The sequence below is a fragment of the Cannabis sativa genome, chromosome 6 (genome assembly GCF_029168945.1).
Source record: "Cannabis sativa cultivar Pink pepper isolate KNU-18-1 chromosome 6, ASM2916894v1, whole genome shotgun sequence".
Taxonomy (NCBI): Eukaryota; Viridiplantae; Streptophyta; class Magnoliopsida; order Rosales; family Cannabaceae; genus Cannabis; species Cannabis sativa.
Window position 1 is genome coordinate 68,130,659 of NC_083606.1, and position 60,262 is coordinate 68,190,920.

The following is a 60,262-nucleotide window of genomic DNA, read 5'->3' on the forward strand; positions in this document are numbered from 1 at the left end:
GAATGATCTACACTGTAAAGGGATTAAATTACCGTTACACCCTACAATGTATTTATTCCTTAAAACACTTGACCCCGTATAAATGATATTTCAGCTTATGTGAAATGAGTACTCCACCATTTATGTTCGTTTGGTCAAGCTCGAAGGAGATCATCCTTTGCTTACTATTCGCCAGATAGAAGCTATAGATTCCATGTTTATGCTAGCGCTCCCACTCAATTGCACTACCGTGTTCCCAAAATGTACGTATCACCCTGACCTAAAAGTAGGCTTAACTAACAAATCAAAGAACACGAATAGCCTTTCAAGATTGAGCCTAATCATATCAGGATTAAGATCATTTGATCTAGGATCAACTAGGCGATATTGACTTGAATAGATATTACGGTAAGTTTAATAAATCTAAGTCAAAGTTCAATATCGGTCCCTTCCGATGCATACTCCATGCATCCAACCTGAGCTTTACTTTAACCAATGTTCTGGAAAGAACATAGTATTTCTCCAAATACAAGTAAACTCTTGTTGTAGATTATCATATCAGTAAAACCCTATGTCTGATAAATCTAGGAAACTTTATTCACATAGTCATGTTTACTTTCCAATGTGTTGACGGCACAATAAACAGGATCAAGTATGTGAAAAGGGTTTCAGATGAATTTATACATTATGTACATATAATCATGAAATAAATCATGTGAACCATGCAACATTAAATGTTATTTCTGATCTATATTAATAAACAAATCTGATTATATTGAAATGAGTTTTATTTAGGGCATAAAACCCAACATTATATACATTATGTACACATTATATACTCCGGACAACGCAGGAGTTAAGGCTAGCTGATAGGCTACCTAGCCTAATTACCTCAGTAAACAAGTATTTAATATTTCTCTTGTACCACACTTATTAAGGTACTTAACCTGTGGTACATTTAATTATCACTTTTAAATAAAAACCTCATCAGGGAAGAGATTATTTTAAGATAATCTATCCTTTATTAAATATGCTCACAACATGTTTCTAATATTCCATTGATCTTCTCAGGTTACCCACCTTTCAAGAATAAAACATCATACTATTTTCGCTTTAACCTCCATGGTTTTCAATAACCTTCTTTAATTCTTAATATCATAGCCAAAGATATCAACCTTGGAATTTCACAAGATTAGACTATTCCTTCGTATGAATTCTGTATTCTCATTTATAGTATAAATTTTCTACACTGATAGACAACATATTAACTCTGTATGTCCAACCGTTACTACTCGCTCAAAATCATAACATCCCATAGTACATAATTCATAATTATGTCTTTCTACTCCTTCTATGAGATCTCCTAAGCTGATCTACTGACTTAACTTAGTAACAAGTTAAGTATTCATTTCTGATAGATATTCAATTAGAGCGCTTCTTATTTCCGCCCACTTACTTGTCTCAATACCTGGTAAATTTCTGCTTATTAACACATCCATTCCTCTTGATAATCTCTGGAACGACTATCAATTATGCATCCTAATATGAATCTTTCTAGCGTACTTTGTCCTCACTCATACGCTTTCCGGGATGACTCACCAAAAGATTTCCTATCTTGAGATTACCCAAGTTAAGTATGCTTAACTCCAAGGTAAGCTCATAGTGGGTTATCAGAAAGTAGATGCTTCTTTGTCGTTCCTAATTGTATTTCTTGCTTTCATTCTTTCATTACTAAAATTCAATTGCCATCACTCCCTTCATTAACCTCTTGCAATTTCTCATCGGTTTTTGTTCACTTAAACTTAAGGAATTCCCATCTTATTGTTAACTTGAATCTTCTTCGTTTCTACTTATTTTAACTTGCATCGATTTCTCTTGAGCTGACACAACTTTAAAATTTCCCAATCACTTACAGTTAACTACCATTATAAAGTGAATCAATGTAACGTATACAGTAGAGGCAACATTGCTCATACCAAGTACCCACAACTAAACTGGAAATACCCATTTCCTGAATTCTCAACTAATAACATTTAATTAAAGATCATTCCTTGATCCTGAAGTTTTTTTTTTTCTGTGTTTGGTAGAAATATTGATAATATTTTCAAGCACATCCAGAAAAATACATACCTCAAGTATATTCTTTATTTTATTGACAACCTTTGGTACAAACTACCATACCAATTTATAGTGAGTCTCCCATTGATGATGCTGATTCATCGATATCTGAGACTCTTAATGTTCTTTTCCATCATTACTACTAAAGTTTCACTCCCTAGTTCATACGATACCACTGCTTCCTTGCAATCATCACTGTCTTCATACTTGGTTAACCACTTTAAAACTTATTGTACACTCAATTATATAGCTTTTTGTTTAATAAACAACATACTTTGTGATCCAATATTCACCAATCACTCAAATACATGTCCATTAAATTACATCTCAATTCATAAGTTTTTCCCCATTCTGGGTGAGTATGTCTTTCAATAATTGCTTAATAAAGTAATCCTTTCCTAGAATTTCAATGGTCTCCTTATAAATCACATTGACTATCCAGTCAATTATAAAGTACTCTCCATCATTATCGTGTCACCTTAAGTAATTTAGGTAATCTTCTTTACTTTAGTGATACCACTATTCTTCCTAACGTTCTTTTATACATTACCCTAGTAACATCCCCGCTTCAAGTCTCCATTGGGCCCTTACGCTCACAGAATGATGGCTCTTATACATGAGTGCATCACTCTAGCTGTTTCCTGGATTGACGATTGGTCCCACGGACCAATCCAAGTGTTTCCAACATGCTTTGCTCCAACTCGCACGCTTCATGGGGAAATTTCCTAAATGAAATCACCCCAAGTCAAAGACACTCAACCATGGAGTTCCCTCATGGTGAGCTACCAAAACAAGATGCTTCTTGCTAACATAGATAGTCCCACGCCTACATAATCTCAAAATTACTACACAATCGTTGTCTTCAATTCACCTAGGTTCCAGACAATACTCATAAATTGTCTTACCTTTGGTAACGCTAGATCACTTCTATACAAAAGATTTTGTTATTTGAATCAATTAGATCGATGCCTCCATTAACTACTTATGTTCTATATCCCACTAGGGAATATCAACAGTTTAACTCATATTGTCATCTTTCTAATCTGTCTATCTTATTAAATGGATTACCACTAAATAACATACATGCACAGTCCATTCAGATTTCTTGATGTCTCTAACTAAATGTACAATGTTTAATATCAATAACAATTATAATATTGCCCATAAATTCTAGCTTGAGTCGGCCGAAGGACCGATATTCGGGTCCTCTTGAATCATAACCGGCACTTGGGCAGGATCCGTACACTTTTTTTTTCTTTAACATTAATCTTTCTTAACTGTGGACAGGTTCTTTTCAGATGACCCACTACCCCACAATAAAACAAGATCTGGCTCTACATTAGTTCAAATGACGCCTTTTTACATCTTGAACACTCCGGATAAGGTCACCATCTCTTATATTCACTTTGACCGCTATCATGGTCACCATAGAACCTTTCGTTCTATCTCATAATTTGTGGTTCATTTAGTTTTTACTTCTTGATCTACTAGTAAGTTGGCTTCATATATTCCACCACATCTAGTGGTAAAACAGGAAGTGTTGGTAATATAAGAATAGACAAAAGATGAGCCTATTGTTCTTTCAAATCTCAGATCTGTTTTCCTTTATTGTCTAATCATATCCTGCATAACAGAATTTACATGTTCCCAGCATTATGGCAATGAAGAATTCTCTTCCTTACCGTTTGCCATGAGCCCAGACAGCTCGCTAATCAGACTATTTAATTGCCCTTACTGCTTAACTTATCACAAATTTAGTCCACGTCTTCTAACTATTTAAAACTCAGACGAATATTAATATCATTATGCATATACCATACACATATTCTTATCAAAATTATCAATATGCTACTTTTCCCAAAATACTTTATAATTGCCTAGGCAGGTAGCCAATAGAAAATAATATAAATACTTACTATATACCATGAGTCGACCTGTCCTTGCAGCAAATGTACATATTCGACCAGTCTTCAGGACCTTTAAAACCATGGCTGCTCTGATACCAAGTTGTAACGCCCTAATCTATAGGGACGCCACGTGTGTGATTTTATAAACTAGTTTAATACTAATATAATTAATTAATATTAAAAACTGTGATAATATTAAAAACTTCACAGCAGATACAGCCAGTCCAAAACAACTCCTGGCAACTCGGCACGCAGGCCAGTGAGGTCAATATGTACATTGCTGGAGAAGACTGCCACCTCATCGTTGATCTAGCTTTTCTTTGCCTTTACCTGCACCACATAGCACCCGTGAGTCACAAGGACTCAGCAAGAAAAGTAATAATAACAATCATATAGTTTATTATTCGAATATTGTCATTTATACACAATAAGAATCAAACCATCACACTTTATTCATAAGATGAAATCCAAATCACTACTGGCATCTGCCACGAATAAACATTAGTATACGGATATTTGGTAATACAAAACCATTATACCAATAATGGAATTCATATTCATTTAATCATATAAATAATATATATGTTACCTCATAAAGCAACCATCTTCATGACATCATGTTGCCTAATCAGGCAAGTCGATGCTTTAATCTGAGGATCTTGTATTGTACCGCCTAATCAGGCAAGCCCGTGCCATAGCCTGGCACCCATATGTCGCATAACTGCATCACCTAATCAGGTGAGCCTATGCCAAACACCTGCACTCATATATCATATAATTGCATCACCTAATCAGGTGAGCCCGTGCCACAATCTGGCACCAATATATCGCATCGTCTAATTAGACGAGCTCGTACCTACGCCCGATACTTATCATATCACTAACGCCCGTACTTACGCCCAGTACGTCGCCAGGAAAATCACACCACCTAATCAGGTGAGCCCGTACCTACACTCGGTACTCATCATATATCACTGACGCCCGTACTTACGCCCAGTACGTCGCTAGGAAAATTGCATCACCTAATCAGGTGAGCCCATATATCACATGCATAATATTATCACATTATCAATACTCAACGAATCAGTCTTTTCAATATATAACAATATTAACCATATCTCAATATTAATCAATTCATAACAATACTAATTGTATTACATACAACGTACTATACAGTACAATATACTTTTTAATATATAACAATATTAACTATATCTCAATATTAATCAATTCATAATAATACTAATTGTATTACATACAACGTACTATGCAGTACAATATACTTTCTTACATTTAATCCAGGTTCATACAATTCGGCCAGCCCAAGTGGAGAACTATTCCCGATGATCTCGGCCTTATGTCACAACAACGATAAACTAATAAGTGTTTATCCCAAAACACTGCCTATATTCACATAAGACAATCTAGGGTTTTCTACCAAACCCCGCGGTATAAATACACTAAAATAAAACTTATATTTTGATTCTAAAGCATACACCATATTGTAGAGCTCGTCGCAAGCTTCGAAACGGTATATAGAATGTCCAAAACGGACACCCGAGTCAAAAGTTATGACAAAAATACGATTTCTGATCTCTTAGAAATTTCTAAAAACTATAAAACTCGAGAATCACAATTTTCGCACTCACCGAAACACTATCAAAACTTATCCAAATCACTCCAAACTTCACAGGGCGCATATATACCATAAATATTACCATCCTTACGTAACAGAAATAAAAATCGACCCTTTAAATGAAAAACGCCATTAACGTTCGGACTAAGCTTTAAAAAGTTCCAAACTCGATTTCTAACTCAAAATCACTTCAAATTCAACAAGTAAACACATAAAATAGTCCCATATTTACCAAAGAACAGTTCTACAAAGTCAGAATCTCCATAACCTTTTTAAATCATAAAGCCCCTATATAAAACCAATCGTTTTTAAACTTAAAACGAAATTAAACCATACCTTAAGCTTTCCCTTTTTAAGGATTTACTATCCTGCTACTACCGGAGCTTAGATCGTTAAGTTTTGGATTGAAAATCGAAAAAAATGAATATAAGAAGAGAAAATTTTGTCGAAGAGAGAGAACGAGAGTTTCGTTCCTTTCGTTCGTTCTGTACTGTTATAACTTAAAACTTAATATATATATATATATATTTTTAAACAAAACGAAATCACTGTTTTGTTTTTTATATATATAATAATAATAATAATATAATATTAATAATAATAATAATAATATAATATTAATAATAATATTAATAAAAAACTTTATTATTAATAGTTATCTTATTATTTCTTAGCCAATAAAAAATCTTTATTTCTAGGGTATTTGGCCAACTTCGAGTACCCTAAAATACCCCGATATTTTTAAAATCAACTTATCCCAATAATCTCATCAATATTTCTAACTAAAACTGTTGTGACATTTTTGGCCTCCAATCGGGTCTCCAGGGTCGTCAAACTTGAAAGTATTTTTATTTCACAAATAATTCATATTATATTCACATATTTCAAATAAATCTCCGTAATTAACAAATTACGCTTATTTATCCACTAATCAGGTCTTCAAGGTCACCGAACCTGAAAATATTTTTATTCCACATATAGCTCATATTACATTCACACATTCTATATAAATCTCCGTAATTTATAAATTACGCTTATTTACTCACTTATAGTAAAATTTAAATTTTATGCTGAAATAAATTAGTAGGATCATAATCCCACTTATTACCTGATTAACATATAATATAAATATAAACCCTAATTAATTACCATTAGACTTATCGGGATATTACAATACTTTACTAGACTATTTAAAACTGTCGAGAAAAACAAATTTTTTAGTAGTGTCAAGTTGTTGCACATCTGAGTGTACTGAGTGATTGTCACTTTCTGTCAGTATCACATTGTTGCACACTATTATTTGGATAGCTACAAAAAAAGATTGTGTTTCTGTGTTGCTGAATGTGTTCACACACAATGAATATCGTGTCAAATCAGTTTCCTTAGTTTATCGTTTTATGTAAAACAGGAGACTTTTGTCATCCTTGATTTGGAGTGGTTGGCAACATTCTTTCAGTTGTATTTGAGTTGTTGCACGGTTGCATTGTAGTTCCTCCATCATCATCTGCACTAGTTCAACAAAAGTACAATCTCTTGATATTAATTCTACACTTGATTTGTAATCAATATAGTGCTTATTTTCATCCCAATGATCATTACTCTACACCAAAATTTGCAGAGGTTCCATACCTGAAACTTGTGTATCAATTTTTTAATATTGTTAAGCAACCATTTTAATATATGAAAGCAACGTATAAATAACTATTTTATGACAATAATCAGTAAATGGCCTTAATGTATCACTATTTTTTCAAATGTGAATTATTTGCACCAATTTATTTAGATGAACTAATTTTCAATAAATTTTCTTTAATCTACTTTCAATAACACTAAATAACAACCTAATTATGAAAAAAAAAAAACATTTAAAGTATTGGTACATTGAATTTTTTTTTTTTTTGTTAGATTCTTCTGAGTTGTTTTTGGGTGTATGCTTTGAATCCTCTTCTAGTTGTGTTGTTATCAAATTCTATGCATAATAGAATACAAATTATTGTTTTTGGATTGTTTTTGTGTAATTTTAAATTAATGGAGGTTGTAATCTTAGTTTTTTAAATGTGGTTTACCTTTTGATTTTGAATTTGTCGAGATTAGATCGTTTTGTTGTTGAGATCTACATTGCACCCTTCTCATTACACAACTTATATGATTTTTTTGGACCTGAAACTGTGCCTTGGTTGAGAACGAAAATAGAGGAGATATGAAACTCTAGTGCAGCTGGAAACAATAGAGAAAGAGGAAGATGGTGACTATTTTGTTTAGTTTGTATTTTTGGAAAAAAAAAAAAAAAATCAATTTCTCTTTTTGTTTATTTTTTCTTACCAAGATAATAAAGTCAAATTTATATAGGCCTAAAATTCGTATTTAGGAAAAAATCCATTAATAATATTTTTTATTTTGAATATTGTTAAGGTGTGAGATTTTATATTTTTATTTCACTTACTTTTACAGTAATATCATTTTATAATTTATTATACTATAAATTAAATTATGGAATTATTACATGAAAAATACAAATTGAAACTTTATTTACAAAAATACCTTCATAAAGTGTGGACAATATTTATATCTTTTATGTGCATTTAAGTACCAAAATATCGCTTACACTATCACTTACACAATCAGACGATGGTTGCTGGGTAGTTGCCCGAAGGTTGCATTAGACGAAGGGTTTCAATCAGATGAATGTTGCTAGGTGGTTGGCCAAAGATTGCATCAGAAGGTTGCTGGGTGGTTGGCCGAAGGTTGCATCAGATGAAAGTTTCAACCAGAAAAAATAACTATTAGCAAAATATTTATGCAACTGATATGAAACATTAAAAATCAGAACACTGTTTCCATGTACATAACTCTATCTACATGTCTCTTCATGATTTAATATGAACAAATTCACCATTAGAAATTTGGAAAACAACAAAAACACACTAGGATAAACATTTTACTATAGTATTGATGTAATTTTTTTGCGGATTATACTTGAGTTGAATTGTTTGGGAACTCCAGTTCAACTATTTGAGATTTGCATTTCATGGATTTGAAAATTGAAGTCAGGACAATAGTTTTATGCAAATTAAACTGGATTTCTGGTTGAATTTTAGTTTCGTAGTAGTACGTCTTTCTACACTTTTTTTATGAATTTGAAACAGTCCTTGTTTTGATTGATTCTAGTTGTATTCTCAAGTGAAATCGTCAGAATTAATAGTGGTTCTCTTTCTGAATGAATTTTCGTTTCGGTTGCATTGGGTTGTTGCATGATTGCACGATAGTTGTCAAGGAAGCATGGATCTTGAGTTGAAGGTGTGTGTAAGTGGTATTTGTGTAATTTTTTTTTATTTGGACTATATATTTGTTTATTTGGCCAACTAATAAATTTTTTGTAATATTATTATTTTTTTTTTGGTTAAAACTAAAAAAAATCCTTAAACTATACTAAAATTGTAAATAAAAATTACAATAAAAATTGCAAATTACAAACTATTACTGTAAGATGAAATAGTATTGGAAAATTCTACAATGCACCCCCTTAAAATGGATACATTGATGCACCCTTATCTATTTTAGCATCCGAAATAATTTTTTAGTCAAATTTTTTCTCATGGTCATGCACGTTATAGTTATTTAAGACATCCTGCAAAATTTTAAAAAATTTAGAAAAGTTTAACACACCGAAAAATATGTTCAAACAGTGTATTGCACTCGTGACTATTTTATTTTATACATGTGTAAAATAGACTGTTTGAACATTATTTTCTATATTGTAAATTATTTTGAATTTCTCAAAATTTTGTAAGTTATCTTAAATAGCTACAACGTACATGAATATGAAAAAAAATTAGACTAAAAAATTCTTCTGGATGCCGAAACAAGTCAAGGGTGCATCAATACATCCATTTTAAGGAGGTGTATTGTAGAATCACCCAATAGTATTATTAGAAGAAATAATCCCCGAGAGTCTTGTTCTTCCATTTAGAAGTTGCACTTAAGCGTCCTAATATTTTGGATGACTTATGAGACAAGATTGATGGGAGTTCTTGTCTCATCTTCTCGCATCTTTTCAATTTGGCAATCTTTGCATTTAACTTGTGGTACCACAAAGAAGGAAAAAAATTTGTTTTTAATTTTTTTAGTAATTTATTTTAGGGCTTTTTTTATTTTTACACTTCAAAAAATATATTTTTTTTTTTTGCATTTTCACGAAATTCTACATAGAAACTCCTATTGCAACTAGCGCTGCAACCTAAATTGCAACAAAAAATCGTATATAGAAACCCCTATTGCAACTAATGCTGCAACCACTTTAGAAACTCAAACTGTAAATTTGAAAAAAAAAAAAAAAAAAAGGTTAAAAAAAAATATATGGGGTAATTCCCCTTTATTTTATTTTTTGAAAATTATTTTCTAAATTTTAAATTTTTTTTTACAAAATTTTATAATATTTAAACAATTAATATTATGTGGACCACTAAAAACGTGTCACATGGACAGTCTATCCTGTCACTTAACTGAGGCTTTTAGACGGAAGTGTAAAGAGCAAAACAGAATTTTAAGTTTAGTAAATTTTGTCATCAAAATATCGACTTTATATAGTTAAGTGTTAAAAAATATAAAGTTCGGAAAATTTTGCCGCTAATATCCCAATTTATAAATATAAAAAAAAGCTATATACATTTCAATTTCTAAAAATATCCTATTTAATAATTTGATTAAAAATTAATTTATTTAAATTGTATATAGTTGATTAAAATTACTACAATTCTAAATAGAAATTTATTTTTTAAATTATATATATATAAAAATTTGTTTGAATAATGACCTATTGCAATTTGTTATAATATAACCATCGTGATCACATTAAAAATATATCCATTAAATTTTTTTTCATGTATATAAGAAAAATTGTTCAATAATGATTTTTTTAATCACTATTCATAAATAAAAATATATTTAAAGAATGAATGATTATTTTATTAAAAAAAAATTAAAGTAAGAATTAAGATGAACTACTGTAATTGTTTTTTTTTTTAAAGAATAAATAATAAAGGATGAGAATCAAAACTAGTTTATTAGAATAATTGTTCAAATTTTTTTTTATTTATTCTAATTTTCATAATGACCCAATTTTTTTTAAAGTACTACTAATAGATAATACAATACCCAATGATGTGTTATTCCACATGTTAAAAAAATTTAATCCATGTACTCACATAAACTCATCCATATAGTATCTCTATTATCCATATTGACTACTAAAAAAAATTATAAATTTCTTGTGGCAAACTCCATTACTATGGTGGACACCTTTAATTTATATAATCTTTCTTTTGTATTCATTCTCTTCAAATAATTTAAACTACCATTTAATTTATATACTGGAAACAGTTTTTAAAATTCTAGTTTCAAGCTTTGTTCCCTGAGTTAGGAACCACATATTCAAATGCTTTAAATATATATGATGAATACTATATATTTTCTTCCTATAAAATATACATACTCAATTCAATTGTAGTAATAACAATAACAATAAATACATATTAAAATAAAAATAACCAGAGAAAATAAAGCTTACTCAAGATCTTTATATTTGGCAAAAGATAAATTCTAAAAAACTTTTCTCGCAGCTCTTCAAAGATTTAGTGAATTTGAATTTTTCAAAACTATATTTATTTGGTGTGTATAAATTTAACTTCTTGATATTCGATTTATCTTCTTGAGATTTCTTTGTTTCAACATCATTCGCATTTACTTTTAGTTTTTTCATTTCTGTTCGCTCCAATAACAATTTTAATAATTGTTCATTGCGAATACTTTGTATTTGGAGGCTTTCTAGAGTTTTCATAAATGAGTCTAATCTACCCAACTATATAAAAAAACTTAGCTAGCCTCCATTCAAACAAAAAAATATTATCAAATAAACTTACACACATTTAAGACTCATATATGCATCGCTGTATATAATCTTTTTTTTTTAAAATATATATATATATATATATATATATCACACAAGACACTCAATTTTGATTGTATTATATCAAACAGAGCAATTTGCGGCGAAACCCTCTTATTTTTTTGTGGCAAAACCCCCTTATATTTTAATTTTTATACACATAACCTCCTTATTTTTTTTTTGTGGTAAAACCCTCTTATGTTTTAATTTTTATACACTTAACCTCCTTATTTTTTTTTTGGGTGGCAAAACCCCCTTATATTTATTTTTCTTTACAAATTTGACACGCCAATTAAATATACCGTTAAATATGTATACACCTGTGTATATGTAATAGTAAAACCTCAAAGTCGATACAGTAGTAATCCAGTTAATATTTAACGTTAATATCTAACTAAAACTTTAAATTTACAAAGAAAAGTAAACTTAAGGGAGTTTTGCCACAAAAAAAAAAATAAATAAGGAGGTTAAGTGTATAAAAATTAAAACATAATGGGGTTTTGCCACAAAAAAAAATATAAGGGGGTTAAGTGTATAAAAATTAAAACATAAGGAAGTTTTGCCACAAATTGCTCTATCAAATATATTGATTATTGTTAATTTCTCTCCAAGAGTAAGATTGATGTCAATTGAATTATTTGTGATCTTTATTCTTTTGAAAATAAATTATTTTTTGATTTTTTATATTATCTGTGGATTTAGGAAATTTGATTATATATGCATACTACTGAGGAAAATTATTTCCCTAAACTTATGCATTTCAAAATTAAAAAAATATGACTACTTTACATTAAACCCAAAAATACCCTTATATCATTTTTCAAACCTCAACTCTCTCTCTCTTCCTCTATCTCTCTCTTTGTTCTCTCATCATCTCACCCTCACCGAGCACCAAATCACCGCTTACCCAAACCACCGACCACCGTGAGATGCGACTCCAACCCTCTACCACCGAGCTTTGAACGGAGATGTCGAAGGTTCAGATCTTTTTTTTTTATTTTTGTCAGATGTGATTTGGAAAAAATCTGGGTTTGGGGTTTAATTTCGTCGGGCCTGATGCAGCCCGATGCAAGCCCGACACTGGTCCGATGGTATCACAGGAAAATTGAGGAAGACAAAGGCCCGATGGGCCCAATGGGTCCGATTGTTGGCACGATGGGGCCCGATTCCTATGTAAGAAAATAGAATTTTATATGGCCCGATGGGTCCTATGGTGGGCACGATGTCTGTGTAAAAAATAGATGGTTGGCCTGATGGTGGGCCCGATGTCTGTGTAAAAAAATAGAATTTGATATGGCCCGATGGGTTCGATGGTGGGCCCGATGGGGCTCGATACCTGTGTAAAAAAATAGAATTTGATATGGCCCGATGGGTCCGATAGTGGGCCCGATGGGGCCTGATGGTTCGACAGTGTAGTGAAATGAAAAGAGAAAAGAAGAGAGAGGGGGTGATGTAAATGGAGGGTATTTTAGGGATATTATTATAAAATATGTCATATTCCACAAATATCAAATATTATGAGTTTAGTGAAATTTTTTTAAGTATATGTAAGCATAAAAAATCAAATTTCCCTATACAAATAGGATGTGATTCATAATGAAGATTATTATTACTATTATGCATACATATTTATGTGCATGAAATAAGATGTGATGATCAATTTGTGTGGAATAAATAAACTCCATAATAATTTCTAAAAATTATAAAAAAAAAAGACATTACAATATTCAATAATTAATTTTGGAACCATGGTGGATTAGAAAGAAAACAAAAAATCATTAATTTTTTGAACAACAAAAAATCATTATTAGAATCAAACATATAATTCAATAAAAATTACTATCCATAGATTCGATACAACAAGTTCTCTATTTATTTGTATTTTTTAGAAGAATAAATTATTTACTATATTTAATGGTTTTATTCATAATATTAACCATTAAATCAAAACCTAAATGTTATAAATAAATCACTAAATAGTGATTAATTTTGATCACCACTATACAAGAATCCTATATAAAAATAGGGAAAAAAACAGGAAAATTCCAAAAAGAGTAAAATATTACAACAATACTGTGGGCCGGCCCAATCAACATTTGTACAGCCCACATTGAATATATTACAAAAATACCACTTGAGCTTACCTTCAGCCGCACGTCACAAACGGAGAGGATGAAGGAACCTCCATCGATGCAGTCGGCTACGCAACCAGAATGAAACCAGATCGAGCGTAGAACAACCATAAATTTCGACGAATTTCGATAGGAAACGAACAAATCCAAGGATCTAAACAGAAAATTTAAAAAAAAAAAAAAGACCAGAAAACCGTGGAGAAACTGAAATTAAACATTTGATTTCGGTTTTTTATCGTGCAATATCACTCAAACGAGCGTCGAAAATTCAAATTGAAACAATGTAAATCTGCATTGAACAGATCTGGAGCTCCCCCTCAAATCCAAAAAAAGGTATGAAGTGAAATTTTTTTTCAACAATGATACACGTCATTTACAGTTGCATTCTGGTTGATTCACTGGTGTACAACAGGAAATTCAGATTGTAAAAACAAAAAACAAGTACTGATTCTAATTAAGGAACCACGTGATACTAAGAAGGTTTTTTTTTATTTTTTTTGTGTTGCCTTAAAGTTGCATTATCGTTTTAAAATGGTTTAGAAATCATGAAGAAGTGTCAATTGACGAGTACCAAGAGCTAGCATATATACAAGGTAAGATTTATGTAAATGGTAGCAAATTAGTTTTATAATAGTTGGAAATCGATCTGATTCGAATAAACATGATGAAAAATGACAATAAGTAAGAACTATGTAATTTTGGGGAAAGAATTGTGGTTTTTAAGTTGATTTACAGTTGCATAATTATTTAATAATAGTTTCATTACGTTTTTTGCAGGAATTTATTTTGGAAAAGATAGAGGACAGAACAGTTTGAGAAATGGTTAGTTTCCCTAAATTTAAATGAAGTTTCTTAATAGTTTTATTCTCGTTTCGTTATAGTTTATTTACAACAAAAAATGGCAAAATCAGGAATCAGGACAGGAAATACAATGCTTGAACAAAGGGACAGAGATAGAAGTAAGTTTGTACTCTATTTCATAACAGAATCAAACCAGTTTTAAAATTCGTTGCCTCGGACTAATAACCATTGCAAAAACACAGGAAAGGAAAGACATTCCATTCCTAGTCTTCTACAATGGACAATTCGATGATCGAATGAATTATGAAAATTATGAAGCCAGTGGACATTACATTTCAGCCAATTGTAACTATGAAGATTTGCAACAGAAACTCAAAGATGTCCTGGAGTGCAACCAAGAAAACACTGTTTGGCAACTGAAATATCAAGTGAAGGAAGGATACCAACCATTGAGGATAAAGGATGATCAAAGCCTGTATTTCTACATACAACTCAAACTGAAGGACCCCGACTTCACAACATACCCAATGTGTGTGAATGTCATCCACAACCCAACAACAACCATCGATGCATCATTCTTGGGAAATGACAATTCATTAATTACACATACAAGCGCCTTCCAACCAATCGAATACAATGCAGGAACAACTTAAGACTCAACAAATCAACAACATACAATTGAAGCTACAGTACCGAAATTTGGGGGAGAAAGTTTTGACTTCATGGACTATGCAAAACTTGTGGCAGAGGAGATGGTTGAGCAACTGGAAAACAACAGAAAAAAGGAACCAGAAATCACAGATTATGACGAACTACTAATCACAGATCTGCAACATCCTGAAATAGAAGAAGCACAAATATACAAAGACAAAGAAACACTGCAGAGTGTGCTTGGTTTCTATGCAATTAGGAACACCTTCCAATTCAGAGTTAAAAAATCATGTGCAAGAACATACAAGATTTGTTGTTTGGATCCAAAATGCAAGTGGGCACTAACAGCATCCAGAAACGGGCCAACAAAGTCATTCATCATTCGAAAGTACGACAGAAAGGTGATACACACTTGTGATCTAAACATAAGATTTGCCGACAAGAGACAAGCTACAACGAAATTGATTGGAAACTACATCAAGCCACGGTTTACCAACATAAAAACAACTCAAACGCCACAAGACATCAGAGGAGAAATGAAACACAAGTATGGGGTGAGAATGAACTACATGAAAGCATGGAGAAGAAAAGAGCACGAGCAAGAAGAATTACGAGGAAAAGCCAACGAATCATACAGGCTGCTGCCCGGTTTTTTGCACATGTTGCAAAAAACTAATCCCGGAACAATAGTGCACATGCAAACAGAGGATGACAACAGCTTCAAGTACTTGTTTGTCGCACTGGATGCATCAATAAAAGGATGGAAGAAATGCAAACCTATAATAGTTGTTGACGGAACTTTCCTTAAATCAACATATGGAGATACATTGCTCTCTGCTTGTACACAAGATGCAAATGGGCACATTTTTCCACTAGCTTTTTCTGTTGTGGATTCAGAAAACAACAACTCATGGCAATGGTTTTTCACAAAAGTAAGAGAAACATATGGGATTAGAGAGGAACAGTGCTTGATCTCAGATAGACATGAGAGCATAAGTAAGGCAGCTTGTCAAGTATTTCCAGAAATCACACATTGCTATTGTGTATACCACCTGTTAGGCAACCTAAAAGCAACCTTCAAGAAGAATGCAAGCAAGTTGGATAAACCATTCTTCGCTGCAGCCAGAGCATACACAGAGATGAAATTTGAATACCATATGAGCGAGTTGGACAGCTTGGACATCCGTGTAAGACCATATTTACAACAAGTTGGATACCACAAATGGTCAAGATACCACTGCAAAAACAACAGGTATTCAACTATGACTTCAAACATTGCTAAATCTCTAAATGCAGCAAACTTGGCAGCTAGAGAGCTACCAATCACAACACTGATGGAGTCATTGAGAGCATTGATACAACAATGGACATACACAAACAGGAAAAAAGCACAAAAAACAACAACATTTTTAACACCTACAGCAGAGAAGAAATTAGTCGACAACTTTGTGGACTCATTGACAGAAAATGTAATGAAATGTTTAATATTTTAGTTGCATTATAGTTTCTTAATAGTTTGTTTGCCGTTGTTATACATATTAACAGTTTTATAAATTTACTTAATTCGCAGGTAAAACTAATAAACGAGACCATGTTCGAAGTCGTTGAACTAAGCAGATCATGGGTCATCAACCTCAAGGAGAAAACATGCAGTTGCAACAGATTCCAACTTGACGAGTTACCGTGTGCTCATGCGCTTGCTGTTATAAAAGAGATGAACTTGAATGTTTACAACTACTGTTCAGGTTATTACACCACAAGAACATGGCTTGAAACATACAGCGGCTCAACATATCCGGTACACAATCACACAACATGGGATGTGCCACAAAACATAAAAGATATCATTGTTCTGCCACCAAACAAAAAATAAGATCTGGAAGACCAAGGAAACGAATGTTTTTATCTGAATGGGATACAAAAAAACATAACAGGTGCAGCAAATGTGGTCAACACGGACACAATCGAAAGACATGCAACAATCAAGCAATAAAATAGATACATATGAAATATTTGAATTGTTTAATTCTGTGTGCAAATTCAAACAGGTTGATCTGTGATGTTCTAAATACATGGGATTTCATTTTTATGAAATTTGAAACAGTTTTTTAATAGTTGCAAAATCGTTTTGTTACAGTTGTGACACTTTGTAAATATTAAGTACCGGAATGACTTCTTCTTTACAGTTTTAAAAGCAGTCAGGCAAGAATTGATAAAACATAACTAAAATAAAGGAAAAAGGAGTAATGGAATACAAAGAATAAAAATACATTCATAGCACAATTTAGAAATATAAAAACATTGTTTGTATTCAGTTGGTTAATAGTTTCTCCATAGTTGTGCGACCGTATATAAAAACTTGAACAATTAAAAAAAACAAACAACTTTGGGAAATACAAACCTATACAATGAACATATTATAAGGAGTAAATCTCAAATATCCTAAAAGCTTTAAACCAGGTACATAGTATAAAATCAAATATAATACCTACATTCAACCAATAACACTAACTATTGTCTGATAATAGATTCAACAAATAATAGAAAAGAGTCACCAAATTAAAAGATCCTATTTTTTCAATTTAGAAGCCTTAGAAGACTTGCTTTGCTTCTCATCCTTGCTATCAATGCTTTCATCAATTTTCCTTTGGCCATATGAGAAGAAAAGTGCAGCAAGCCGGGTACGATAAACTTTGATGTCAAAGTCCGCAGGGACATCCTTTCCGTGGATAAAGAATTCGGCAAATGCAGCAACATATGCTCCGCAATCACTATAAAAACAGAAGAAAAGTAAACAGTTTAGAAACTAAAAAACAACATAAAAGAAACTTAAAAGAAACACTCACTTTTTCTGCTGAGACGGCAGACCATTAATCTCCACGATTCTTAAGGGAGTTGTAGGGAGTTGACCTATTCTTCCAGAAACCAAGTAAATCGAAAAACAAAGGCAGCAATACATAATAAGCCTTCATGGCATTCCTAGCTGCAGCATTCATTTTCGCAGTCCTCAAAGAATTATACAGAAACAGAATCCCTTCATTCAAGTCAAGACGACCAAACACCCAATGACTTTCCCTTCTTAGATTGATGATGAATAACACATGATCGACTTCATACCAAGGCTTGGAACAGGGAATGCGCATACCTCGAATGTAATGCGCTATTGGGTGGGCAGCGTGAATGTGTGACATCTTAGTCTTCATTGACTTGGCCTTGTTATATTTGTGGTACAAAGCTTGGATGGAATCATCAAAGAGACAATCAGTAGTTGCAAAATTCAACGTCACAGCGGAAGAATATTTACCTTTTTTCCGAAGGTAATAGAATATGGTGTTCATATGCTGAAAAAAAAACAACACAGAAACACAAATGAAAAGGTTGAACAATTGTTAAAAAACTGTTATACGGTATCAAAACTTAAAAACATTTATAAAGCAACTGAAAACAAACTATCATAACTACAATAGAAATTGGAAACTTTACCGAGTCGTTTATAAACATGTCGCATGTAGCCAAATGATAAAACCAAGTTTTATCCTCAACATAATCAACACCTAGCCTAAAACCTGGGGTAAATTTCTTTGAGCCATCTTCATAACAATTATAATGCCTAAAACAACAAAGAAACAGCAAAATAATAGCATTAAAACCAGAATAAAACTGAAAAATAAAACATAATACAAAAACAGATTTAATAAAAACAGTCACCTAGGATGTTTAAGCAATCCTTCACCAATCCAAGCGTCAAATTTTGCCTCAATCTCGGGAGATACGGGATCACCAAACGCATCATTAAGAGCATAAAGGCCCTTCACATAAGTCACCATTTTGAAATCCCTATCATCCACAGCTGATTGAGAACCTGAGGACATAAGCTCCATTGGAGTGCTCCTCACATCAGCAGACCCGAAATCAACAAAAGGAGATTTCAAGGCCGGAGCACGCTTCCTCTTATCCAACAGAGGTGTATCAGAGACAGTGTCCTCAGTTTCTTCATCAGTATGAAGGGCATCTGACTTTTGACCAACAACATCTGGATTGGGTGCGGGGACCTAAAAAAGAAAGAATGCATTAAAACAGTTGCAAAACAAACTAGAAACTATTGAGCAACCAAAAAGAAACCTAATTTTCTTGCAAACAATTAAAAATAAACTTACATGGATTTTACCAACAGCCTCCAAGCCAGCCAACACAACTTGATCATCATCTATTTCAAGCTAGCTTAACCCATCAAAGAAATCGTCCCCCTTTAATCGAGACTCATCGCCCTTTGGCTTCTCAACATCCTTAGCATTTTTATCACTCCCTCCAACAGCCTCAGATGGATTCACATCAGCAGGGGGAACATCAGTAACAACCTTGTCAGCATCATCAGCATCCCCACCAACTTTAACCAACTCACCACCATCGTCGGAGTCGGAATCAATATTTTCTGGATCAGGCAGTTGCTTCTCATCATCCTCAGCATCATCATCAGAATCTTGAGTTACTAATTCATCCGATGACTTTCCCTGCATCAACCAACATAAATGAAACTTAAATAAAACAGTAAAGAAACTTAAAAAAAAATATGAAAAAACCTAAACAATAAAATATGAATAAATACCTCATCAGATGGACGACGATGAATGGCATTAACCTTCTCCTGGATATCCTTAATTACAGTCATTACGGACTTGAAATTAAAATCAACAAAACACCTCAAGGATATGAAGTCCTCGGCCAATGATGATTGATTCGAAATGACCATCTCCAACTTAGATTTCATCAAATCAATATCTGCTGAATCAGACTTCTTTGAAGATGACCCACCCTCAAAGGATTGCTTCGCTACACCACGGTCATCAATAGATTCATCGAGAAATAAACCGTCAAGTTGAAGTTGCTGCCTCTCTTCATCAGTAGGACGCATGTTTTTGATCTTCAACTGAACAGCATAATCAAACATAATATGAAAAAAATTAAAACAATTGGAAAAACTAAAAATTAACAGCATAAATAAAACTGAAAAGAAACAGTAAAGAAACTGTAAATTACCTTGTCCGAAGGTAAATCAAAAATCTTGCCCTTCAAGTCTCGAAGAGTTGGATTTTTGGTGACAATGGTGTTGCTCCAGTTCAGAATCCTTGGAATAGAAGATGAAACTCTCTTACAGAAAGAGTTCACCATTGCAGGACAGCATTCATAAAACCAAACCGTGAAAACCCAAGGACATCCCAAAGCCCTATACCAGCCATCATATTGGCCTCCCTTCTCTGCCTTCCTATTTTTCATAATAATCCCATGCTGGATCCTACCTTTGAATGAGTCAATTGTCAATTCAAATGATTCCCTACCCTAACAATACTCGTCCCACCGACCGCTATCCACAACATCTAGATCAAACCTAGACACTTCTTTATCAAGAGTATTGCTAAGAAGAAAACACTGAATGAAATACAAAACAGCCATTTTCAAACCAAGAGACTCATCCAAACCCCACCGACTACCCAAAAAAGCATCATCGATGGCTTTGTGGTCAATAGTTTTTACACCACGGAAACATGTTTCTACCAATTGATTTGTTTCCTGTGAAAACAACAACTTGCTGCATTCACCGAAACAATCTAATCCAGAAATCAAGTAAAATTCCTCGACACTAAACCGTATGCAACGGCCAGCAACCTTAGCCCAAAACTCTTTAGGATTGGGCTGGAAAACTTCCCTTAGTAATAAACTATGTACGACTTGCGGATGAAAAACAAACTCAGGCATATCCAGAAAATGCCCAAACTGAGTTTGACGAAACATAGAAAGCAAATTAACAGATAAAGTGTTCTTAATATTATCTATCACGGAAAAAACACTGGTGCATACACACTTAGATCTATAAAAATCAGAAGGACTAAATTTGTAGTCCCAAACCTGCAACATAACGAAAATGGCCACAATAAATTATTAATCGTGAATAAAACAGTATGAAAACTGTAATACAACTATAAACAAACTACAAACAAACTACCAATCAGATACAACTACACAAAAATAAACAGCAAAGACCTAAAATAATTTTGAAACGTAAAAAAAAACAGTAAACAACTAACCCTAAAGGAAATCGAAAAACACATCAAACATAACAACACAATAAATTTTTAATAGTGAAAAATACAGTATGAAAAGAACAATAAAACTATATACAAACAACAAACAAACTACAAAACAGATACAACTATACAAAAATAAAGAGCAGAGATTTGAAAATCGTTTTGAAACCTAAAATATAACAGCAAACAACTAAACCTAATGAAAATCGAAAACACATCAAACATACCATTATTAAACTATAAAAAAACTTATAAGAAACTACAAACGACTGATTGAAAACACTAAAAACGAAAACAAAACACAGAACCTAGAAGCACAAAAAAAACACTGAAAATAAAGAAAACAAAACCAAATTTAAAAACCACACCCAGAGAAGAAGCAAATGAAATGTTCAAAACCAACAATAAATAACTAAAAAAATTAAAAACATAAAACGAAATGTGCAAATGAAACCCTAAAATTATACAAAGCAGAATGAACAAAAAAACGCCAAAATCTGGGGAAAGTGTAAATGTAGGAAAAGGGGGAAACGATAATGAAACTAAAAACCAACCTGAGTTCGATCTTCAGCAGATGCAAGAGTTTTTTTCCCAGAAATTTCTGGAACCGTGTGCTCCTCCACGTTGAGCTTCGTTTTCTTCGAAGAATGGGGTCTCCCACGCTTGGGCAGTGGAGCATCAAAATCAGAATCATAGTCTTCAAGGATCGGGCGTTTACCCTTGGATTTGTTGGCCAAAGTTTTCTTGCCCATTTTCGATTTTTGTGGGGATGATGATGAACGAGTGATTGCCATCTTATAAATAAATTTGAAAAAAAATGAAACAGAGAGGGAATAACAGTTGATAAATCGTGGGCTTAGAGGGAGTTGAAATTTCGTGGATGAACAAAAAAGAAGAGGGAAAAAACGTGATCAATAATGGGTGGTTAATCTTATGAATGGAGGTTACTTGTATTCAAATCAAGTTAGAAACAGAAAGGAAAAATCGAAAATGAAATTGAAAGAAAATGAAAAAAGAGAGGGAAGAGAGTGGGATTTGATTGATGAGTGATGGGGATAGCACACGTGTATGTGCATGAAATGATGACTAAGTGGTATTTTTGTAATAAAACAAACATGGTAAGTAAAAAAGTTGATATAGGCGTGTAAGAGTATTTTTGTAATAAATTGTGTAAAATGGATTTTCCATGTAAAAATTTCATAAAAATATATACTTTTGATAAAAATGTAAATGATAAACTTAATATGGAAACCGATAATTTAAAGTGATTCTCATGAAACAGTCAAATTTGAGGACAAGTAAAATTGGTTGAAAATTATATATGTGATTATATAGAAATTAAAAAATAGTAGTAGTGTAATAACAACACACAATCCTTATTCATTATTATAGCATGTTATGATTTCATAATTAAAAAGCACACACATAAATGCAAATAAGAAGAAAAAGTAAAAACTATTACAGTAAGATGAAATTATATTATTAGAATAAACGATCCCCCAAAGTCTTGTTCTTCCATTTAGAAGTTGCACTTAAGCGTCTTAATGTTGTGGATGACTTATGAGACAAGATTGACGGGAGTTCTTCTCTCATCTTCTCACATCTTTTCAATTCGGCAATTTTTGCATCTAACTTTTCAATGACTTCTTTTTCCCATCTAATGACTTTATAACCCAAATAGGCGTCCAAGAACTCTCCACACAAAACCTCTCGGATTGGAGATAGATTGAAGCCTGAGATCTCTTGAATGCCATGTAGGTAAAAATACCATTGTTTAAGATGATCCATTGTGATGTCTTCAAGCTTAGTTCTACACATTTTGTCAATGATAGTACATAGTAAGGTTGGGATAACACTCCTCATTCCAATACTTGTCAAACGAGATTTGCCATGATTAACATCTCCGTACTCGCGAATGAATGTTGTGAGAATAGGGGCCAATGTGTTGGGGACCATGTATTTACCCTCCACTACTCCTACAACCTCTTGCCTTAAATACTTCTCATCTTCTACTTTTAAACCTTCTTCACTTGTGTAATAATACACTTCATTACTAAAATAAGAATAGCCATCTTGCAAAAAGTCTTTAAATTTGTTGAAATTTGTTAGGAAAGTTTTTTGTTAAATTGGACTCATGGATGCATGAGAGAGAGAGAGAGAGTAATTGCATGATAGAGAACATGTGTGTAATGTATATATATATCTTTAAATATTTTAGGAAATAAAGAGGAGAATTTGTGTGTAGGTAATGTATGTATATATATATATATGTAGATTGATATGTAGGTTTAGGTTAATATTATATTATTATTAATATAATATAAGTTTTATGGAGGTATTTTTGTATTTCTATAGAATTAAAAATTAAAAAATGAGAAAATTAAGGAGAGAAAAAAAAATAGCTTTGAAGCAAATTTAGAATGACACGTCACCGCCTTCTTCTTTATATATATTGATTGATGATTGATGATTATGTCAACTTAACTTAACATTAGATGTGTACGTATATATGTATATATGTATGTGATAAAAAAAATAATATTTCATACTATTTCATAAATTTCTAAAATAAGAAAGAAAATTAACAATTAAATATAATATTAGACGTGAGCATACCTCAGTCATCATGCAATGTACATTCGTTGCATATCGTTGCATGTGTACACACGAAATTGTAGATTCCTTTCTTCTTCGCAGGAATCACAATAATATTCGCCGAACTCTTATTCGTTTAGTGAATCAACAAGAGTCAATTTGTGAATGTGATAGTCATCTTTGACCATAAATGGTAATGGGCCACAGATAAAATGGAGATTGTATTTTCTCGATATTTAGGGTATTGCCACGATATTTATTGGTAGGAAAACTTTTAATTTTGAGTCTAAGTAAGTCCCCAAAAAGTGATTTACTGGATCACTTACCAGTTCATGTACATTGTGACTAGAGCCTTAAAATCATCGAGCAGCAGTTTCTACTCAGGTTAACCGGCACACCTAAATTCAGAAGTGAGGTAAGATTAGTATGATAGTTGTATACATGTTTACATGTTTAGCGTACATATTTTATGATTGCCTAGTAGATAACATATCAGTAAGAGCGGTTTTAGTGTACATAGAGTTGCACTGAATACTGACGAATATATGTTTGGCTAAGTACGAATTGATGCTACCACATCGGTACGATTAGAGTACCGAGTAGAGGTTAATATTATGATCAATCGTACTGTCGTACGAATGTTCCAGACCTAGTACGTGTTGGATGCGGGATAGGATTATGATTGAGTGTATGGGTGCCTAGTTATAATCTTGTCTATGTTTGTGTTATGTTTATACTTTTTTTACTGAGTCTATCGACTCACATATATTGTTTATGTGTAGGTAAGGGCAAGGTAAAAGCTGAACTGCAGTGAGTTCGGGTTAGATGAAGATTGTACACATCAAGGTGATTAGACTTGGAGTGTTCAAATTTTTGGGAGAATTAGACTTTATTTTGATAGTCGCTAAGCAACAACTTTTGTAACTTTTGTATTTTGAAAACTGATGTAACTTTGTAAACGGAATCCCAAAATGTGTATTGTATTTATGTATTTAAGTTTAAGTTTATTTATAAATTTTTTTAATTATTCACGTTTTTAGTGAATTCTTTGATTAACAAAAGAGTGCACAATGTTTAAAAGGGGTTTTTACAAATATATTGAATTTTGGTTCAAAGCTTACAATTTTACTGTCACACGGAATTTTTTTTACAAAAATACTATATTTTTATAAAACAACAAAACAGAACAATTAAAACAACAGTAGAACAACTAAAAAACAATTGTGGAACAACCGTGAAAACTTAACATAGTACACAGTATAAAACTTACATAATATTTTTGAAAAAAATTCAGCCTCACAGTAAAAAAGTAAAAAAGTTACAAAGTTAAAAATCTTAGTATCTGGTGTAAAAATCCTTATTTAAAATTACAATAACGTGTTTAATCTAGTAGAGTAATACAAATACGGTACTTCTAAAAATCGGTTGCAAATTATATAAATATAATTATAGAAAAGAATAGTAATAGTGTAACAACACACCATCTTTATTAATTATATATTATAGCATTTCATAATTTCATATTAAAGAGTACACACATAAACATAAATAAAAATAAAAACTATTATTGTAAGATGGAATAATATTATTAAAACATGGCATCCCCTGGAGTCTTGTTCTTCCATTTAGCAGTTTCCCTTAAGCATTCTAATTTAAAGGATGACTTATTAGACAAGATTGTTGCGAGTTCTTCTCGCATCTTCTCACATCTTTCTAATTTGGCTTTCAGTGTAGCAATTTTTGTGTCTAACTTTTTAGGGACTTCTTCTTCCCATCTAATGACTTTATAACCCAAATAGGCTCTCAAGAACTTGTCATACAAAATCGTCCGGATTGGATCCACATTGAAGCCTGAGATCTCTTGAATGCCATGTAGGTAGAAATCCCATTGTTTAAGATGATCTATTGTGATGTCTTCAAGCTTACATCTACACATTTTGTCAATGACAATACATAGTAAGGTAAAGATGACACTCCACATTCCACTTGTCAAACGAGATTGCCCATCAAGATCTCCGTACTTGCGGATGAATGTAATGAGAATAGGGGCCAATGTGTTGGGGACCATGTATTTACCCTCCACTACTTCCACAACCTCTTGCCTTAAATATTTCTCATCTTCTACTTTTAAACCTTCTTCACTTGTGTAGCAATACACTTCTCTACAAAATTTATCATAGCCATCTTGCAAAAAGTCTTTAAATTTGTTGAAATTTTCAAGAGATCCTAACTCATCAAATTGAGAATTTAAATTTCGGTAGTAATTGTATATGATTTTGGAATAAGTAAAATCAAATGGTTGAATCAATTTTTGTTTTTCTCCTAGGGTTAGTGTATTGATTATGTCTTAAAGGGTCTGATGTTGGTGGTGTTCTGCTTTTTCATAAATGGTCCAGTCCCATCGAGATTCTCCAAGGGCCACTAACTCCACATCATTATTGGTGTTTGTCTCTCCTTTTATTGCTTTCATCATTATTCTGTATTGCTGCCTTTGTTTTTCGATTTACTTGGTTTCTGGAAGAATAGGTCACAAGCTCCTGCCTTAGGTTCTGACCCTACAGCTCCCTTAAGAATCGTGGAGATTAGTGGTCTGCCGTCTCAGCAGAAAAAGTGAGTGTTTCTTTTAAGTTTATTTTATGTTGTTTTTTAGTTTCTAAACTGTTTACTTTTCTTCTGTTTTTATAGTGATTGCGGAGCATATGTTGCTGCATTTGTCGAATTCTTTATCCACGGAAAGGATGTCCCTGCGGACTTTGACATCGAAGTTTATCGTACCCGGCTTGCTGCACTTTTCTTCTCATATGGCCAAAGGAAAATTGATGAAAGCATTGATAGCGAGGATGAGAAGCAAAGCAAGTCTTCTAAGGCTTCTAAATTGAAAAAATAGGATCTTTTAATTTGGTGACTCTTTTCTGTTATTTGTTGAATCTATTATCAGACAATAGTTAGTGTTATTGGTTGAATGTAGGTATTATATTTGATTTTATACTATGTACCTGGTTTAAAACTTTTAGGATATTTGAGATTTACTCCTTATAATATGTTTATTGTATAGGTTTGTATTTCCCAAAGTTGTTTGTTTTTTTAATTGTTCAAGTTTTTATATACGGTCGCACAACTATGGAGAAACTATTAACCAACTGAATACAAACAATGTTTTTATATTTCTAAATTGTGCTATGAATGTATTTTTATTCTTGTATTCCATTACTCCTTTTTCCTTTATTTTAGTTATGTTTTATCAATTCTTGCCTGACTGCTTTTAAAACTGTAAAGAAGAAGTCATTCCGGTACTTAATATTTACAAAGTGTCACAACTGTAACAAAACGATTTTGCAACTATTAAAAAACTGTTTCAAATTTCATAAAAATGAAATCCTATGTATTTAGAACATCACAGATCAACCTGTTTGAATTTGCACACAGAATTAAACAATTCAAATATTTCATATGTATCTATTTTATTGCTTGATTGTTGCATGTCTTTCGATTGTGTCCGTGTTGACCACATTTGCTGCACCTGTTATGTTTTTTTGTATCCCATTCAGATAAAAACCTTCGTTTCCTTGGTCTTCCAGATCTTATTTTTTGGTTTGGTAGCAGAACAATGATATCTTTTATGTTCTGTGGCACATCCCATGTTGTGTGATTGTGTACCGGATATGTTGAGCCGCTGTATGTTTCAAGCCATGTTCTTGTGGTGTAATAACCTGAACAGTAGTTGTAAACATTCAAGTTCATCTCTTTTATAACAGCAAGCGCATGAGCACACGGTAACTCGTCAAGTTGGAATCTGTTGCAACTGTATGTTTTCTCCTTGAGGTTGATGACCCATGATCTGCTTAGTTCAACGACTTCGAACATGGTCTCGTTTATTGGTTTTACCTGCGGATTAAGTAAATTTATAAAACTGTTAATATGTATAACAACGGCAAACAAACTATTAAAAAACTATAATATAACTAAAATATTAAACATTTCATTACATTTTCTGTCAATGAGTCCACAAAGTTGTCGACTAATTTCTTCTCTGTTGTAGGTGTTAAAAATGTTGTTGTTTTTTGTGTTTTTTTCCTGTTAGTGTATGTCCATTGTTGTATCAATGCTCTCAATGACTCCATCAGTGTTGTGATTGGTAGCTCTCTAACTGCCAAGTTTGCTGCATTTAGAGATTCATCAATGTTTGAAGTCATAGTTGAATACCTGTTGTTTTTGCAGTGGTATCTTGACCATTTGTGGTATCCAACTTGTTGTAAATATGGTCTTACACGGATGTCCAAGCTGTCCAACTCGCTCATATGGTATTCAAATTTCCTCTCTGTGTATGCTCTCGTCGGCGAAGAATGGTTTATCCAGCTTGCTTGCATTCTTCTTGAAGGTTGCTTTTAGGTTGCCTAACAGGTGGTATACACAATAGCAATGTGTGATTTCTGGAAATACTTGACAAGCTGCCTTACTTATGCTCTCATGTCTATCTGAGATCAAGCACTGTTCCTCTCTAATCCCATATGTTTCTCTTACTTTTGTGAAAAACCATTGCCATGAGTTGTTGTTTTCTGAATCCACAACAGAAAAAGCTAGTGGAAAAATGTGCCCATTTGCATCTTGTGTACAAGCAGAGAGCAATGTACCTCCATATGTTGATTTAAGGAAAGTTCCGTCAACAACTATTATAAGTTTGCATTTCTTCCATCCTTTTATTGATGCATCCAGTGCGACAAACAAGTACTTGAAGCTGTTGTCATCCTCTGTTCGCATGTGCACTATTGTTCCGGGATTAGTTTTTTGCAACATGTGCAAAAAACCGGGCAGCAGCCTGTATGATTTGTTGGCTTTTCCTCGTAATTCTTCTTGCGCGTGCTCTTTGCTTCTCCATGCTTTCATGTAGTTCATTCTCACCCTATACTTGTGTTTCATTTCTCCTCTGATGTCTTGTGGCGTTTGAGTTGTTTTTGTTGGGTTTTATGCCCTAAATAAAACTCATTTCAATATAATCAGATTTACTTATTAATATGGATCAGAAATAACATTTAATGTTGCATGGTTCACATGATTTATTTCATGATTATATGTACATAATGTATAAATTCATCTGAAACCCTTTTCACATACTTGATCCTGTTTATTGTGCTGTCAACACATTGGAAAGTAAACATAACTATGTGAATAAAGTTTCCTAGACTTATCAGACACAGGGTTTTACTGATATGATAATCTACAACAGAGTTTACTTGCATTTGGAGAAGTGCTATGTTCTTTCCAGAGCATTGGTTAAAGTAAAGCTCAGGTTGGATGCATGGAGTATGCATCGGAAGGGACTGATATTGAACTTTGACTTAGATTTATAAAACTTGTCGTAATATCTATTCAAGTCAATATCGCCTAGTTGATCCTAGATCAAATGTTCTTAATCCTGTTATGATTAGGCTCAATCTTGAAAGGCTATTCGTGTTCTTTGATTTGTTAGTTAAGCCTACTTTTAGGTCAGGGTGATACGTACATTTTGGGAACACGGTAGTGCAATTGAGTGGGAGCGCTAGCATAAACATGGAATCTATAGCTTCTATCTGGCGAATAGTAAGCAAAGGATGATCTCCTTCGAGCTTGACCAAACGAACATAAATGGTGGAGTACTCATTTCACATAAGCTGAAATATCATTTATACGGGGTCAAGTGTTTTAAGGAATAAATACATTGTAGGGTGTAACGGTAATTTAATCCCTTTACAGTGTAGATCATTCATATAGAGGATCATTGATCACATTAGGATTATAACAATGGATAACTAATGATGCGTCTATATGGTGGAACATATAGAGCATTCTATATACTGAGAGTGCAATTCTGAGTTCTATGCGTGGATTCAACGAAGAATTAATAAGTTAGTGAATTTTAGTGCTAAATTCTTGATCTACTTATTGGAAGCTCGGTTATATAGACCCATGGTCCCCGCACTAGTTGAGATAATATTGCTTGTAAGACTCATATAATTAGTTTTGATTAATCAATTATAATTCTCAAATTAGACTATGTCTATTTGTGAATTTTTCACTAAGTAAGGGGGAAATTGTAAAGAAAGAGTTTATAGGGGCATATTTGTTAATTATGATACTTTGTATGGTTCAATTAATAAATATGATAAATGACAATATTATTTAATAATTATTTATAGTTATTAAATAGTTAGAATTGGCATTTAAATGGTTGAATTAGAAAATTGGCGTTTTTGAGAAAATCAGATGCAGAAAAGATAAAACTTCAAAATTGCAAAAAGTGAGGCCCAAATCCACTAGTATAGGGCTGGCCACTTTTATAGGAATTTACCTCTGATTTTTTCATTATTTTAATGCCAAATAATTCAAACCTAACCCTAGTGGAATGCTATAAATAGATAGTGAAGGCTTCAGGAAAATTACTCTTTTCTTCTGACACTTCTGATTCAGAAAAAACTGAGCCTCTCTCTCTCCCTATCTTTGGCCGAACCCACTCTCTCTTTCTTCTTCCTCAAATTTCGAAATACTTAGTGTATGAGTAGTGCCCACACACAGCAAGTGATACCTCAATCATAGTGAGGAAGATCGTGAAGAAAGACTTTCAGCAAGAAGGAGGTTTCAGCATCAAAGATTCAGAGAAAGCGATCCAAGTTCAGATATTGATAATGCTCTGCTACAGAAAGGAATCAAGGGCTAGATATCTGAACGGAAGGAGTCATTATATTCCGCTGCACCCAATGTAAGGTTTCCTAAACTTTATACGTGTTTATTTCATCGTTTTAAAAAGTTCATATTTAGGGTGTTAATCAACATACTTGTGAGTAGATCTAAGATCCTGGTAAAATAATTTCCAACAGTTTTTATGTTGGTAAACCGTGGCTTGATGTAGTTTCCAATCAATTCCGTTGTAGCTTGTCTCTTGTCGGCAAATCTTATGTTTAGATCACAAGTGTGTATCACCTTTCTGTCGTACTTTCGAATGATGAATGACTTTGTTGGCCCGTTTCTGGATGCTGTTAGTGCCCACTTGCATTTTGGATCCAAACAACAAATCTTGTATGTTCTTGCACATGATTTTTTAACTCTGAATTGGAAGTTGTTCCTAATTGCATAGAAACCAAGCACACTCTGCAGTGTTTCTTTATCTTTGTATATTTGTGCTTCTTCTATTTCAGGATGTTGCGGATCTGTGATTAGTAGTTCGTCATAATCTGTGATTTCTGGTTCCTTTTTTCTGTTGTTTTCCAGTTGCTCAACCATCTCCTCTGCCACAAGTTTTGCATAGTCCATGAAGTCAAAACTTTCTCCCCCAAATTCCGGTACTGTAGCTTCAATTGTATGTTGTTGATTTGTTGAGTCTTCTGTTGTTGCTGCATTGTATTCGATTAATTGGAAGGCGCTTGTATGTGTAATTAATGAATTGTCATTTCCCAAGAATGATGCATCGATGGTTGTTGTTGGGTTGTGGATGACATTCACACACATTGGGTATGTTGTGAAGTCGGGGTCCTTCAGTTTGAGTTGTATGTAGAAATGCAGGCTTTGATCATCCTTTATCCTCAATGGTTGGTATCCTTCCTTCACTTGATATTTCAGTTGCAAAACAGTGTTTTCTTGGTTGCACTCCAGGACATCTTTGAGTTTCTGTTGCAAATCTTCATAGTTACAATTGGCTGAAATGTAATGTCCACTGGCTTCATGATTTTCATAATTCATTCGATCATCGAATTGTCCATTGTAGAAGACTAGGAATGGAATTTCTTTCCTTTCCTGTGTTTTTGCAATGGTTATTAGTCCGAGGCAACGAATTTTAAAACTGGTTTGATTCTGTTATGAAATAGAGTACGAACTTACTTCTATCTCTGTCCCTTTGTTCAAGCATTGTATTTCCTGTCCTGATTCCTGATTTTGCCATTTTTTTGTTGTAAATAAACTACAAAGAAACGAGAATAAAACTATTAAGAAACTTCATTTAAATTTAGGGAAACTAACCATTTCTCAAACTGTTATGTCCTCTATCTTTTCCAAAATAAATTCCTGCAAAAAACGTAATGAAACTATTATTAAATGATTATGCAACTGTAAATCAACTTAAAAACCACAATTCTTTCCCCAAAATTACATAGTTCTTACTCATTGTCATTTTTCATCATGTTTATTCGAATCAGATCGATTTCCAACTATTATAAAACTAATTTGCTACCATTTTCATAAATCTTACCTTGTATATATGCTAGCTCTTGGTACTCGTCAATTGACACTTCTTCATGATTTCTAAACCATTTTAAAACGATAATGCAACTGTAAGGCAACGCAAAAAAAATAAAAAAAACCTTCTTAGTATCACGTGGTTCCTTAATTAGAATCAGTACTTGTTTTTCATTTTTACAATCTGAATTTCCTGTTGTACACCAGTGAATCAACCAGAATGCAACTGTAAATGACGTGTATCATTGTTGAAAAAAAATTTCACTTCATACCTTTTTTTGGATTTGAGGGGGAGCTCCAAATCTGTTCAATATAGATTTACATTGCTTCAATTTGAATTTTCGACGCTCGTTTGAGTGATATTGCACGATAAAAAACCGAAATCAATGTTTAATTTCAGTTTCTCCACGGTTTTCTGGTCTTTTTTTTAAAAAAATTTCTGTTTAGATCCTTGGATTTGTTCGTTTCCTATCGAAATTCGCCGGAATTTATGGTTGTTCTACGCTTGATCTGGTTTCATTCTGGTTGCGTAGCCGACTGCATCGATGGAGGTTCCTTCATCCTCTCCGTTTGTGACGTGCGGCTGAAGGTAAGGTCAAGTGGTATTTTTGTAATATATTCAATGTGGGCTGTACAAATGTTGATTGGGCCGGCCCACAGTATTGTTGTAATATTTTACCATTTTTGGAATTTTCCTGTTTTTTTCCCTTAATATTATGATCAATCGTACTGTCGTACGAATGTTCCAGACCTAGTACGTGTTGGATGCGGGATAGGATTATGATTGAGTGTATGGGTGCCTAGTTATAATCTTGTCTATGTTTGTGTTATGTTTATACTTTTTTTACTGAGTCTATCGACTCACATATATTGTTTATGTGTAGGTAAGGGCAAGGTAAAAGCTGAACTGCAGTGAGTTCGGGTTAGATGAAGATTGTACACATCAAGGTGATTAGACTTGGAGTGTTCAAATTTTTGGGAGAATTAGACTTTATTTTGATAGTCGCTCAGCAACAACTTTTGTAACTTTTGTATTTTGAAAACTGATGTAACTTTGTAAACGGAATCCCAAAATGTGTATTGTATTTATGTATTTTAGTTTAAGTTTATTTATAAATTTTTTAATTATTCACGTTTTTAGTGAATTTTTTGATTAACAAAAGAGTGCAGAATGTTTAAAAGGGGTTTTTACAAATATATTGAATTTTTGTTAAAAGCTTACAATTTTACTGTCACACGGAATTTTTTTACAAAAATACTATATTTTTATAAAACAACAAAACAGAACAATTAAAACAACAGTGGAACAACTAAAAAACAATTGTGGAACAACCGTGAAAACTTAACATAGTACACAGTATAAAACTTACATAATATTTTTAAAAAAAATTTAGCCACATAGTAAAAAAGTAAAAAAGTTACAAAGTTAAAAATCTTAGTATCTGGTGTGAAAATCCTTATTTAAAATTACAATAACGTGTTTAATCTAGTAGAGTATTACAAATACGGTACCTCTAAAAATCGGTTGCAAATTATATAAATAGAATTATAGAAAAGAATAGTAATAGTGTAACAACACACCATCTTTATTAATTATATATTATAGCATTTCATAATTTCATATTAAAGAGTACACACATAAACATAAATAAAAATAAAAACTATTATTGTAAGATGGAATAATATTATTAAAACATGGCATCCCCTGGAGTCTTGTTCTTCCATTTAGCAGTTTCCCTTAAGCATTCTAATTTAAAGGATGACTTATTAGACAAGATTGTTGGGAGTTCTTCTCGCATCTTCTCACATCTTTCTAATTTGGCTTTCAGTGTAGCAATTTCTGGGTCTAACTTTTTAGGGACTTCTTCTTCCCATCTAATGACTTTATAACCCAAATAGGCTCTCAAGAACTTGTCATACAAAATCGTACGGATTGGATCCACATTGAAGCCTGAGATCTCTTGAATGCCATGTAGGTAGAAATCCCATTGTTTAAGATGATCTATTGTGATGTCTTCAAGCTTAGTTCTACACATTTTGTCAATGACAATACATAGTAAGGTAGAGATGACACTCCTCATTCCACTTGTCAAACGAGATTGCCCATCAAGATCTCCGTACTTGCGGATGAATGTAATGAGAATAGGGGCCAATGTGTTGGGGACCATGTATTTACCCTCCACTACTTCCACAACCTCTTGTCTTAAATACTTCTCATCTTCTACTTTTAAACCTTCTTCACTTGTGTAGCAATACACTTCTCTACAAAATTTATCATAGCCATCTTGCAAAAAGTCTTTAAATTTGTTGAAATTTTCAAGAGATCCTAACTCATCAAATTGAGAATTTAAATTTCGGTAGTAATTGTATATGATTTTGGAATAAGTAAAATCAAATGGTTGAATCAATTTTTGTTTTTCTTCTAGGGTTAGTGTATTGATTATGTCTTGAAGGGTCTGATGTTGGTGGTGTTCTGTTTTTTCATAAATGGTCCAGTCCCATCGAGACTCTCCAAGGGCCACTAACTCCACATCATTATTGGTGTTTGTCTCTCCTTTTATTGCTTTCATAATCTGATTCACATTCACATATAATCAAAACTTAATAAAGTATTTTTGTGATTAAATTCTTTTGAAATTTATTATTAACTTGGAATTGATATTTAAATTGAAGCACATTATGAGTTATAGTGAAACTATGCTGCCAAAACTTACTTTATTTTTATTTTTATTATATTGAATAACCATTTCACATCTATTTGGACTTATAATTATATTTTATATATTTATTTAAAAAATATATTCTAAAGATCAGCTTCATAAGTGTTTAGTGTTGCAGGAAAAAAAAAACATATTTTTTTTTTCAAATCTTTGTATTATACTATATTTTGGGGATATATGAACTCAATTAATATTCAAAATAAATTTTCATTAAACTTGTAGAAATTATTAATAATATTTTTTGTATTGAACGCTAAAAATAACTATAATATAAATTAATCTTGTTTTAAATGATTTTATTTGTTTTCTCTAGTCACGATCTTGTCTAACAATTAATTAGACATTAATAAAAAGATTACCTTAATAAAATAATATAAGAGTAATTTACAGTGTAAATATTTAAATTTAACTCTTAGTTGTAAATAAATAATTAAGTTTATTTTTTTTACGGTAATAATAGCTAAATTATATTTTAGGAAACAGTAATAATACTAAAGTTATATTTTAGGAACTCTATTGGTACTAGCCATTACATGTCAACTCATTATTCACATGTATTTTTTTATTAGTATATTTAAATTATTTTTTAAAAAAAATAAAAATTCATAACTTGGAACAACCAGAGATTGCCACATGGCAATTTATTTAACATTTAAAAATTAAGTATCTATAGAGTTTCAAAAATATAACTTAAATATTAATATTGTCACTAAAAATTAAAATTAGGTATTTATTTCCAATTAAAAATTAAATTTAAGTATTTATGCCGCAAATTATTTATAATATAATTGTTAATATATAATATAAATATTAATATTATATTATCATTTTTTGCTTCAAGAATTTGCTTTTTCTAATACTTTATTAAAAAAAAAAAAAACTTTTTTTTAATAGAAAAGAAAATTGGGTTGCTAAATTTCTATTTTTGTGATCACATGACATATTTATATTTAAAAAAGACATTAATGAAAGTATTGGAAAATTCCGTAGTAGACCCTCTAACTATTTTTGCATCTAGGTCTTATTTTTTTTATAATCTTGTACGTTATAACTTTTTAGGACTACTTGTAAATTTTTAAAAATTTTCAAATTGTTTACAGCGCCGAAAATTAAGTTTATTAAACTGTTACTTATCACATACATGATTATGAAAAAAATTAACTAAAAATTCTCCAGTATATATGACGAAACAAATAGAAAGTTTATCAAAATATGTCTTTAAAGATGTACTGTAAACTTACCTAAAAGTATTTATATACCAATTAATAGTTTTTTTTCATCAACTTAGTGTAACATTATATGTGTATAGTATATATATGTATGTGATAATAAAAAAAATTAATCATTATTATTAGTATAACTAGTTGACAAATCTTTTAAGTAATCATTTTCTAATTATGTCAGTAATATTTCATAAAATTCTAAGATAAGAAAGAAAATTAACAATTAAGAATAATATTAGTCATTAGCATACCTCGGTCATCATGCAATGAACGTGCGTTGGATATTTGCAGTCAGTGCATGTGTACACACGAAATTGTGGATTCCTTTCTTCTTCGCAAGAATCACAATAATATTCGTCGAACTCTTCTTCATTTAGTGAATCAACAAGAGTCAATTTGTGAATGTGGTAGTCATCTTTAATCATAAATGGCAATGGGCCACAGATAAAATGGAGATTGTAAGTGCATTCCATGCAACGAAACAAGAGTGATTGAGTACGTTGAACTTCAGAATTAGCTCGATTAGATGGACCTTGCAATCCCTTATATGACCTCAAACAAGCATCACATTGAATATTATGATCACAACATGCATTTTCCACCAAAGCAAGCAAGTGATCATGACTACGACATTTTACAGTTGTGTGAAGATTGGTACATTTAGTACACAATTTAAAGTTGCATCCACTCTCACAACAAATAAAACTGAGCTTACAATCTTTCTTGCAACAGACATCGCAAGTTTGAAGCTTGGTTATTTGAAGTTTAAGAGGTTGGTGTGAATGGAAAGGATGATTAATTGTTTGGGGTAATTCTGCACATGACTTATGGATAAAATTCTTACAGGTGAGTGTTGTGCAGGAATAGGATGGAGTGGACCAAGGTAATTGACACGCAAAACAATTGTTACCTTTATCATCATGTTGATGGACAATAGCCATTGGATGTTGATGACAAGAGAATCGAACAATATCCCCATCATGGGATGTAAGGGTGGGCAATGGGGTTGAAGCACATTTGATATGCATGTAGAAATCACACTCCTGGCAGCTGTAAGCATATTCATCTCCGAAGGGTTTGTCACAGTAAAAGCAACATGAACTACTGATGTTGTTGTTGTGAATTTTTCGAAGGGTGAGAGGGTGTTGATCGTGCAAGGTGTGGTTGTTCATGTGCTCCGGCAACTCACCACATTCTTTATGCATAAGATACGAACACCAACTGCAATCGTAAAACTTATCTCCCCGTGTGAGTAATTGATTGCACAAGCCGCAAGTACTCCAATATGGTACATATTGATAATCTCTTATTTGATAAAATGGATGATGTGGATGACTGAAATGATATCCTTCTGGATTCATTGCTATATTATGTTTATATATATATCTCAAAGTCTTTCTAAATTTAAAATAAGTTAGCTATGCCCATATTCAGTGTTGAAGACTACCTATATTTATATATATAATACTCACATATAGGCAACGTGTATAGAACTAAACATTTAATAATATTCTATATATATACACTTTTTTCTAAAAAAAAATGTTCTATATATACTTTTATCATCAAGTTTTCTATACATATTTTTTTTTTAAAAAAAAGAAAACGTTGATTGAAAGCCATAAAATTAGACCTCACGGTCATTACATAGGATAGTGTTGGGTATAGCAGAGGGTTCTACAATACCCGAGATATTCTGAGCATAAGCCCATCTAGCGACATTATGAGCCGCAAAGTTACAACTTCTAGAAATAAAAGAAAAATTACACGATAAAAATTTCTTGGAGAGTTGATTACAAGCAGACAAATAGTTAACAATCTTCCAATTGGATTGGACACATTTAATGGCATTTATAACCCCTTCAGAATCACTCTCAACAAAGATAAAATCATGCTTAGCAGTTTCCAAAGCAAGCTGACAAGCAAGTTTTCTATACATATAGTAAGATTATAGTAGTACTTATCATAAATTTTTTATGGATAGAAAAGTTGAATATTTTTATAATAAAATTAATCGTATACGATTAAAATTTTATAAATATTATAATAATATTTAATTATATATTTTATTTAAAATAATAATATCAATAATTAAAAGAAATATTTATTTTTAATTTGAATTATTATTATTTTTTTCGAAAAAAAAAGTTACTTTAAATTGTTTTTATACATGTATTTATTTTCAAAAAATAAACTTTATTTACTATTTTTTATATCAATTTTTTTATATTAATAGTTAACTATAACAAAATTAGTTAATTAAGTATTTTTGTCAGTAATTTATTTACATACATAATTCTACTTTAATTATTGTTTAAATTAATTTGTTTTATTTTTTTTTTATCAAGAAAAATAAATTGTATTAATCATAGAGAGTCAATTACATCCACAAGAGGATTCTCCTTCAAAAAAAAAATTTACAACTCTTTTACATTTTTAAGAGCAAATTTATTTTATCCAACTTATTATTCTATACAAGATCAATCTACTTTTAAGGCTCTCTTTAATGCTACTATCTATACAACTCGGATCCATACATTTTTTCTTATTTATACACAAATTTTTGTTTAGCGCAAATGGCATAAATTGCACCCGCTAACATATTCTTATGAACATAATATAATTTTTATGACACATTCTAATATACATTTTTTTTTATTTTTTAAATTATATATGTGTATTTTTAACATATTTATTTATTTTTTTTTCAATAACAAAAAACTAAAATTAAAATAACAAAACTCATCATTTACTTAAAGCACAAAAAAAAAAAAAAAACAAGCTCATTAATGTATATATACACACAACATATATGAAGCTCTCTTTTTTGTTTTTATTTTTAACAATTTTTTTTTTACAAAACAACTACTTTTTTTAACCAGAAAAAATAATCACATGTGTACGTACACACTACCATACCATATAACTTCTATTTAACTTTACTTTTATTGGTTAAAAAAACTACCCATGCCATAAGATACAAACTTAGGTGGCGTTTGGTTGGAGGTAATGAAATAGAATGGAATGGAAATGAAACAATTTTCATTCTATTCCTTTGTTTGGTTGCATTTAAAACTATTGGAAAATCATTCTGATAGAATGGCCTTTCCATCATTTTGGTAGAATGACTATTCCATTTTAATTGGAAGGAAAGACCATTCCAATGCAAGATTTGAAAAAATTTAATAATTTTTTTTAATCAGTTTATTTATGCATTTTAAATTTTATTACATTCTATTCCTATTCCAATTCCTATTCCTATATTTTTATTCCTCCCAACCAAACGCTACCTTAGAGTCTACCGTAAAATTACCCTATATATAAATATCAAATCAATAAGAAATATTTAAATTTAACCTATTAATTCCATGTTATTTTTTCTATTATTCGTATTTTGTTTATCGATTAAAATTACTTTGTCTACTAAAATGCTGAAATCTCTTTGTCGTGCATTCTCTTATTCAATATTTATATCTATTCTATATAAAATGTGGCTATATAGCAGAATTCTTGGATTATGAGAAATTATTGGGTGACTTTTTTTTAAAATAAAAAAAAAATAACAAATTATTCGATGTTGCCACGTAAAGGGTCAGCATCTCCATGTAGTTAGTTAAACCTAAATATAATTAATCCACCTAAAGTGTTGCAATTAATAATAAATTTGTTCATATTGTGTTTTTTTTTATTAAAAAATTATTTTCAAATTTTGATATTTAGAATTAGTTGAATTTTAAATATTATTTTAAATTAAATTTGAATATTTTGATAGTTTAACCAAATGAGTATTTTCATTAATTGCGAGGATAAATTTAGGACGAATAATAATTTTTTTCAATTACTATTTCAAAGTATAATAGTAATTTTTGTTTTTATTTAAATCACTATTATGCTTTCAAATTTTAATGATTATCACTTATTTGAATATTATTAATTTTAAAATTATGATATTAAAAAAAATTAAAATAAAATAACATATACGTGACTTCACACTTCACACGTAACATCTATCTAGTAAATATATATATATCTTTGAATAATTTTTAATCTTTAAAAAAAAAAATAAAAAAAATAAACCTCATTTAAAACAAAAGTACATATCTCATATAGACCTTGTGTTTTTGGTTGGCCTTTATCTTTTTTAATGCATGTTTATGTTAAGAAAAAAAAAAGTACAGATATATATAGTTTATATTTCATTTCTTTATTTAATTTTTTAAAGTTTAAAATGTTGTGACATATGCACATGTCACCCAATTTTATCTATGCACAAAAAATATCTATTCTACATTTAAAAAGTTTAAGAAAAATACCAATTTTCTTAAGGTTTTAAATAATGCTCAAGACTATCAGTAATTTAGTTCCACTTTTTTTATTTTATACACACAAACTCTGAGATATATAATATTAGTGTTAAATATTAATATAGTACACCCTGAATCTATAATTCTATTAATTTGCATTTAAAAAGAATGAAAGAAAAAATGGATGGCACATAAATTGTTGTATAGATTGTGTAATGCATAACTTATTTTAAAAAAGGAAGAAAAAAAAACTAAATTCACTTTTTCTTTTTCTTTTTCTTGAGACTTATATTTGTTTTTGACGAATCTTGAGACTTATATTATTCTAGGCTTTTTTGGTAATAGTTTTTTTGACCTATTCAATTCAATTCTTTAAATTTAAATAATCTTTTTTATAGATTTAACACTAAAATTATCAATTTAATACTACTTAATAATACAAACACTACATTTATAAATTTAGTTTGAATGTATATATACAAACAATATTTTACAATTTATTATTGTTTTTACTAAAGCTAGCACAAGTAATAAAGTTGCAAGAGTAACAGGACAAATTAATCTAACATTATTTATAAGGAATTTTTACACCACATACTGAAATTTTTAATTATTTTTCTTTTTTACTAGGGCAAAATTTTTTTCACAAATACTGTCTTTTTTTTTTTTCAAAAATCACTACTACAATATTAGCCTTTAGAGGCAGTTTTTTCAACCCTATTTATAAAAAGGGAAGCTAAAGGGTGTGAAAATACCCGCTATGTTCGAAATTGACATTTAGAGGCGGTTTTTTGATAAAAACCGTAGGTATAAAATTGTATTATACCATTTAGAGGCGGTTGGAAATTATTATTTTTTTTTTTTTCTGAACTACCCTATGGCGTCGGTTCCTGTATAGGAACCGACGGCATAGGGTACACAGTCTTCTGACACGTGTACCCTATGCCGTCGGTTCCTATGAAGGAACCGACGCCATAGGGTCGATCAGAGTATATCTCTTTGCTCGACCTTCCTTCTTCCTCCCCACTTCACTCAGCAACCCAGAAAAACCAGAGACCCCATTTTCTCAGCCAAAACCCTCGCCTCCACCACCTTCTCCCCACCCTATCTCCCTCATTTCTCAACCATTTCAGCCCATTTTTTTTTAAAAAATCCTCCATTTTCAATACTTAATAACATACACCTAAAAAGTTTTGATTTTTTAGCCTCTAAAAGTGTCATCCGAACCCAAATAGTAAATTTTGGGTGTGAAATCCGGCCACCCATTTTTGTTGAGAAATTGTTCAATCTCAACCTCGTTTAAGGTATAAATATTGCTTCTATTCTTATTGTATTATGTATATTGTTTTATTTTTTGTTTTTGTAAATTATTATTTGAGTTTTTTTATTTTATTAGTAATATTATTGTGTTTTATGTGTATAGTGTCGGGATTTTTTACGGTGGTCGTCGGATTGCGGTTATTAGGTAATAATTTATACCACAATGTATAGTATATATATGTATTTGTATATTTTATTGAATATTTGTATATAATGTGTGTATATATTGTGTGTGTATATAGTGTGTGTATATTTTTTATGAAAATAAATTTTGTAATTGTATTTTATATATTTTTTGCAATATATATTTATTGTGAATAAAATGACATTGGAGGGATTTCATTAGTTTCAAAAAAAAAAAATTAGTTTAGAAATAAAAATTTCAAAATGGAATTAGTGTGTGATATAATTTTATTTTTTTGAGATAATAGTGTGAGATATAATTGATTATATATATGTATGTATAATTTAGTAACTAAGTAACTTGTTACAATTTTGTATAACTAGTTATAAGTTATGAAATAATTAATTTTGTAATTTCGTTGTATTTCTTTATATTATAGGGGTTCGGCATAATTTTGTGTGTAGCGTATTTGGGCTTGCAATTATAGGTATATACTTTTACTAACTTTTTCTTAATATATAATTAATTATCAATGCATGTTAGTTGAGTTTGAATATCTTAAATATTCATCCGTAGTGAAGTAGGTTACGCGAATACATGTCTTGCGGTCGGATGGGTGGATTAATTTTGTATTGTTTATCTGTTTTGTTTGTTATTTTAGGCACTTGTAAAATTTTTGGGAACGTCCAATTACAGCCGTTATGCTGCCGAAATTTCGGTAGAATTAGGATAAATCTTACTAAAACCATTCATAATATAGTTAATTATAACATAGTAATAAGAAGTTAGGTCACATAAAAAATAATAATATTCACATTTATGAAAACTTTTTAATTTTACCAACATTCTAATCAACTAAACAACCTAATAACATGAACTAATGTAAAACGAAAATTTGAGTAATTTTTAGATTAATATGAATAAATTGTGTGAGAGACTTAGTTAGTTACATTGTGTAATTAGTAACTAGATATAATTAGTTACTAAATAAATTAACAAAATAAACATATAAAATCCTTCTTTTTTTTATTTTTTTTTCTTTCATTTGAGAGGTTCAATGTGGATTTTTATTTTTCAAAGAAAATAAAGAGCAAAAGTTAATTAAAAGGGGAAAATATTAGTTAATACCTTTATTGCTTTACCAAAAATTTTTCCCCTCAATTTTATTTATTAAAAATATTTAACATTTTGATAACATTCTAATCAACAAAACAACCTAATAATATGAACTAATCTAAAACGAGAATTTAAGTAATTTATAAATTAATATGAATAAATTGTGAGAAACTTAGTTTGTTACATTGTGTAATTAGTAACTAGCTATAAGTAGTTACTAAATACTGAATTTTTTTGGATAGGATTTTTGTTATGGATAAATCATGGATGCGTGAGGAGAGAGACACCTTTGCGATTTCAAGTAGGGTTCGATGCATTTTTAGAGTTTGCCTTAAAGAATTCTACAAATCACGATCGTATTCATTGTCCGTGTGTAGATTGTTGTAATGTATCTATAGGGAATATTACAATGATTAAGGACCATGTGTATTTACGAGGTTTCAATAGAAGTTATACTAATTGGTATTACCATGGCGAACATTTACCTAATGATCCATATCCATTAAGAAAGCGGGGGGTAGATGATATCGAGGGTAATGATTTCGATGATTATCCATTGGACTTGCTTAACGAAGCACAGGAGGAATTTCTTAATGATCCTGAGAAATTCGATAATTTTCTTAGTGATGCTGATAAACCTCTGTTCGATGGTTGTAAAAAATTAAGATTACCAACAATGGTAAAGTTTTACAACATAAAAGCAGAAAATGGAGTGAGCGATAAATGTTTTACTCAATTTTTAGCTGCTTTTAAAGATATCTTACCATTTGCCAACTGCTTTCCGGAATCTACTTATGAAGTGAAAAAAACGTTAAATTCTATAGGATTGAAGTATGAAAAAATTCATGCATGTCCGAACGATTGCATTTTATATCGTAAGGAATATGCAGACATGAATTATTGCCCGACTTGCGGTTTATCCCGCCATAAAGTAAACAAGAGTAAGGAGAATAGGAAACTTATCCCCCAAAAAATGATGTGGTACATGCCTTTGATTCCGCGACTGAAACGATTATATCGTAGTGCAGAACATTCTGAAAATTTGATTTGGCATGAGACCAAGAGAGTGAAAGATGGAAAACTTAGACATCCTGCAGATTCCCAAGCTTGGAAAAAAGTGAACTACATAAATCCCGAATTCAAATGCGAACCAAGACACATTCGTCTCGGTACGTACGCGGATGGAGTAAATCCACATAGATCTCTAAGTAGTCGTCATAGTTCATGGCCTGTCTTCCTAGTTATGTACAATCTTCCTCCCTGGTTAGTGATGAAGAGGAAATTTAACATGCTTTCTTTAATGATATCAGGCCCGCAACAACCTGGACATAATATCGATGTATATTTGGAACCATTGATTGACGATTTAATAGAATTGTATGAGAACGGGGTTCAGGTCTATGATGGTTTTAAAAAAGAATTTTTTAATCCGAAAGCCGTGTTGTTGTGGTATCGGTGATTTCCCTGCTTAGAGTAATTTATCAGGCTTAAGCACAAAAGGTTACGAAGGTTGTCCGATTTGTTGCACTAACACATCGGCTCGTCGCTTGGCAAATGGACACAAGATGTGTTATATGGGTCACGAGACGGTACTTGCACGCAAATCATCCTGATAGACGGAAGAAGAAAGCATTCGATGGTACTGAAGAGGGTGATATGGCTCCTTTGCCACTGTCTGGGGAACAAATTCTCCAACAAGTTCAACTTGTAGATTTTAAGTATGGAAAGACGCAAAAAAATAAAAAACTAATGGTTGTTTTCAAAGAAATTCAATCTTCTTTCGTCTTCCATATTGGAAAAGTCTACTAGTTCGACATTGTTTGGATGTCATGCATATTGAAAAAAATGTGTGTGAGAGTATTATTGGTACCTTACTTGATATTCCCGGCAAAACTAAGGACGGTCTAAATAGTCGTTTAGATCTCATTGAAATGGGTATACAACAATCTGCTTTGACACCTAAAAAGAAAGGTGAACAATTATATTTTCCTCCTGCTGGTTTCACTTTGTCCAAATGGGAAAAACAAATGGTTTTCGAATCATTTTCAAATATGAAAGTACCTAATGGATACTAGTTTAACATCAAAAACTTGGTAAAAAATGATGAATTGAAACTAAAGGGTATGAAATCACATGATTATCATGCGTTAATGCAACCTCTGCTTCCGATCGCCATTAGATCAGTCTTGCCAAAATATGTTTGAGAGTGTTTGACACATGTTTGCATTTTCTTTAATAGGCTGTGCGGAAAGGAATTAGAATTGGATAAGTTAGATGCATTACATGAACATGTAGTCAAAACATTGTGCAACCTGGAAAAGTTTTTTCCACCATCTTTTTTCGACATCATGATACATTTAATGGTTCATCTAGTGATAGAAGCAAGGTTGTGTGGGCCAGTATGGGCAAGATGGATGTATCCATTTGAAAGAAATATGAAGGTACTTAAAAGTTATGTGCATAACCACTATCGGCCGATTGCATGTATGGTTGAGTGCTACATATACGAAGAGGCCGTGGAATTTTGTTCGTAGTACATGGCCGGAGTTGAGGCAATAGGAATTACCAAACCAAGAACTCACCAGATGATGTTGATAGAGGATTAAGGGGCAAAGGGACAATGGTGACGGTGTCCAAGCTTGAACTAGATCAAGCTCAATTAGTCGTGATGAACAATAACGCAGAGGTTCAACCATATATAACGTAAGTAACTTTTGTTTGATTAACATTACTTAAGTCACGATGAACAAGAACTTGATTTATCTTACTTGTTTTACCGTGACCATATGGAGCTGTTACAATCAATGGTTCTATGAAATTATAAAAATAAACAAAAATGGATTGCAGACGAGTATTGTCAAACTTTCATTGGGAGGTTAAGGAATACCATTATAGCAAAGTTGAACGAATCGAATCATGGAGTATCGATGTGTTGAGTCGTATTGCCCTTGGACCAACTTTTGCGGTTGCAAAGCATGAAGCGTACATTGTAAGGGGTAAACGTTTTCATACAAAGTCAAGAGATGATGCTCGAGAGGTTCAAAATAGTGGTATACGTATCGTCGCGAAACTATGCACTTTGCAAGTGCAAAAGATAGAAACCCGTTTTAGGTACTATGACGTATTACGGGGTCATTGAAGAAATATGGGAGCTCAATTATTTTGCGTTCCGAATTCCACTTTTTAAGTGTTCTTGGGTTGACAACAACGTTGGAGTAAAAGCGACGAGCTTGGTTTTACTTTGGTTGATTTAAGTAAGAGAGGAAGCAAGAATGATCCGTTCATCATGGCTAGCCACGCAGCTCAAGTTTTTTACATTTCGATCCGCTAATGATAAATGGTCTATTGTTTTATCGACACCGGAGAGGAGGTTCTTAGAGGCGAAGAGGATGAGGAGAATGCTGACTTATGTTACGATGACTTCATTGTTGGACAACCAATTCATGAGCAACTCATGGGAATTGATCGTAACATTGAGGAAGACGACGCTGAATACATTAGAAACGATATCAATGAGGGAATATGGGTCAATTGTAATTCAGGCAAACATAAACAAAAAAAGAAAAGAAAACGTGTCTAATTGGTAACTTGATATATAGCTTACTTTATATTGTGGTTGTGAATGGTCCTGAATACTTAACAATTTGTTTATGCTTTTAATATTTCATATACACTACTTGTTATATATGTAGCTAACTTTGAAGTTTGTTTGTTAATGGTGTAGACATGGCGAACTCAGAATCAGGATCTGATTCGGGAGCAGAAAATGAGTGTCCAACCACAATACCTACACGAGGGCCGACGCAAATGAATGAAATATCCAAACTAATGGATCAGGGCAAAAGAGTGGCCCTCGAAGTTAATGATAAAGGTCAATACTGTGGAAAAAGCTACGCGAAGCTCGTATCCACTCTGGGAGTCAGATGTCGGCAGACAATAGGGTTGGCTTATAAAAACTGGAAAGAAGTCAACCAGACTCTGAAAAAAAAGTTTGGAAAGACATTCAGGTAAGCTATTATTTGTTAGAATTTTGATTTGTTTTTCTATTACTCCAAATGTTGACTCTAACCGTGTTTGTTTTCCTTCAAAATAGACGGGGTTCATTGTGCCAGACACCTTCAAACATGATTGTCTCATCTTAGCTGGGAAGTTAATGAAAGACTTCAAGAATAGGATGACAAAAGACATCATAATGCCCGCGTTGAAAGAGAATGATCTGGGACGACTGACACAAGTCCCTGAAAAGCACCCGGAGATCGACGCTGCTGATTGGTGCAAATTTGTTGAAAGTCGACTAACTCCTGAATTTCTGGTACGCTAATTATATTAACACTAAGATAAACTCTTAAATACAAGTACATGTATCTAATGTATTTTTTTGGCATTGTAGGAATTGAGTAAGGTGCAACGTGAACGTTCCTCAAAAATTCAATCCAGACATCGAAGTGGTCGGAGTGGAATGGTGAACGTACGGGAAGCTGTGGTAAGTAATACTTAAAATTTAATGTGTTGTAATGTGCTATACAATTTAATTGGTACTCATTTCATTGTTATAACGTTATGTAGAAAAAGGACCTCGAAGTTGCAGATCCTCCCCGCCACCGTGTTTGGATAAAATCTCGCACCAAGAGTAGAAAACTTGTCACTTATTACGACAAGGAAATTGCCGAGAAGATAGTAAGTATATATTAATCCTTAATTGAGTTCTACTCATGAGTTAGTGTATATAATTCATATACTAATTGCTTGAATATATGCGTGCATTAGGCTCAATTAGAGGAGAAGCTTAGTCAGGGACAAATTCAGGTCCAGGGCCAAAACGATATCCTCACGCAGGCGCTCGGGACACCAGAGCATCCTGGACGTGTCAGGGCTGCTGGGTATGCTATTACTTCAAATGTTATTTATTTAGTTACACAAATGAAATCGTTGCTAATTTGCATTTTATGATTTGTAGGTTCCTGACCAGGGCATCTCAACTGTTCGGCAGGAAGAAAAGGGAAGTGTCTGATGTTGTGGCTCGGCAAGCGAAGGAGATTGAACAATTAAAAGCCGAAGTCCAATCCCTTAAGCAGTAGAGGAACGCTGCCGAACAAGAGGAAGAAGGAGAGGTGGCTGGTGAGGCGTATGTTCCACAACCATACGCTCCTCAGGATGAGGTACAACCACAAATTTATGCTGAGGAGTTCATTTCCCTCAACGACCAAGGTATCCTATACAATTTTGATGACCATGCGGCTCTTAATCAGCAAGTACATCTCTGCTCTGACAACATCGACAATATTGTGGCCCGAGGGTATTTGTACGAGCATGTGGGTAAGATCAAAGTTCACTGCCAGGATTACGATGATTCACATGCTCGGATCATGGTTTCGGAAATCCTGCAAGAGGACGCTGAAATCCCAGTCCCAATTGAAGAGTTCAGATATGTTAGGGACGTGTACCAGATGTTCCTTCCTTGGCCTAAACACTTAATTTTAACAACCGAGGTAACTTCTCAACTGAAATTAATTATTAATGATTAGTGGAGTTTGAATATCTTCAATATTCATCCGTAGTGAAGTAGGTTACGCGAATATATGTCTTTGCGGTGGGATGGATGAACAAACTACTGTTATATATGTGTTATTTGTCGTTATACAGCCATGTTCAAAATTTTTGGGGTCATTCAATTACAACCGTTATGCTGCCGAAATTTCGGTAGAATTTAGATAAAATTTGATATATATATATATATATTATGTTCTTTTTTGTTTAGGGTCCACTCGCTCAACCTCCCTCAAGACGTGATGCGTCAAAGGGGAAAGCTCCGATGCTTTCTCCACAAGGCCGTGGTGCACGGGAAGATGAGTTGTTCACGGAAGAGAAGATGGCGTTGATCCCTAATTCGCTAAAATGGATGATTCATGAATTCTTAAGGCTCAAAGATAAACGTGATATAATCACAATTTCTGTCCCCCGAGGATTCATTGCACCGCGTACCCAGATCATTTTATCTGGAGAGGATTTGCAGCAGGTTGCTACGTGTAACTACATCGGCAACCTGTGGAATGTCTTGTTTGGAATGATGTATACTCTTCTTTAATCTAATTAACCTTATATCAAATTATAGTTAAATTATTATAAGGCACTAACACTTTTTTTTGGCAGGCACATATGGGAGAGCATCAACGGTCTGAGAAAAATTTTCAAGTTTTAGGACCCAGAGCTTCTCACAGTGCATGGGATCAGCGATGAAGAACGTAGTCGATCTTTTGACGATGCGGCAAGACGATTGGCTAATTGGTTATCATTAATGAACAGCAACCACCAAATGTTCTTTATTCCTTGGAATATCGGGTAAACTTTATTAAATTCTTTAGTGCTAATTGTTCATTTCTATATTATGTCTTCAAATTATTTTTATACTATCTTACTTATATTCCAATATAATTTTCTAGGATGCATTGGACGCTAGTGGTGGTTGCGCCAGGGAAAATTATCCATTTAAACCCTGTAAAAGGCCGCCCAATTCCCGAAGAAATAGAACAAATGATCGGAAGGTAATAATTTAATGACTTCTTATGTAACGAATTTAAATTAACTAACGAATTGAAATGCTAATATAATTTTCCTAAACAGGGCATTCATGTATATAGGGGACGCACATCAGTATCTTGGCCCGTGGCAAGGAATTTCACAAGCAAACTGTCCAAGACAACCTAAAAGCCAAGAATGCGGTTTTTATGTTTTGAAATATATCACTGACATCGTCGCACGTGCCAATCCCAACCGTTACATACAAGATCAAAAAGCTGTAAGTTTTAATTATTGATCATAGTATATAAATTTTATAATAACAAATATATAATATACATATACATAAACTAATATAAATTTTTAATTTTTTTAACAGTTTGGTGGTAAGAAGCAATACGATCCAAAAACAGAATTGTTACCACTACAGCGAAAGTGGATCGAACAATTGATGGCGGTGATTCACGGTGACGATTGAGGTTCAAAGGACGAAGAATTTTTCTTCATTATGTTATTTTTATAGATTAACTTGTAATTAGATTTATTAACTTATTAATATTTTTAACTAATTTTACATGTTTGTGTAATATTTAATTACTTTTATGAAATCAAATTATGTTTTTACCCAAATTTAATTACTATTTAATTTAAAATGTAATTAATATATAATTAAATTAAATAAATATGTAATTTAAAATTTAAATAAATATGTAATTTAAATTAAATAAAATAATATATAAATTAATAAATATAAAATTAAATAATATATAAAATTATTAAATATATAATTAAAATGACATTAAAATTATATAATTAAATAAAAAAAAATTTGAAAAAACTGAAAATCGCTTGCTTTTGGCGTCGGTTGATAAAGCCCCTATGGCGTCGGTTATTAGCTAATAACCGACGCCATAGGTACCCCTATGGCGTCGGTTATAAGCTAATAACTGACGCCATAGGGGTACCTATGGCGTCGGTTCATATAAACCCTTTAGCGTCGCCCTGATCAGCGTCGGTAGCGAATTTCGCGAAAACCGACGCTGAAAGGGCTTAAAAACCGCCTCTAAAGGGTGTTTTTGCAGTAGTGAATACTATATAAATATTATACTGTATACTGTATTAAGTTTTCACGGATGTTCTACGGTTATTTTTTAGTTTTTTTCCTATTGTTTTTAATTGTCATGTTATGTTGTTTTATGGTTATTTTATAAAAATATAGTATTTTTGTAAAAAATTCGGTGTGGCCGTAAAATTGTAAATTTTTGTTCAAAATTCAATGTTTTTGTAAAACTAGCTATTCATATTATTCCTAAAACCAAAAAGATATATTGGTGATAAATTATACTATATTTGTCATAAAAAAAATTATTTTGTGATAAATTTACAACAATTTTTAGTATTATACTCTAATATACAATTATAAAACTTGATATAATATTTAAATAATCTAATTACTATTTTTATTAAAAATATAAAAATTATTAACTTTATCATCAATTTTATTATGTAAAATAATAAAAAAATATATATACATAAAATAATATTATAGTTAAATATACTAATAAAATAATATAAATATAATAAGAAGTAGTGTACTTATTTTTGACATTGTAGAGAAAAATTTAAATTTGGAACCTCCTCTTTATAAACAAAAGTATAGATAACTAACTAAATATATGACCACAAAAATAGTACATTTATTATAATACAAATTTTATATCTAGCAAATGTTAGCACAAAATTTATTATATGCTAAATTTGTATCATTTTTTAACGCACTATTAAAACATATTTTTTTACTAAATAAACTATATTTAGTTTTTTATCACTTATTTAGAGATGCTTTCATATTACAAGGAAACGAAAGGAATCATAGCCTATTAGCCTATACAATATATTTCACTTACTTTTTCTTTTATTCCTAACTTTTTTTTTTTTTTTTGAAAGATTTTATTCCTAACTTGAAGTAACAGTTTTCTCTATTCTTTTCTTTTCTTTTTTTTGGAATTTGTCTTTATTCGTCTACTTTACCCTACTACTTTTTCTTTTTCTCTTTATTAAATATATACATCTTTAATTAATTCCTAGCTTCAAAAGAAAATTTGAGGATTTTTCATAAAAAAAATATTAAATTTTGAGCAAAAATTTATAATTTTAGTGTCACAAGAATTTTTTTACAAAAATATTATTTTTTATATATATAAAACAATCATAAAACAACAAAACAAAACAATTAAAACAACAATGGAACAACTAAAAAACAACCGTGGAATAACAGTGAAAACTTAACACAGTACACAGTATAAAACTTACTGTAATATCCAGTTTAAAATAGTATTTAATTTTTTGTTTGGATATTAATTGTGCGAGGATAATTATCTCATTTATTTGTGTTGTTAGTGAGTTGATATTATTGTTTAGAGTAGTTGTACCAATTTTCTAAAGAAAGTTAAAGTTGTATTAACTACGAAAGTAAAATATTATGATATTTTCATAAGTAGATAATCGTTTAATTAAAGCCTGATATGAAAGTCCATTAGGTTTTTATAATATATTTATTAGATTTAATTAATTGTATAAGTGGTATTAAATAATATTATTATTTGATTAATATTAGAAAAATCGTAAGTTTAGAGAAATTCGCAGGTTTAGAAACTGTTTTACTAAAATGACCATATCTGGAGTTTTATAACTCCGATTGAGGTGATTCCAGTGACTAAGCCCTAAAGTTATGAGATTTAGAGCTTACAATTTAAATTTAAAAGTAAGATACTTGTTTATTTAATAATTTATCATATTATTATTGCTATTATGTTAATATTATTATTATTTATAAAACTAAACCTAATAAGAGTCAAAATAGTATATGTTTCATTAACCCTAAGACTAACCCTAAAATTTTCAAATCATCTTTCCATTACATCCTTAGCCAAATCTATACCACTCTTCACTCTCATCTTTGATCACCATCATCTTATGTCTATCGATCCAAGCAGCTTGATGTATTTGAGGTAAGAAACTCTACATTTACTTATTTATTGATCACAATAGGAGAATATTCGTAGGTCTCCTTTTCTTATTTTTTAGAATGAAACATGTCTCAGTAAAACTGTCATATCTCTTTAAATACTCGCTTATTGAATTTCCCATAATTCTTATGAAGAAAGGTTTTACTGAATCGAAATTTATCTATGTCAAAAATTAGTATTTCTACGCTGTTTGTTGTAAATCGTTTTTTTTTTTTATATTTTCTATATAAGTTGTCTCAGTAAAATTCAAATATCTCTCTGAATAATGATCTGATTCTAGCGATCTTGGTACCGTTGAAAAGATAATTCAATTTTTTAAATGTTTTATGAAGAAACCATTCACTAATTATTGATTATTCTAAGTCAAAATTATTGTTTTATTGTTGTAGTTCGAAATCCATTTGTTTCAGGATTTCTAGAAAACTGTTTCGGTATAATATCTATATCTCTTACGTTATAACTCCGATTTTAAAGATTTTAGTGTCATTAGAAAGGGAATTCAATTTTCTAAAACTTTTATGAAGAGAGTATTCTCTGATTTGGAATATTTCAATATCAAAACTTTGGATTTTCGATGTCTACTGTGATTCGTTACTCCATATTCCTTCTCAGAAATAGTTTCAGTAAAACTATCATAACTCCCTCCGTTTTAATCCATTTTTAGTGATCTTTATATCATTGGAAAGATAATTGAATTTCCTATAATTTTTATGAAGGAAACTTTCACTGAATTCGTGTAGTTATTGGTCAAAAATAGTATTCTTTTTGATGTACTGTAAGAGTGCGAATTTTAATGTTAGGGCCTTGACCCATGTGTTATTATAGGTAGTAGTGACGAGATAACAAGTTTAAGCAGCGAGATTTGAGGTAAGGAAATTAGATAGTTTTGTTTGTGTTTATTTGCATAAATTTAAATTCTTTATGTATTGGAATATGGTTTATGCTTTGTTATTATGAATATGTATGTGGTATGAACACAATATGAGTTTATGAATTGATATATTGATTAGGGTTGTTTTGACTTGTATATGTTGTATGTTGCATTCATATATTGTGTGTTGTATGCTGCAAGTTGTATGCTAACGTCTCAGGTAAAGTGAGGGACCATGGTGGGGTATGATACGGGGTAAGGCCGTTGAATGTAGAGATACCCTACCCTACATTTTTCTGAGTCGTGTATGAGATTATTATGGTGGGGTATGATACGGGATAAGGCCGTTGAATGTAGAGATACCCTACCCTACATTTGTCCGATTTGTGTATGACATTATTATGGTAAGGTATGATACAGCGACAATGATGTTGAATATAGAGATATCTTATTCCATAGCAATGGTAGGGCTAAATGTGCCCAGGTTATTGTAGGGCCAGTTAAGCCCAGGTTGTGTATGGAGTGGCTATGACACGCCACATTATGGTAAAGACATGATATGATTGAAATAATTATTATATGTTATTGCTATGATTGTGCTATGAGTATAATGTCAGGGTTGTGATCCCTACATATATGTAATGGTTTCGTTTAGTACAAATATATGGTATATGATATAGCTTTCCATATCTGGAGTTATTTAAGTTACAATAATGAGCTAAGGTATATAATATTGTTAAGACTGGATACGTTAATATTATAAAGAATCGTATTATTGTGAATTTTAAGATATGTTTAGTGTATTGAATGCTATTGTACGTTAAGCATTTTCTTACTGGGCTTTTAGCTCACCCCCTTACTTTCCCCCTACAGGCAATAGACAGGGAACATTGAATGTAAGTTTGATGAGTTGGGTCAGTTCTGGTATGTATACTGCGAGGGGCTATGGACGAGCAAACGGTCTAGAACGCCGGTGGAGCCTTGGTTTTGTTTTTTTATAGTAAAGTAATCTGAGCTCAGTGGGATGTTACAAATGTATTTTTTTTGCACTCAACTACTTATTTTGTTTTTAATATGAATGATCATTCATCTTTTTGCATATTTATTGTAAAACCCACTGTGTATTTCCAAACAGCTTTGAATCTTTTTAATTAATGCATCAAAATTAGTATTTTGTAAAATAAGGCAAAATATTGGGGCGTTACACTTACACAGTATTTTTGAAAAAAAAAATTCTACTCTACAGTAAAAAAAAATTTAAAATTTCAGTAGTGTAAACAACCCCAAAATTTAATTCCAAAGCTTTGATCCCCACTTATAATAACAAATTGATATAGTATAACTTTTATTCTTTATATTCCTTACCTTATTTATTGGAGAGTATTATTTGCACCCCATAACTCATTTTAATAATTTTTATTTTATATGCAATATATATCTTTAATTTGTATTATTTTTTTTTAATTTTTTTTCCTTCTTATATTCTTAGAAAATATACCTATAAATTAAAAAAAAAAATATTAGAAAATTCTACAATACACACCCTTAAAAGGGATGCACACTAATGTATTCTTATCTGTTTTGGTATTTAAAATAATTTTTTAGTCAAATTTTTTCTCATGATCATGTACATTGTAGTTATTTAAGACATCTTGCAAAATTTTAAGAAATTTAGAAAATTTAACATGCCAAAAATAGGGTTCAAATAGTGTGTTGGAAGCCTGACTATTTTATTTTATACACGTGTAAAATACACTATTTGAACATTATTTTCTATATTGTAAATTATTCTGAATTTTTCCAAATTTTGTAGGATATTGTTAGGTTATTTTTAGTATTAATTTTAGTGTATTTTTAATTTAGTCTTACTCGTGTTTGGAGCAATTTTACTCTTGTTATCTTTTATTTTTGCAGATTTAAAATAGAAGAAGATTAAAAATGTATCAATGGAAAAAGATGAAAAAAAAGATAAAAGATCGCATAAAATATCACTCTGCGAAATCAGGATCCTGCCTAGGAAAAAAAGATTGCACTCCTTGAAAACATGGGGCAATTGAATATGGGCTGCGACCCATGAATGGGCATGCTGCAACTCGTATTGTGAAAAGCAGCATCCTCGTGTGAACAATGCACATGGGTCGCGGCTCAGTAAAGGCATGTCGCGACCTGCCCCTATTATGAAGTAGAAAAAGATTACTTTTCTCAACGTGGGCTTATTGTGATGGCCTGATTCAAAGGTAGATAGGATTTCTAGCATGTGCGTTTTTTCTATCTTTTTAGTCCTTCCATGGTTATATAAGGAGTGAATTTCAATTGATTTGGGGGAGCAATTCAGAAGGAAATCAAAGGCAAAAAAATGAGTACAAATTTCAGAGACCGAATTCAATATTGGAGGCATTCTTCAAAGGGTTTTCAACATTCTCTTCTTCTCTATTTCTTTCTCTTTTCTTAAGTTAATATGTGTGATTTTGCTACAATGAACATGAGTAGCTAAACATCTAATTATGGTCTAGATGGAGATTGTTTGACATTATTTTATGGTTCTAATGTGACAGTCAGTTGTCCCATGATCCGTAAGGGGAAATACCGGGTAAGCTGTGCAATCCCACATTGCCTGGGGAAGGTCAAGTGTGATGATTCTGAGGCTGTGTAGGTATGGGACTACACAATTGAAGAGAGCTTAAATGGATTTATTGGTACTACCTATATCAACAAGGTGCATCTTGTTTTTCGGTAGCCCATCTCGAAAGAACTCCACAATTAAGCGTGCTTGACCTGGGGCAATTTCAGGATGCATGGGTGACCTCCTGGGAAGTTTTCCTAGGAAGCGTGCGAGTGAGGACAAAGCACGCTGGATATACTCGTGTTGGTCTGTAGGATCATTCATCAATCCAGGAAGCAACCAGAGTGGTGTACTCGTGTATAAGAGCCATTCATTCCGTGGGTATAGAATTGAATTTCGATATAGGACGAGAGTACCTGTATGGTTTAGATAGCTTATAGGATTTTTGTGTTTAATGCATGTTGCATGTTTAATTTATCACGATAGTAGAAAATTTGCATGTAATTGAGGTTTATATATCTGAGAAGACTATAAATTACCTTAGTAAACCTGCTATTGCATAGAAATTAGTAATAGAAAGATAATCATATAGGCCATAATCAATAGATACAATTGAAATCAAAGCCCTAACTTTAATCATCATTAATTCCTTTTTCTTTATTTGCTTCTTAATTTCACTATTTTTTATTACTTTTTAGTTTTAATTTTCTCTTAATTTTGACATAACCAAATAGAAGTAAATATTTAATTTTAAAGTACTTAACTACAATCCTTGTAGGATCGACCTCACTCTTAGTGAGTTGATTACTTGTAAACGACTTGTACACTTGCGTGTTGATATTATTACAACAAGTTTTTGGCGCTGTTGCCGGGAATTGTTAGTTAATATTATTAAAAATTAAATTTTGTTCTAATTTGGTTTTTCTTTTTTATTTTAGTACTAATTCCTGTTTGTGTCAAAATCTTATTTTTTTTTCAGGTTCACTAGTTATGAGACGTCAAGGTGCAATTGCCGGATTGCATGTTGATCTTGAAATAGAGAAGCCTTGCAGACAGAACAAAAGAAGGAAAAGATTAGAAAAAGAGGCAATAGAGATTGAGCACAATGTAGTCATGGTTGACCACGCTAATAATGGCAACGATTGAGGAGCTGTAGAAGACCAGGCTAACGGTCGCAACAACAATGATCGTAGCCTAAGGGATTATTTGCTACCAAATTTGACAGGGGCCAGATCCTATATAAGGCCACCTGCCGTTGATGCCAACAATTTTGAGATCAAGTCAGCCATACTGTAGATGGTCCAATCTTCAGTCTAGTTTGGGGGCTACCATCAGAAGACCTAAACATGCATCTCGCTAACTTTGAAGAATTCTGTCAAGACATTCAAGATGAATGGAGTTAGCAATGACGCCATCAGGCTGAGGTTGTTCCCATTCTCACTAAGGGAGCGAGCCAAGAGTTGGTTGGTATCTTTGCCACCAAATTCTATCAACACTTGGGAGGAATTGGCCTTGAAATTCCTTTCCAAATTCTTTCCTCCTACAAAGATCGCCAAGCTGAGATCAGACATCAACAACTTCACCCAGCATGACAACGAATCTCTCTATGAAGCTTAGGAGAGATTCAAGGACTTATTGAGGAAATGCCCGAACTATGGAATTAAAAAGTGGTTGCAAGTGCATAACTTCTACAATGGATTGGTGAGCAACACCCGAACACTCATAGACGCTGCAGCTGGTTAGGCTTTTATGAGAAAAAGTGTGAATGAGGCCTTTGAACTACTTGAAGAGATGGCCATAAATAATTAATAATATTCAACAGAGAGAGGTCAATCTAAAAAGGTTGCGGGTATGCATGAAGTTGATGCCATAACTAAGTTGACAGCCCAGGTGGAGGCATTAACGAAGCTGGTGACTGCATAAGCCAAACAAGCTCAAGTTGTCTGCGAGCTGTTTGGGGGATCTCATACTACTGACACTTGCCCTATAGATATAGACAGTTTGCCAATGGAGCAAACCCAAGCCATTGGAAACTATCAAAGAATTATGGTTTCACCCAAGGAGGGGGTCATTGACAGAATTTTCAAGGGCGGTTTCCAAATCAGATGCAACAAGGGTTCCACCAATAATGAAATTAGTCTCAACAGAGTCAACAACATAATCAACAACAACAAGGCTCTAGTGGAGGGTCTAATCCTCAGATAGATATGCTACTACAATTCATGATAGAGATTAAATATTTCATTTAGGTCTTGGAAACTCAGGTGGGGCAGTTGGCTTCTCAAAACACTAATAGGACTCAAGGTAACTTGCCTAGCACTACTGAAGTCAATCCAAAAGAGAACTGTAAGGTAATTACCTTGAGAAGTGGTAAGAACTATGTTAGGCCAAACCAAGACAGCTAGAGGATGAAGAAGATGATCAACCAATACCAACATAAGAGAAGAAGAAAACTACTGACGGTCTTCAACAAAAAGAAACTTCACCTCCTATCAACATTGATCATCATATAAAAATTCTCTATCCTCAAAGACTTCACAAGAATAAACTGGATAAGCAATTTTCAAAATTTCTTGAAATATTCAAGAAACTATACATCAACATTCCATTCATAGAGGCTTTGGAACAAATGCCAACTTACGTGAAGTTCATGAAAGACATTCTATCCAAGAAAAGGAAGCTGGAAGAATTTGAGATGGTGGCACTTACTGAGGAGTGTAGTGTAATCCTACAAAAGAAACTACCACCTAAGCTTAAAGATCCGGGTAGTTTCAATATTCCATGCTCAATAGGGGGCTTGATAGAAACAAAAGCTTTATGTGATTTGGGAGCAAGTATTAACTTAATGCCTTGTTGTTGGAAATATTTTACCAGGATCTAGACTTACTACCAAGTATGTTTCATTAACATCCTAATATGAATTCTAAAACAATGAAATAAACACATAAGAGTTTAAGAAAACCTTACATTGGGTGCAGCGGAATATAATGACTCCTTCCATTCAGATCTCTAGCCCTTGATTCCTTTCTGTAGCAGAGCATTATCAAGATCTGAATCTGGATCTCCTTCTCTCCTTCTTTGATGATGATTATCCACAGTCTTACACACTATGATTGAGGTACCACTTGATGTGTGTGGGCACTACTCTATCACTCAAGGGAATTTCAAAATTTTAGAGAGGAAAAGAGAGAGAGGGGCGGCAAAGCTTTTCTCTGAAGGAAACAATGTGCAAGTCATGAGTTTCCTGAAGCCAACACTTTCTATTTATAGAATGCCTTCTAGGTTTAGGTTAGAATTGTATGGCATTAAAATAATGAAAAAATAAATGGTAAAGACTTGTGCATAGTGGGCGGCCATATAAGGAAATTGGGCCTCACTTTGCAACTTTCCCATTTTGTTATTTTTCATTCCCATTTTCTCAAAAATGCCAATTTTCTAATTTTAACCATTTAAATGTCAATTCTAATTATTTAATAACTAAAAATTAATTATTAAATAATATTATCATTTAATATATTTATTAATTTAGACATATAAAGTATCTTAATTAATAAATAAACCTAGCATCTATTTTCTTTACGATTTCGCCCTTGCTTAGTGAAAATTCATAAAGTAGACATAGTCTAACTTTAGAATTATAATTGATTAATTAAAATCAATTAAGTGAGTCTTACAAGCAGTATGGTCTCAACTAGTATGGGGACCATGGGCCTATATAATCAAGCTTCTAATAAGTCGAACCGAATTTACCAAGTAAATTCCCTAACTTATTAATTCCTTATTGAATCCACACTTAGAACTTGGAATTGCACTCTCAGTCATATAGAACGCTCTATATGTTCCATGATATAGACACGTCATTAGTTATCCATTGTTATAATCCTAATGTGACCAATGACCCTCTAATAGATGATCTACATTGAATAGGCACTAAGTTACCGTTACACCTTCAATGTATTTTATCCTTTAAACACTTAGCTCCGTATAAATGATATTTCAGCGAAGTGAAATGAGATCTCCACCATTTATCTCTGTTTAGCCAAGCTCGAAGGATATCATCGTTTCACTTCTAAATTCCTATAGAAGTTATAGATTCCATATTTATGTTAGCGCTCCCACTCAATTATACTATCATGTTCCCAAAATGTACGTATCACCCTGACCCAAAAGTAGACTTAACTAACAAATCAAAGAACATGTATAGTACTCTTGAGATCGAACCTAATCATATCAGGATTAAGATCATTTGATCTAGGATCAACAGGTGATATTGAATTGAATAGATATTACGGTAAATTTTAATATATCTAATCAAAGTTCAATATCGGTCCCTTCCGATGTATACTCCATACATCCGATACTGGTAAACTTTACCAATGTCCTGGAAAGGACATAACACTTTTCCAAGGTGTAAGAATACCTATCGCT

General features: G+C 32.0%; 3 protein-coding genes and 1 long non-coding RNA gene across 4 annotated transcripts; 1 reads left to right on the forward strand and 3 right to left on the reverse strand.

Moving 5' to 3' along the window:
• Positions 1–17,737: 17,737 nt before the first annotated feature.
• LOC115722019 (uncharacterized) lies at positions 17,738–18,873 on the reverse strand. The gene is made up of 3 exons (XM_061118247.1): positions 18,652–18,873; positions 18,079–18,509; positions 17,738–17,939 (listed from the first exon to the last, which is right to left on the reverse strand). Exons 1-3 carry the CDS (start codon positions 18,667–18,669, stop codon positions 17,738–17,740), a joined length of 651 nt encoding a protein of 216 aa, XP_060974230.1. The 5' UTR covers positions 18,670–18,873.
• Positions 18,874–27,247: 8,374 nt separating this feature from the next.
• LOC133039367 (uncharacterized) lies at positions 27,248–28,039 on the reverse strand. The gene is made up of 3 exons (XM_061118248.1): positions 27,833–28,039; positions 27,557–27,731; positions 27,248–27,252 (listed from the first exon to the last, which is right to left on the reverse strand). Exons 1-3 carry the CDS (start codon positions 28,037–28,039, stop codon positions 27,248–27,250), a joined length of 387 nt encoding a protein of 128 aa, XP_060974231.1.
• A 5,646-nt stretch (positions 28,040–33,685) lies between these two features.
• LOC115725707 (uncharacterized) lies at positions 33,686–37,484 on the reverse strand. The gene is made up of 2 exons (XM_030655301.2): positions 36,243–37,484; positions 33,686–34,621 (listed from the first exon to the last, which is right to left on the reverse strand). Exons 1-2 carry the CDS (start codon positions 37,350–37,352, stop codon positions 33,737–33,739), a joined length of 1,995 nt encoding a protein of 664 aa, XP_030511161.2. The 5' UTR covers positions 37,353–37,484; the 3' UTR covers positions 33,686–33,736.
• A 3,964-nt stretch (positions 37,485–41,448) lies between these two features.
• On the forward strand, positions 41,449–46,832 carry LOC133038898 (uncharacterized). The gene is made up of 3 exons (XR_009688486.1): positions 41,449–41,760; positions 42,179–42,226; positions 46,580–46,832. It is a non-coding gene; the product is annotated as an uncharacterized LOC133038898 (long non-coding RNA).
• The last annotated feature ends 13,430 nt before the right edge of the window (positions 46,833–60,262 follow it).

Bases quoted from the DNA above. Each gene is read 5' to 3' on its own strand.
- LOC115722019 (XM_061118247.1), bottom strand. The intron at 17,940-18,078 runs GTCAACTCCCTA...CTGTTTTTATAG, and splicing joins CTTGGTTTCTGGAAGAATAG to TGATTGCGGAGCATATGTTG.
- LOC133039367 (XM_061118248.1), bottom strand. From the start codon at position 28,039: ATGACTTCAAACATTGATGAATCTCTAAATGCAGCAAACTTGGCAGTT. The intron at 27,732-27,832 runs GTAATGAAATGT...CTTAATCCGCAG, and splicing joins TGGACTCATTGACAGAAAAT to GTAAAACCAATAAACGAGAC.
- LOC115725707 (XM_030655301.2), bottom strand. From the start codon at position 37,352: ATGAATCCAGAAGGATATCATTTCAGTCATCCACATCATCCATTTTAT. The intron at 34,622-36,242 runs GTATGCTAATGA...AATGTGAATCAG, and splicing joins TTCATTGCATGATGACCGAG to ATTATGAAAGCAATAAAAGG.